The sequence below is a fragment of the Staurois parvus genome, unplaced genomic scaffold, assembly GCF_062004578.1.
Source record: "Staurois parvus isolate SC_StPar_1 unplaced genomic scaffold, SC_StPar_1.0 ptg001432l, whole genome shotgun sequence".
NCBI lineage: Eukaryota > Metazoa > Chordata > Amphibia > Anura > Ranidae > Staurois > Staurois parvus.
In genome coordinates, this window is record NW_028319228.1 from 8498552 (window position 1) to 8570640 (window position 72089).

Sequence of the window (72089 nt, forward strand, 5' to 3'; positions counted from 1 at the left end):
TGCTTCTCTACAAAAAAATACACATTATTTTACATTGCGGTAGTAAATCTAACTAGTTCACTCTAGCCCACTATACCCTTAGTTTGTCACACAAGCTTAGGAGATAATTTAGATGATAAAAATGTTCAATTAGTCAAAAATAGGGATTTACCCATACATAGTGAATCTCCATCTATAGTGTATAGCTACATCAATTACAAATGTTCTACCTTCAGGCTACAGACTAACAGAGGTTTGACAAGTAATTCTAGCTGAAATAACACTGTTTATTAAACTGAAAATATTCATTCAATAAAATTCAAAGCACAGTCTAGGATGAAAGGCAAAACTGGGTGACAACCAGAAGTGTCCATATAATGTTGTTGTTCCAGAAGGAGCATGTGTCAGGAAAAACAGACATAATTTGAACCATAACAAAACTACTTCCACCAATGACTAAGGGGTGTGTTTACCAAAACATCATTTAGAAACCATTAAATCTCCTGGAGGGTGGTCTGACTCCTCACTTCATGCCCGCTAGTTTTACAGCTAACTGAAATACATATAATTGTATGTTATAGTGCAATATTTATTCATTTGATACAGTACATAATTGCATATGTTGTTTTGTTAGGTTAAAGGGATGCCATGTCTGGGGGGGGGGCACACGATTGGAGTGGCATGAGCTGGGGGTTCTTTCAATAAAGTGGGTTCTTTAATTAAGTGGGCATACTTCAGCTCTACTTCTTTTGAGCAACTCTTCTCTGTCCTTGCACATGTATGCTGCTGCTTTTCACATCCACCTAAAATTGAAAACTGACAGACAGCCCTCATTGCTTCTATGGTATTCTGTTGCCTTTCACCATCTGTTGACCTGTTCACATTATTGTGATGTTTATGTTGTTTTTTAGTGTCTTAACTAAATTATGGGCTGATGTTAAAGTGGTTTTGAAAGGCTGAAGGTTTTTGACTTTCATGCTTTCTTTGCATGAAGGTAAAAAACCTTCAATATACAGCTTCCCCCGCAGCCCCCCTAATACATACCTGAGCCCAGTCACAATCCAGCAATGTGCATGGGAGTGACTGCTCTCCCAGGTCTCTGTTCCTCATTGGCTGAGATACAGCAGTGGGAGCCATTGGCTTCCTCAGCTGTCAGTCATAGCCAGTGAGAAGGGATTGGGGGTGAGGATGAGCCCTATTGTGTGTGTCTTATGGATGCATGCTTGCTATGGGGCACTTGGGGAAGAGAAGGATTTAGGAGCACTGGCAAGGGAACCTGAGAAGAGGATTGGGTCTGCTCTGTGCAAAACCATTGCCCAGAGCAGGTAAATACAACATGTTTATTTACCTTTTAACATCACTTTAATCTTTACAACACTGCACTCTTACAAGTCTGATTGTGTTGGGGAAAGTTTGCTCTGCAAGCCAAGTGTCCTTTATTAACTCCTGATACATTAATTGACAAATAACACACCCATAGTAGTATAAAGCTAGATCACCTTTATGGGTGAGGTACAAGGCTGGGGCTCTTTTAATAGAGTGGGTTCTTTAATTAAGTGTGCACACTTCAGCTCTGCAGTTTAGGATTACACAAAGTAAAAAATCCACAGCAAACTACTTTGAAAAACACCAGACTGCAGTCAACATTGTTTCTCCATTTAGCTTTCCTTCTCTGTAACATGCACTCTCTACCTCTCCTCCTCACAGTTGTGTCCCCTCTCCTTAAATTCTTTTTCCTTCTCCCCTCTTCTCCACATTGCAGCTTATATATATCACTTCTGTCCTCTTCTTATTACTGCACTCATCAACTCCTGCTAATTTCTACACCCACATGCTATTAAAACCTCCAGGACGGGGGGCGCATGCGCGGCCGGCTCGGAGATGGTCGCACTGTAGCTGCAGCTCCGTCCATCCGCCAACACTAACGCGGCACACTACGGCCCCAGGGAAAACCAACACATTACAGCAGACCACCGAGGGTGCCCGCAGCCCACTAGACATGCCCCGCAGGAAAAAAAGCCCGGGGCAACCAGGGAAATTAACGAATTTCCGTTCAGCCGGGAATCCAAGATGGCGGCCGCCACGAGGAAACACAGGGAGACGGCAGAAGCCAGGAGGGGGACTACAACTCCCAGCCTGTGGATCCCAGGCTGAGGCACCAACTATATCCAGGGGACCCGGGTGAGTTGTCTCCCCCATTGTCACCCACGTCCTGCAGCCCTGTAAAATCAAAGCCTCGGCTTGACAGAGGCCCTGAGGATGCGTGCCAGGCCCTAAATTTTACGCTCCAGCCACCACTTTCCAACATGCCTGACTTAGACGCGTTCCCAGTATCTGACCAGCCGCTAACTGAAATTTGTATGAAGAATATGCTGACATTACTGCGCCAAACTTTGCATAATGATATTTCCGCGCCATTGGCCCAAATCACTACTATGGTGCAAACACAGGAACGCAGGATCCTCCATATTGAAACCAACATAGCGGATATAGTAGAAGCGCACAATGATTTGATTGATGCCCATGCGGAACACGCGTTAGATATCGAACAAATCAATCTCAAATTGGCCGATATGGAAGATCGTTCACGCCGTAATAACATCAAAATTAGAGGAATTCCTGAAACGGTATCTAACGAGGCATTACTTCCATATTTGCATCATTTCTTCAAGCTACTAATCCCCACACTCACTGAAGTAGAGGCTATAACCGATCGAGCACATCGCCTACCTAAGCCTTCTTTCTTGTCCGCAACCATTCCTAGAGACGTGCTCGTCCGCATACACTTCTACCATATTAAGGAGAGAATTATGATGGCGGCCAGGAACCCTCCTCCAATACCATCCTCACACGCGACTTTGCGCCTTTATGCGGATTTATCCAAGGCCACACTTGCCAATAGGAAAAAAATGATACCAATCACGAAAGCGCTTAGAAATCACAATATGGCCTATCAATGGGGATTCCCCACTAAGCTAATAGTACGTCATCAAGGCAGAATCTACAATATTAAAAACCTAGAGGCCGGTCTGGACTTCCTTAAGGCCTGGAGCATTTTACCGGCAGACCCACAGAAAAACAACCCTGGTTCCGTTCAAACCATGGAAGCAACCTGAAGGGCTGAGCGGCACTAGCCGTGGATATATTTCCTTTCCTCTTTCCCTGGAGGCGTTCTCTGAATTCTCATACTTCTGGCGATCGGCCTGAACCAAATGATCTGTAATTTCACAGTTATGTATAGATATGACTCTCTTGGGGGTCATATCCTGTTTGATTCCCCCACCTTTGTTGTAGCAAACCTAGCTACACCGTTTACTTGCTTTATGCGCAAGTATTTTTTTAGTGTTATTTTTCCATCCTCTTCTATCCCTTCCACTGGCACCAACAAGTGTTCACATCTGACACACTACTTTTTCCTTACGGCCATGACTACCACCAGAATAAAACACAACGCGACTATGCCTGTAAACCGAGACCCTAACTACAAATGATTACCATCAAATCCTTTCATGTGCGAGGCCTTAACTCCCCATTTAAGAGATCGATGCTAGCAAGAGAAATCCGAAAGTATCATACTGACCTACTCTTCGTACAGGAATCGCATTTTGCCACGGAAAAAACCCCGTAGCTGTGCATACCTCGCTTCTCTCAACTATTTATGGCAACCAACGGGAAAAAAATAGAATGGAGTTATTATCGCTATTAATGACGCCCTCTCTTTCAAACCTACCTCTACCATAATTGACCCGCAAGGTCGCTATATTATCTTGATATGCCTAATTAATGAGATCTCGTACACCTTAGTGAACGTTTATGGCCCTAATAGTAAACAACTGAAATTCTATCGGAAACTCCACAACCTTATCTCCCAACATCAGAAAGGCAGACTTACAGTCAGGTCCATAAATATTGGGACATCGACACAATTCTAACATTTTTGGCTCTATACACCACCACAATGGATTTGAAATGAAACGAACAAGATGTGCTTTAACTGCAGACTGTCAGCTTTAATTTGAGGGTATTTACATCCAAATCAGGTGAACGGTGTAGGAATTACAACAGTTTGCATATGTGCCTCCTACTTGTTAAGAGACCAAAAGTAATGGGACAGAATAATAATCATAAATCAAACTTTCACTTTTTAATAATTGGTTGCAAATCCTTTGCACTCAATTACAGCCTGAAGTCTGGAACGCATAGACATCACCAGACGCTGGGTTTCATCCCTGGTGATGCTCTGCCAGACCTCTCCTGCAACTGTCTTCAGTTAATGCTTGTTCTTGGGGCATTTTCCCTTCAGTTTTGTCTTCAGCAAGTGAAATGCATGCTCAATCGGATTCAAGTCAGGTGATTGACTTGGCCATTGCATAACATTCCACTTCTTTCCCTTAAAAAACTTATAAAATTGCCCGAAACACTTTAGAATTCATCCTGCTGCTTTTGTCAGCAGTCACATCATCAATAAATACAAGATAACCAGTTCCATTGGCAGCCATACATGCCCACGCCATGACACTACCACCACCATGCTTCACTGATGAGGTGGTATGCTTAGGATCATGAGCAGTTCCTTTCCTTCTCCAAACTCTTCTCTTCCCATCACTCTGGTACAAGTTGATCTCGGTCTCATCTGTCCATAGGATGTTGTTCCAGAACTGTGAAGGCTTTTTAGATGTCGTTTGGCAAACTCTAATCTGGCCTTCCTGTTTTTGAGGCTTACCAATGGTTTACATCTTGTGGTGAACCCTCTGTATTCACTCTGGTGAAGTCTTCTCTTGATTGTTGACTTTGACACACATACACCTACCTCCTGGAGAGTGTTCTTGATCTGGCCAACTGTTGTGAAGGGTGTTTTCTTCACCAGGGAAAGAATTCTTTGGTCATCCAGCACAGTTGTTTTCCATGGTCTTACGGGTCTTTTGGTGTTGCTGAGCACACCGGTGCGTTCCTTCTTTTTAAGAATGTTCCAAACAGTTGTTTTGGCCACGCCTAATGTTTTTGCTATCTCTCTGATGGGTTTGTTTTGTTTTTTCAGCCTAATGATGGCGTGCTTCACTGATAGTGACAGCTCTTTGGATCTCATCTTGAGAGTTGACAACAACAGATTCCAAATGCAAATAGCACACTTGAAATGAACTCTGGACCTTTTATCTGCTCATTGTAATTGGGATAATGAGGGAATAACACACACCTGGCCATGGAACAGCTGAGAAGCCAGTTGTCCCATTACTTTTGGTCCCTTAACAAGTGGGAGGCACATATGCAAACTGTTGTAATTCCTACACCGTTCACCTGATTTTGATGTAAATACCCTCAAATTAAAGCTAACAGTCTGCAGTTAAAGCACATCTTGTTTGTTTCATTTCAAATCCATTGTGGTGGTGTATAGAGCCAAAAATGTTAGAATTGTGTCGATGTCCCAATATTTATGGACCTGACTGTATTGTTGGCGGAGACTTTAATGTTCTTAGTGACTCACTCCTGGACTCTTCCTCTAATAAAAAACCCAGCAACCTCAACTTTAACCGCTTTATGCACGACCATGACTTATATGACATCTGGAGATGCCAACATGGTGCAGAAAGAGACTACACCTACTTTTCACCGCCACATCTGTCATATTCTAGAATTGATATGTTCATTACGGACAAATGGACTCTACAACATGTGACATCCTCCCAAATTGGAACTATAACCTGGTCTGACCATGCACCGGTCATCATATCCCTGGACGACACCCAGCGGTCGGCGATTCCGCCTATTTGGAGACTCAACTCTGCAATTTTGAATACACCAGAAAACCAGAAATTCATATTAGATGCACATGACTTATTTTTTGAAACCAACATTACCCCGGAAATTTCTATTACCACACTTTGGCTAGCATATAAGGCTTATATGAGAGGTATCCTCATCCAATTGACTTCTCGCGTTAAAAAACAACAATCTCAGCAAATAGACCTACTCCTTGCTTCTATACGTAGAAATGAGGAGATTAATAAACAGAATCCAAACGCCACCATAACCGCGGCTTTAAACCAAGATAGGGACAAACTCCGCACTGCTCTTTTACACGTTTATGATGCGAACCTCCAAAGAACAAAATCCCAATACTATGCGCTTGGTAACAAGACTAACTCTTTTGACATGCTGAATTTGCAGAACATTGGTGCCCCTTCTTCCCTTCTTCCCCCTTCCACTCTTTTCTATACCCGTTTTCACCCTCTGTTTAATTCCCTCACGTTTTTCTACTCATTATGATGGTTCGCAATCTAATGAACATACCTCTCTTATAAGTATGATTATGATAAATGAACTCCCAGCCTGATGGTGGGGGTTTAATACCTCATTCTCATTTCATTTTCTGTTATCTCGTTTATGTGAACCTTGCACTTGATTATATCTTGATATTAACGTGTTTGTTTAAGACTTTAAAAATTTTCAATAAAAACTATTTGAAAATTAAAACCTCCAGGACACAGGGGCATATCCCTTCATATAAATCACACTCCCATATTACCTATGTAACCCTTCTGCTTCTCCTAGCCTAGTGGTGGGCAACCTTTTTTTTCAACTGAGCCAAATCTCGCCAAAACCACAATTGAAATTTATTTTGAGAGCCACATTTTTAAAACTGAAAATACATAGGATGGTACACTATTTTTAGTTTCAATAAGTTTTTATAGTAATTCATCCCCTATAGTAATTCATCCCCCATATAGTAATTCATCCCCCATATAGTAATTCATCCCCCATAGTAATTCATCCCCCATAGTAATTCATCCCCCATATAGTAATTCATCCCCCATATAGTAATTCATCCCCCATAGTAATTCATCCCCCATATAGTAATTCATCCCCCATATAGTAATTCATCCCCCCTATAGTAATTCATCCCCCATAGTAATTCATCCCCCATATTATTTCATCCCCCATAGTAATTCATCCCCCATATAGTAATTCATCCCCCATATAGTAATTCAAAACCCATATAGTAATTCATCCCCCATAGTAATTCATTCCCCATATAGTAATTCATCCCCCATATAGTAATTTATCCCCCATAGTAATTCATCCCCAATATAGTAATTCATCCCCCATAGTAATTCATCCCCCATATAGTAATTCATCCCCCATAGTAATTCATCCCCCCTATAGTAATTCATCCCCCATATAGTAATTCATCCGCCCTATAGTAATTCATCCCCCATATAGTAATTCATCCCCCATAGTAATTCATCCCCCCTATAGTAATTCATCCCCCATATAGTAATTCATCCCCCATATAGTAATTCATCCCCCATACAGTAATTCATCCCCTATATTAATTCATCCCCCATAGTAATTCATCCCCCATAGTAATTCATCCCCCATATAGTAATTCATCCCTCATATAGTAATTCATCCCCCATAGTAATTCATCCCCCATATAGTAATTCATCCCCCATAGTAATTCATCCCCCATATAGTAATTCATCCCCCATAGTAATTCATCCCCCATATAGTAATTCATCCCTCATATAGTAATTCATCCCCCATAGTAATTCATCCCCCATAGTAATTCATCCCCCATATAGTAATTCATCCCCCATAGTAATTCATTCCCCATATTAAGTCCCCAAGTCCCCCCTGTGTCAATTCACTTACCTTTGCTCCGCGCGTTCCTCTCGCCGTGTTCCCGCGCCGTTCTGGTCTTCAGGGCGGACTGTGAGAGGAGCCTAGCTCCCCTCAAGCTCGTCACGCTGCCCCGCCTACACACATCCTGACAGCCACATCCACGGGCTGGATTAAAAGGTCCTGACTTTTGGGGCGGCCGTCCGAGAGGAGGGAGGGGAGCGGGCGCCCGGCACACAGAAGAGCCGCATTAGCATGTGTAAAGAGCCGCATGTGGCTCGCGAGCCGCGGCTTGCCGACCACTGTCCTAGCCCCTGCAGATATATCCCCAAACCCTGGACCTCCATCATTTAACTGTGCCCAGCACATACATCACCCCACACCCTCTGGCCGCAATCCACACAATTTATTTTCTATCCTTTGCTGTTACTGAAAGCTTACTTCAAAATTCCGACACTGCTTCTCCTGTTTCCCTCTCCCATGGTGACCTTCTCTAGACTCACTCCCAATGTGCATAAGGGAGGTGGAGTGGGAGTCTTTTCCTACCCATGTAACACCTTTTCAGGTTCTTCACTCACCTTCCTCTCTGTCACTCTCCTCCTTTAAGCCATATTGTATTTGTCTATTTTCTCCAGTTTCTTTAAGAATTGCTGTGATCTACCGCCCTCCTGGACCAATATCAACCTCTCCTTTGAAATTCCCACAATCATTCTTGGTGACTTCAACATCCCCCTACTACTAACATTCCTGCTACTTCTCAGTCTAATCTCCTCCTTTTTTTTCTTTCAATAAGTTTTTATTGGAATAGCATTGAATACAAAGAAAACATAGTGTAGTCAAGAGTGTTAACAAATCTTTTCAGAGTGTAAATATAGATAGTAGATATTTTGTGCACTACTGTAAGTGTTTAATTATAGAACATTTTGTTTCTTATACGTTTCGTAAACATATATCACAATTCTTAAGAATGTTTAGCTTGTGATGTACCAGTAATAGAACAGTATTTTAAAAATAAAAAATAACAAAGAACAGTCAGCAGGTAGGGAGTCTACCTATTACTTCGAGAGTTTAATGGTGAATTAAGGATTAAACAATTTCCAGTTGTCCCATGGTTGCCACAGTATGTTCATATTAGCTAGCTTTCCTGTACTTATAGCCATCATATGTTTGTATGAGTAATGTAGTTGGGTTAAGTCTAATGGTTTTATTCTTGGACCTCTCCTGTTGTCAATTTACACCTTCTCTATGGGTGTGGTGATAGTTTCCCACGGCTTTCAATAACATTTCTATGCTTATGACGCTCAAATCTATCTCTCTAACCCTCAGCTCACTACGCATCACTAATGTACTAACAGACAAATCAGACTGGATGTCACACCACTTCCTCAATCTAAATATATTCAAAACTGAGATCTTAATATTTCTTCCCTCACATGACCCTTTCCCAACTTCTCTTTCAAGATCTATGTCACAGCAATTGACTTGTTCCCCCATGCCAGGGTGCTAGGTGTAATCTTGTAAACCTGAACTCTCATTTTGGTCCCACATCTAATCACTTTTCAAAACTTGCTGCCTCAAGCTATGCAAAATCTCCAAAATACACCCCTTCCTAATCAATGACACCACCAAACTGCTAAATCACTCACTGTTCATCTTTCACCTCAACTACCATAACTCTTCCTCATTGGCTTACCTTTACATAGGCTACTCCCCATTCAGTCCATTGTGAATGTTGCTGCCAGACTTATGCATCTTGCTAACCATTCAGTGTTTGCTACCCCTTTCCGCCAATCCCTATACTGGCTTCCACTAACCCAACAAATTAAATTCAAAATACTAACAACATAAAGCCATCCACAACTCGCCCCCCATCTACATCACTAACCTAGTCTCAAAATACCAACTAAATCGTTTTCTTAGTTCCTCCCAAGACCTCTCTTGTTCTCTAGCTCCCTTGTCACCTTCTCCCATGCTTGCCTCTAGGATTCTCCCAAACCTCTCCCTTCCTTTGAAACACCATACCCCAATCTGTCCAACTGTCTCCTACTCTGTCCATTTATAGGCGATACCTGAAAACTCTTCTCTTTAAAGAAGGCTTTTCTGCCCCCACCTAACAACTGTACTTTTTATTTTCTCCATTAGCAAATTCCCCACAGTTATTACCTTTTGTTTAGCGTGACCAACCCCTTTAGATTGTAAGCTCTAAGGAGCAGGGCTCTCTGATTCCTCCTGTATTGAGTTGTATTATAACTGTACCGTCTGCAATCATGTTGTAAAATGCTGATCAAACTGTTGGCACTACATAATTCTGTATTATAATAATAATAGTAATAATAATAATGTCTTAAATGTAGCTGCCACTCTAAATTTTGAGCAGCTCTGAATCCCAAGGTCTGCAAATGTTAATGTTTACAACATAAAACTATACATATACTTTGGAAATAAAACCCTTTAAGTGTGGTTCTTACATCAATAGAAGAACTGCACTTATGTCAGGGTTATATGTATCACTGTGGTATACTGAACTGCAATTTTGAGTTCTGATCTCTCTTAGCAACATGGTCTGTAAACTGCACATTGCTGTTGTTGGGTTTGCATTGGACTTTCATATTGTGTTGTGTTTTATGTGCATGCAGTTTAAAGGATCTATTTTTTTTTTCAGTATGTTTGGCATCATGCCACACTGTATATAGTTTTCTTAAACAAATCATTTTTTATTTATTCTGATGCATAGTTTCTTACCTGGAGTAACATCACTACTGTAGCAGTTTGACAACGCTAGTAGTGAGGTTTCTCCAGTTTACCTTTGCAGGTGTGAAGAAGCATGTATATCAGGCTGAAAAGGCTGCTGCTAAGAGTTTACACTTTAAAGCTGAACAATGGAAAATCAGCCACTTTCTAAAATGTTCTTGACTACTGTGGGTTAAGTCCAAAGCTGTACATGTCATCCTGTGGACTTTTCTCTTTAATTTATAATTTACACCTTTACTGAGCACTGGGAGTACAGCTATCACCATACGTTCTGTGCTCTAACAGTGGACCTTCTGATCTCAGCTTCTGCAGCGCCAAAATCATATGCAGCTGATCTGTCCACCCCTCCCCTCTTCCTGCCCAATCACAGAGTGCTTTGCATTATGTGAACCCATTCACAAAATACAAAGTCTTCTGTGAATGGACAGTGGGGGCAGAGATGGGCAGCGCTGCTGCTATGGGAGATAGCAGCATCTCTCCTGTCAGAGTGCTGGGAACAATAGGATAGCTGTACTCCCGCACTCAGTAAAACTGTCATTGGCAAATATATGCTCAGGAGGTAGCATGCACCTTGTTGGACTTAACTTATAGTAAGTCAGCACATTTTGCAAAGTGGCTGAAATCTTGGAGTCTATCTCTATTTGCAAAATTTTCAGTAAATATGTTATCTTTAACTGCCTCCCACCCGCCATATAAGGAAATGACCACCTATTAGTGCCAGTCAGTACCACCTATCAGTGCCAGTCAGTGCCTCCTATCAGTGCCTGTCAGTGCCACCTAACTGTACCAGTCAGTGCCGCCTATCAGTGCCAGTCAGTGCTGCCTAACAGTGCCAGTCAGTGCTGCCTATCAGTGCCATATATGAGTACTGCCTTTCTGTGCTCATCAGTGATGTCTGTGAATGCCCACCAGTGATTCCTGTCAATGCCCATCAGTACCAGCTACCAGTGCCTCCACATCAGTGCCCATCAATGCCGCCTATCAGTGCCCATCAGTGCAGCCTATCAGTGCCCAACAGTGCAGCCTCATTAGCGTACATCAGTGAAGGAGAAAAATTACTCATTTACAAAATTTTATAACAAACTAAGAAAAAAACTTTTTTTTTCTAAAGTTTCAGTTGTTTTTGGTTTGTTTTTCAAAAAATAAAAAACCCAGTGATGATTAAATACCACCAAAAGAAAGCTCTATCTGTCTCAAAAACATGATAAAAATTTCATATGGGTACAGTGTTGCATGACCGCGCAATTGACATTCAAAGTGCGACAGCGCTGAAGTGCATTTTGACACTTTTTTTCTAACGCTTCATTTATTGATCTGTATCTTCTCTATTCTACTTTTTCCATATTTATTGATGCTTATGTAGGTAAGGAATTTCGTTTTTGTTATTCCCAAGGACTAATGTTGTATACCTATCAATAGTGTCAAAAGTGGCTATACGAATGGGACGGTGAAACTAAACTAAGAACAGGTCAGGCGTAGGCTTCCTCTGCCTTATCCATGGAAATATTGCCTCTACCTCCCCATGCCTATCTTCCTCTTCTTCCAGCTGCACTCAACATCTGTGGTCCTTGGCAGCTGTGTGAATGTTTTAGACTTCAAAAATGCTGATAGAGCTTCAAGAGTCTGCATCTATAATCACTGCAATTGTTAAGAACAGCTTTTTGGTCAGAGCCTAAACAGTAGCCTCATTTGATTAAATCATGGGAAGAAGGGGAAAAAAGGTCTCATCATGTTTTTTTCCTGGCCATCCTTATAATTCCTTAGGACCTTAGCCTATGGTCCTGTATTTTACTGGCATTCTGGCAGGAGCTGAGAGACTTTGTAATCTTTAGCAAAGTTAATGTGCAAATGGGTTCATTAAGGAATTTTATGAAGTGCATAACTTTCTAGAGTGGATGATTACTTAACTTAGTAAATAAGGTGATGTATGTGCATGTAAAAATCTATTTTTCTATCACTTTTCCTTGCACGTGATTGGGCATTAAAGATGAAGGTCGCTTCACCTCATTCATTACAATAAACAAGTATGCACGTTGCAAAGTAAATATTCACTTTGCAAAGTGAGCATCCTATATCTCTTTAGTAAATCAACACAAATGCCTAACTCATAGACTGCAAAGAAAGTATATAATATTTTAGATTGCTAGCTCTTATGAGACTGTATTGTAACTTAACTGTCTCCCTTTATAAATATGTAAAGCGCTGTGCAAACTGTTGGTGCTATATATTTACTGTATAACAATAATCATATAATCAGTCTCTTTCCATTGGGATCATACTATACAATTTTTATTTGCACACATAAAAGTGCTCTGAATGCTGGAGTTTGTTTTAGCAATCAAGCAATGGCTGTGACCCATCTTCTTGCACCACTGGACAGCATCAACTTAAAACACAAACCAATACCGTTTGTAAGGTGCTGTATAATAATGCATCTATTTTTATTTAGCCTTCATATAGCTAATGACAGCTATAGTGGATACAGTTGTGTGAGAAAATGTGATAAAAAATGCAAAGTAACAATAAAGTGGATATATACGCAGTGCATTAGTTTTAAATTATGAATGACGCTAAGAATCATTCTTTTATATTATCCGGCAACAAAATACGCATTTGTATTCTGCTCAGGCAGACACTTTTGAGGTGATTATAGAACAGGATTTTGCTACCAGATCAATAAACCAAGAAAACCTTGGCCCATGGAGACTTCAAGCAAGCAGCATTAATTTAGTTTATATTTGGAAGTTTTCAGGTTTGGCAGCATAAAAACAAATGGTTTTGCAGGTAAATCATCGCTATCTTGATCTGGTTTATGACACTTACAGTTGATGTCTCCTATACTTCAGCATTCACCACATTGTCATCCAGTAGCAATCATTTTCTGCCTGCAGTGCATAGACTCCCAAACTCTGTAATGTAATATCATATTTCCTTCTCTGCTTACTGTATTGATCTGCTGCACTGAGCTGAATGTAATTTACACTATACCTCTTTCGTTAGATGCTTTTTTTCTGCATGATCTGTTTTATTCATTTTTCTTTCATTTTTTATCCTAGTGTAACCTCTGAGCGAAAAAGTTTTTTTTATATATATTATAAAGTGTTTATAGCATTAAATAAATCCCTATAAATCATGCAAGGTATGCTATAAATCTTACTAGTATTGTAGTTTTCTGTAAGTAGAAACATTGTCTTGGATTCTTTATTACCTATCTGAAATACTGACTAGTGGTTTGGCCTATTTCTTGCCAATATGCATAAATTTTACATCTAAAATTTTATAGCTTTTTTTACATTCTAGATCTGTACGATTAATAATGTACCCTTTTTGTGGAGCATGCAGCTTGTGTGTCAGGCACTCATCTAAAATCTCCGGACCTTTTTTAAGGATTTTTTGAGATACCATATATATATATATATATATATATATATATATATATATTTTTTTTTTTTTTTATTATTATTTTTTAATGCATATATTTTTCATTTTGTAGTATTTTTCAAGGTCCAATAGTGGAAATTAACAATCCCAGGAAAATAATTCAGTATGCACAAACTTGCTACTTCTGATGTTGTGCTGGCACTCACCTGTACAACATAGATGTAAAAATAGTCCATGGAATCTTGAGAAGAGACACACTAGACCCCAGACTCTGTAGTCTATGACTCATGCTTAAAGTGGTAGTAAAAACTACAGCTAACTATTCTTAAAGTTCCCTCCCTATTCCTTCTACCTATCCTGCATACCCTGTTCAAAAAAGATCTGTATACTTACCTTTTTTCAATCTGGTCAGGTTTGATCACGTGGTTCAGTAGCTTTGGTTTCCCAGTGTAAGGGAATGCCCAACTATAGCTCTGAATTCCCAGAGCCCTGATGTTATCTATAGGCTCCTATGGCTCCTCTCTTCTGCAGCAGCCACTCACTGACACAGGGGAACCACTGCTGCAGGCATATCCTTTTTCTTCTATACAGACCAGTCTCATCTTGCAAATTAGGATTGGGACTTTTTGCATTATTTATGTTCCATTAAAGATTTTATAACCTGGACACTCACTCTAATCAAACCAGTTTCACTGTAATAAGGGTTAGGGCATCCTTGCCTTAAAGTGTTACTATACCCATGACCCTACATTCACTATATCTGGTCTCATCTCCCACAGTACACAAAGCAGGGAAATACAATTATTTTAGTAAATATAAACTGCTAAATACCTTTTCTCATCAGCAGGTAGAGCAGTCTTGTGACTTCTGTCAGTGTCCAGCAGAGCACTGGTTAAAGCTTGTAGGAGTTTTGATTCTCCTCTCACTGTCCTATGAGACTGCAGATCCCTTGACTACCTGTCTGGACAGTGCTGATTGAACATGTGCTGATCACATGTATTCTCCCAAGGAAAAGAAAAAACTGTCTAGCAGTACACACCAAACTGAGCATTTGCAGCTTGCTCCCCAGGCTCTGTTCTATTGGTTGATGAGTTGGGGCAGTGGAAGAAGGGGATCAAAGAATACGGTATCAAACATCCTTTTTACACAAAGCAGAGAATTAACCCCTTAAGTTCCACAGTGAGTATAACAAGCATGCTTTACTGCATATAACGATTGATTTTACCGTTGTGGGTTTAGTGACACCTTAAATCTGAATTTCAGTACATACAGAAATTATTCTACTACTGCAATCCTTAATACATCATTAAATACAGTATATATGAGCATATTATATATATATATATATATATATATAATTATTATTATTATACAGTATTTATATAGCGTCAACAGTTTGCTCAGCGCTGTACATTATAATGGGAGACAGTACATGAGACAGCACAGTAACAATACAATACACGAGGGGTTCGAGGGCCCTGCTCCTTGGAGCTTACAATCTAGGAGAGAGGGGAGAGTGGTACAGGAGGAAATAGCTGTGGGGGATGGAGTGGTGGGAAGAGTGGAGGAGATCGGCAATTAGGTGAGGGCGGGGTAGACTTCTCTGAAGAGATGGGTTTTCAGGGTGCGCCTAAAAGTGAGGAGGGTAGGTGACAGTCTGATGGATTGGGGTAGTGAGTTCCAGAGGATGGGGGAAGCCCTGGAGAAGTCCTGGAGACAGGCATGGGAGGAGGAGACCAGGGAACTTGCGAGTAGGAGGTCTTGTGAGGAGCGGAGAGTGTGTTTTGGGTGGTAGATGGATATCAGATCTATGATGTAGTTTGGGGCAGTGTTATGAATAGCTTTGTACGTCAGTGTTAGTAATTTGAATTTCATGCGTTGGGCAATCGGAAGCCAGTGGAGGGATTGGCAGAGGGGGGTGGCGGATATGGAGCGGTTAGTAAGGTAGATAAGTCTGGCCGCAGAATTCAGGATAGACTGAAGCGGGGATAGCCTGTGTTGAGGTAGGCCGGTGAGGAGGGAGCTACAGTAGTCAAGTCGTGATATAATAAGGGAGTGAATGAGTTGCTTTGTAGTTTCTGGAGTTAGGAATGGAGGTATTTTGGAGATGTTGCGGAGGTGGAGTCTGCATGAATTTGTCAGCGATTGGACCTGGGGCTGGAAAGACAGATTGGAGTCTAGGATGACACCTAGTACTTTGGTTTGCGGGGTGGGACTGATGGTGGCGTTGTTGGTCATGATGGAGAGGGGGGGGCGCAGGCTGGGGGGAAAACTAGGAGCTCAGTTTTGGCAAGGTTTAATTTGAGGAAGTGGAGTGACATCCAGTCTGATATGTCATTCAGAAGGCTAGTGATTCGGGAGGAGACTGAAGGGGTGAGGTGAGGGTTAGAGCGATAGATTTGAGTGTCATTGGCATAGAGATGGTAGTTGAAGCCGTGGGAGTGTATCAGTTGACCAAGAGAGGAGGTGTAGATGGAGAAGAGAAGGGGCCCGAGGACAGAACCTTGTGGGACCCCAACAGAGAGGGGGGGTGAGGGGGAGGTAGCAGCATTATAGGTAACACTGAAGGAGCGCTGTGATAGATAGGAAGAGAGCCAGGAGAGAGCGGAGTCTCTGAGGCCAAAAGAGTATAGTTTTTTGAGGAGGAGGGGGTGGTCGACCGTGTTGAAAGCCGTAGAGAGGTCGAGGAGTAGGAGCACTGAGTATTGGCCATTGGCTTTGGTGGTTAGCAGGTCGTTGGTGAGTTTGAGTAGGGCGGTTTCGGTGGAGTGTAGGGGATGGAAGCCAGACTGTAGGGGATCGAGGAGGTTGTTGTCGGGGAGGTGGGAACTCAGGCGATTATAGGCTAAGCGCTCAAGGAGTTTGGATGTAAATGGCAGCAGGGAGATGGGTCTAAGGTTGTTTAGGTCGGTGGGATCCAGGGAGGGTTTTTAAGCATGGGAGTGATGTGCGCGTGCTTCAGAGGGGAGGGGAATGTGCCAGTAGAGAGGGAGAGATTAAAGATGTGAGTGAGGGAGCGTAGGATTGAGGAGGAGGGTGATCATAGGAGTTGTGTGGGGACAGGGTCAAGGGGGCAGGTGGTAAGGCGAGCTTCACAGAAGACCTTAGTGACCTCTTTGGTGATAGCAGGGTCGAAGGAGTGGCGTGTTGAGGGGGTTTTAGTGTGAGGAATGTTGGGCGGGGTGGAGGTCTGGACAGTGGCGAGGTCAAAAGAGAGGAGTGTTGAGGGGGTTTTCGTGTGAGGGATGCTAGGAGGGGCGGAAGTCTGAGCAGTGGTGATATCCCTACGAATTGCGTCGATCTTGCTTTGGAAGTGGTTAGCAATCTCGTGGGCGGTGAGTGAGGTACTGGGTGGAGGTGGGGGCGGAGAGAGTAGAGAGTTGAAAGTGGAGAAGAGCCGGCAAGGACTGAAGGAGAGGGTTTTGATGAGGGTTACAAAGTAGGCTTGCTTGGCAGCATGGAGGGAGGAAGTGTAGGCGAGGAAGGCGGATTTTTATCGGGTGAACGCTTGTTGGGATCTGGTTTTGCGCCATAGTCGCTCCCGTGCACTACTGCGTCGCTTGAGATTTTTGGTATGGTCATTCTGCCAGGGTTGAAGCGGTCGGGGTCTAATGTTTCATGTGGTTAAGGGTGCTAAGGAGTCAAGAGCGGCTGACAGCGAGTTGTTATAAACAGTAGTGGCCAAGTCAGGGCAGGACAGGGGAAGGATACTGGCGTAAAGTTGATCAGCTGCAGAGTGGAAGGGGGCAGGGTTGAGGTTGCGGAGGTTTTGGCTGGTGATGGTTTGACGTTTGGAGGGGTAGGTGTCAGAGGATGAGGAGACACAGAAAGTGATGAGGTTGTGGTCAGAGAGGGGAAAAGGGGTGTTTGTGAGGTTGTGGGGGGAGCAGAGATGAGAGAAAACAAGGTCCAGGGTGTTCCCGTCGGAGTGGGTGGTGGACTGTATGCACTGTGTGAGTGCAAAAGAAGAGGTTAAGTGGAGGAGTTGGGATGTAACTGGGTTATTGATGTTGATAGGGATGTTGAAGTCTCCAAGGATGATGGTGGGCAGCTTGGAGGAGAGAAAGAAGGGTAACCAGTCGGATAAGTCGTTGAGGAAGCGGGATACGGGTCCAGGAGGCCGAGAGACTACTGCAATCCTCAGGGGGATTGGAGAGAATAGTTGGATGCAGTGGGCCTCAAAGGAGGAGAAGGATAGAGAGGGAGGGTTTGGGAGAACTTGGAAGGTGCTCTGCGGTGACAGGAGCATACCAACCCCACCACCTTTTCGACCGCTGGGTCTGGGTGAGTGGGTCCAGGTGAGACCTCCATAGGAGAGTGCCACAGGGGAGGTAGAGTCGGTGGTTTGGATCCAGGTTTCGGTGATCGCCAGGAGGTTGAGGGAGCGGGAAACAAAGAGGTCATGGATGGCGGTAAGTTTGTTGCAAACCGAACAAGCGTTCAGGAGTGCACACAAAAACGGAGGGGTGGTTTTGGGGAGCAGGGGGACTGGTATTAGGTTTAGGGGTTTGCGGCAGTTCATGGAAGTAGGTGGGTGCCTTGTGGGTGAGTGAGGTGGTGGAGGACCAGGGTTTGGGGAGATGTCCCCCGCGGTTAGGAGAAGAAGAAGGGTTAGAAAGGTGGCATGGGAGTGGGATGTACAAGAGCGTGTGAGTCTACCATTGGTGGCATTTGGGTCAGTGGGAGAGTGGAGTAACAGGAGGAAGTGGTGAGAGCCATAGAGGGGAGATGGAAGCAGTGAGGGCGTGATGTATAGTTGTTTGGGAGGAGCAGGAGGATAGAGAGAAGAGATTTTGGGAATGGAGGAGAAGAGTATGAGGAGGAGGAGTACAGGTGGCATTTTAGGGAGGTAAACAAAGTGGCGGACAAGTGAGGTGGAAAGTTTCTCAGGGTGCTTGGTTGTAGATAGTCGGCGTGCAGTGGCGTATCTCGTAGTTGTAACTTTCCGTAACAAGAGTTCTCGTGCTTAGAATCAGGATGGGTGGAGTTCAGTTCGGTCAGTTGTGGCCAAGGGTAGTCAAGCTGCAAGTTCCAGTTTGTGTCAGTCCCAGATTGAGGGGTGAGGATTGGCTTGAGGAGATGAGGGGTGAACGTCAGCAGTGGAAGTGTTTCCGGGGGTCATCGGATGGGCTTCGAGTCAGGGCAGGGTTGTATCGGGGTAGGCGATGGTAGACCTCACCAGGTCGAGATCATCCGTTGGGCTCAGCAGGTCCAGGCAGGGTTGCGTCGTGGAGGGCGATGGTAGGCCTCGCCAGGCTGAGGTCGTCTGCTGGGTTCGGCAGCGTGGAAGCAGGCTCACTTCTGGGCCCTCTTTCAGGCGTGGATGATACAAGTGCCGTTTCTATTTATATATAGTGAAGGAAATAAGTATTTGATCCCCTGATGATTTTGAATGTTTGCCCACTCACAAAGAAATGATCAGTCTAAGAATCGAATGGTAGGTGTATTGTAACACTGAGAGACAGAATAGCAACAAAAAATTCAAAAGAAATCAGGGATCAGGGACCAACTACAAAGTTGCAGACTTGTGGACTCCTTCACAGATGCCATGGCAGGACTCCCAGGTCTCCAGCCCACAATTGGGGCCAGCAACAACTGAATGAGGTTCAAACTTAAAATCATTATTAGCTCCAGGCCTTGTCATCGGGCCTTCATCACTAGGGTCAGCCTGAATTCCACCCCTTCTGATGGGTGTACTAGCTATTTCAGCTTTAACTATGGTAGTGTTCACGGGTGTGGGGGTGATGGCCAGTCCTGGTTCTGAGGCTTCTCCTCCTGTTCCCCAAACTGAAGGTGAGGTTTCATTATTCTTCTGAAGCTGTGGCAACAACCAATTAGGCGACATCTTCTCCCCATTGCTTTCATCCTCTTTCTCTGTTTGAATGTTAGTTTGACATTGCTGGCGTGATCTAGGCCTAAGGTTTTGTGGTTCAAGTGGTTCAGAGTCAGGAGGCAGAGGTATTCAGATGGCACCTAAAATGGGTAGCAAGTGATTTCAGTGCCACAGTTTCAGTGGGTCCATTTTCCCTTCAGGACAGATTTGATAGACTGGCAGCCCAGGGAGTTGCTTGCAGATGATATATGGTTGGGATCACCAGCTTATGTTTCCCAGGTACTCCCAAGTTTCTCAACAGCATACGATCCCCTGGCTGAAGGTCTTCATAATGAGGTCAAAGTTTCTTTTATTTCTTTGCTCTCATGTGGTTGTAGTCTCTTTCACCTTCTCATAGGCTTGCTTTAAATTTTTCCAAAGTTGGTCAACATACCCCTTGTATGAAGTTAGGAATGTGTGATCCATGGAGGTTCCGAAAGCTAGTTCGACCAGAAGTTGAGCTTCTCTCACAAACATTAATCTGTAGGGGAAATACCCCATGGCATTGTTAGTTGTGCTGTTGTAGGCATGAACTACAGCTGCAATGTGATTTCCTCAATGCTGTTTCTTCTTTGAGGGCAAAGTTCCCAGCATATTCAACAGAGTGCGGTTGAACTGCACTGTTCAGGTTGAGGATCTTTCTGTGGGTGATACAGGGAAGTTCAGGATTTATGGATGTCCAACATAGCTTGTGAACAAGTTTTGCCCTGGTCAGGATGTATTTGTTGTGGCAGACCAGGGCAAAACTAAAAACTTTTCCACCAATACTTTCGCCACCGTGACTGCTTGTTGATCCTGGGTGGGGAAGGCTTGAGCATATCAAGTAAATTGGTCGGTTACCACTGAAACATTGCTTCTCCCACTGACTTCGGGTTCCAGGCACAGAAAGTCAATGTATACCAACTCCATAGGCCCTTGACTTTGTAGGTGACCTATGAGGGCAGCTTTGGTTGGTAGATTTTTCTTTTGAATGCACTGTAAGCATGAGTGACAGTAACTCTCTACGTCTGTTCTCATAACAGGCCAGTAGAAACGGTCCCTAACCAATCTAAAGGTCCTATCTGGTCCTAAGTACCCGTGTTCATCATGAAGAGCTATATGTACCACTTGTCTGTGTTTATATGTTAGGAACAACTACCACCTTTTCTCCAAATCTTCTAAAGGACAGCTCCGATAGATAATGCTGTCTCTTACCTGCAGCCAGTTCCATTCTTTGCAGACTAACTTGGAGTTTATGATGGAGCCATTTAGTAACAGGTTGGGATCTTGTTTGGTCAGAGCTTTCAAAGTGAAACTGAAGAGTGGGTCCTCTCTCTGATCCACATTCAAGTCTCTCTTTGACAACTGTGGAAGCCCCTCGCTTCTCACTTGAGAGAGCTCACAGTAGCACTTGGGCACTCCCAATGGGGTGACTTTAATGGCCTCAGCTCAAGCAGCCCCTTTTTGATGATGATCAGTCCCTTGGCACAAAGCCTAGACTGTAAATATGTATAGTGCGCTGTTCATTTAAATGTAAATATACAAATGCCAAATGTTCCAGTGAAACAACAACTAATCAGTGCAATGTGCAATAAATAATAAATATATAAATTCATATACATACATATAGAAAAATAAATAAATAAAAAAAGTCCCAAATTAGATAGTGAAGAGTGCTCTGTGCTGCAAAACATCAAATAAGGTGCTTATTTTTGTTATTGTCTGTCTTGACTTCGAAGGAGGCCCCATACAGATAATCCTTCAGTTTGTTGATGACCGAAAGTTATTTTAACTGGAATGTAGCCATAATAGGGGGATTTTTCAAAGCCAATACCCCTGATCTCCAACTATTCCAACTTGTGAAAAGAAATATGTTTCAGATTCTTGGCGTAAAAGTTTCTGTATAGCAGGGTCACCTGAGCCTCGGTGTCTAGCAGTGCCTTAGTTATCACTCCCTCCACCTGAACTGACACTATAAGAGAGGAACATACATGCTTCTCAGGTAAATCAACTGGCGTTACATGGTTGGGGTGACCCTCTGTTCCCCCTGCTAGTTGTTGGAATGATCTTACAGTGACTTTAGATTGAGGTGGTGAAGTGACTCTGTGATTTCCCCCTGGCTCTGGTGGCTTTCAGTTGAGCTTCACTGAGGATTCTGATGAACTTCTAGTTGACTTATTCCTACATTTTTGCTCAGATATCAGTCTCTCCTGTCTTTTGGAATGCTGGCTTTTCTTAAGGCCCTCAGTTATTTCCTTTACTGAGGCACTCTGATGTTTTTCCCCATTCTTAGTGAGGAGATGCTTCTGTATTGCCCTTAGCACTTCAGCCATTCGGTCTGGCTCAGTCTCTTTCCTGGGGCACTGAGCCCTAAAATGTTCAGGTTCACCACACTGAAAACATTTCCACTCTTCATAGGCTAAAGCATGGGCTCCCCTCTGATCTGGTTTGGCTGCCTGTTTTTTGTTTTTCTCCATTGCCAGCAGCAAGATTTGCTGTATCTGATTCTGATCTTGATCAACTTGAGTCAGCAGGTCAGCTGAGGCTGCCTCACTGACAGTTTTGGTGATTGGAGAGTTTGAGAATTCATCTGGTTCTGTCTCCCCATCACTATCCTCATCAGTGAAATACTTATCTGCTTGTACCACCTAGTTGACACCTTTTCTTTCTTGGAAGAAGATTTTGACAGCTCTCTCAGTTCTTGATTCTTCCCTCTAATAAAGCTTCTTCCCCTTTCACTAATTCAATAAAGAGGGAGTGGCTTGTGATCCCTTGAGTAATATTTTAAGCACTATTGGGTGATTAGGTCGAGCACCTTGTAGAACCTGCTCCAAGTGTACTTTGTCAGCATCTCAGGGTTCAATCCCTTTCTTTAGTATAATCTGATGTAGAATCTTATCCACTCGAGTAATGTATTTAGAAAGTATCTCACCTGATGAGTGTACTCAAACTTATACAAAAGGTCTGGAAGTTTCTCCACACCAGGGGTGGACTGACCATTTGGAAACTCGGGTACTGCCCGAGGGCCCGGGGTCAGTAGGGGGCGCCATGAGATGCCCCTGGTACCTTTTTCATAGGCTTTTTTGAGTTTGGGCAAGGACACAGGGGCCCCATGATCCCCTATTGCTCGTGGGCCCCATGAATTGTCAGTCCACCCCTGCTCCACACACAACATGTAGAGCATCAATATAGTCCATTGCTATACAATCCTGCTTTCCCATCCTCAGACAGCAAATGACTTCAGCTGAGGGCCCTCTGAGACTTTCACTTAGTCTCTGTCTCTTAACTACTTCTAAGCTATTCCATTCTTAAACAGCCTGAATTGCCTGATCCATCCAAGTTTCAAACTCTTCCTCTCCCTTGGGGGCTGGAATCTGCCTTAAGAAAAATTGAAACATCCAATATCCTTGACTGACAGAAGCAGAACTATTCTTTAGGGAGTTCTCAACTACCCTGCTCATGTCTGTGTAGAACGAGGCAGGAGGAAACCCAATCAGGGGTGAGTCAATGTACACCAACACTGGACTCCACTTTGCTCGTAGGTGATTCATCAATGAGTCACCTGTGGGCAGCAATAGGATCACCCGGGCATCAACCCCTTCTGCCAAACTTTTGCTGTCCTTCTGGAAACAAGCAGGTATAACTTCCTTCCATTCAAATTACTAATACGTGAGGGCAGTCCATAGCAAATTCTGCCCTCATGTCAATGAGATAGGCCCTCTGGTCTTGCACTAGATTCTTTACCAGCTGACAGACTTACCTCTCAGTACATTAAATGCCTGGTATCTCAACCACCATGCACAATTCCAGATGGCTGCCTTGCTTTTGGCTCCACAGTGACTTTGTCTATCATTTCTTCACCCTTTGGCTCATGACTCCACTAATTGTGGGAGACATCCCGGATGAGCTTCCAAATGTAGAGCTACCCCCGCATGGGCCTCTTGATAATTGTTGCCCTGACCTTGCAAAGCTTTCGACACTTCTGACAATCTGGGTTCAGAAATATTTCAACAGTATAGAATAATAATGCAAAAGACACAATTCTTAGTAACGCCTTTTATATTAGTCTTGTTCAAAACAGTGGATCGCAAAAATAATGGGTTTAGGTTGTACAACCCCAGTTAACACATAAAAATAGAACACTGGTAAAATAGGAATAATCAGTTAGCAATGTTTAACAAATTATACAACCATGAGTGGTAAACTTTAACTATTAACCACTTCATTTCTGTGCACTTTCACCCCCTTCCTGCCCAGACCAATTTTCAGCTTTCAGCACTGTCACACTTTGAATGACAATTGTATGGTCATGGAACACTGTACCCATATGAAAATTTTATCATCTTTTGAGACAGATAGAGCTTTCTTTTTGTGGTATTTATTCACCACTGGGATTTTTATTATTTGCTAAACTAACAACAAAGACCAAACTTTTTTTAAAAAAATATTTTTTTATTTTCTATTCTCAATATTTGCAAATAAATAATTTTTCTTCACTGATGTGCACTGATGAGGCTACACTGATGAGAAGGCACCAATGGACACTGAAAACGTGCACTGCTGGGCACTGATAAGCTGCACTGATAATCAAGGCACTGATGATCAGTGCCCTGATTATCAGTGTAAACATAGTACTCACAGCTCTGCCAGGTATTGGCTGTCTTTTCCTCACACAGGCACAGCTCTTGTGAGGCAAAGACTGCCGATAAAAGGCAAGTCTGTTTACATGTGATCCGCTGTTACTAAACACAGCTGACCACATGGTAAAGGTCCGCTGCGATTGACCCTTTACCGCAATCTATTATGAGCTGTGTTCAAAGGACACAGCAGTCACAGAATACACCTGATGCACACCCCAGGGGGTGAGATTCTGGGAGGACACCTATAGATGCCCTCCCAGGACAAGAGAGCCATGCTGTAGCTGTCTTTCAGCTATAGCGTAGTATTACAGTGGTTAAACTCCAACAGTAGCAGTAAGAGTAGGAAGAAAAGGTTTGTTGATTTATCAGTTCCTTCTAGGCCACTGGTGCCACAATGGGGGATGCAGAAAATTACATAAAATTATACTCTGACATAAATAGATATAAATATCCTAATTTGAATAACAATGGCCATAGAAGAGAGGGGGTTCCTTTAACTAGAGACTGCAACTTGAGTTCTGTGATATTTAAATTTCCTGTTATGGTTGTGTTCACTGTCTTCTGCTAGGAATGGTGGGACCCATAAGCATTAGCGAATAGTGGTAATTCAATGAAGTTAAACAAATGTGGTAATGCTCACAGCAAAGATATCCTGATACTGAGGTGTAAAGGTGTCTGTATGTAGCGTCTCTAGAGTGATGACAGAAAGAGGTTGGGAATGTGGCTACTCACCAGTCCCATGGATAGCATGGCCTCCTTGGAACAAGAGTTCTTGCACAGGCTCTTGGCTATTTGCAGGGATGTGCAGAGTTGCTGCCTATCAAAGCAGTGAGCAGAGATATCAGTGTGAAGCCTAAATAGTGTCAGTTTCGATGCAGAGAAACTTATGTGTTCCTGTTGTGGCAATCGACATCACTGCTGTGCTGAACTCATGTGCAGAGTCCCACAGCAGTAAGCCAACAATCTGTCTCAGGAGGAGAACAGCAGTCCCTCTGTGTTCAGCTCTGAATACTGTGCCAAGAAAGAGAGACAGTCCGTTGCTATAGAATATATCTTCTCCCCCAGCATCACTCTCTTTGCCTGCTCTCTGGTAGTTGTCATTCAATAGAAAGAGTGATATCATCACGTATGCAGGATGGTCATGCTTTGCTAAAGTGATATTAAAGGCAATGTTTTTTTGTTTTGTTATTTTAAATATCAAGCATGTCATATTTACCTGCTCTGTGCAGTATTTTTGCACAGTGCAGCCTTATCCTCCACTTCTCTAGTCCCCAGGTGGCACTCCTGGACCCTTTCTTCTGCCGAATGCCCCCAGAGCAAGCAGGTTGCTATGGGGGGCACCAAAGCAGGCTCCCTCCTGAGCCTCTGCTCTGCATGTCAATTCACACACAGAGCTGTGGCTTGGCCCACCCCCTCTCTCTCCTCATTGGCTCACTTTCTGTGATTGATAGCAGTTGAAGGCAATGCCTCCCGCTTATGTCTCAGCCATTGAGGAGGGAGAGCCCCCCAGAGAGCTGGGGCTCTCGTGCACATCGTTGGATCACAGTGGGGCTCAGGTAAGTATTGGGGGTGCTGCTGCACACAGAGGGTTTTTTTATCTTAATGCATAGAATGTATTAAAGTAAAAAAAAACTTCTGCTTTTGGATCCTCTTTAAATATGCCTTTTTATCTAACCTGAACCATCTGCAAAGTGTGTGTGAGCATGGGGCATTCCTTTTATTCTTCCATTTATCCCCAAAAAAGAAAAGCCTGAGATTCCAACTTCACCCTCTTACTTTTGCACTCCTATCATAGGAGCATTTAACAATATAGTAGATACAGTACAACAACCACATACTATTTATTTTACTTGGCACCAAACTCATCATAAGAAATACAGCTACATACTGTACATTAAGCTGAAACATATAGTTCTCCTATAATGCCTCTTTTGTTGCAACTGTCTGCCATAAATAGTCAAAAGCATAAGATCTGCTTGGTAAATTGATAAGGATATTGTCTGTCCTTTATAATAATTGATTGATTGCATTTTAGGTTGTTTTGTTTCCATAAATGTTTTCATTCACGTTTTAAGCATTACCTGCTTTCCTTCAACACCTTTTTTCCACGTTTTAGTACTTCCCCATCTAAACTTTGTTGTTTGTAGATGATAGATGTTGGTTTGATTCTAAACAGGAAATTATTGTTTAATTATTCTACAGCCATACTTCTTCTCTTTGACAGTAAAATATACATTGCTCCTCTTAACCTGACTTTCCAGAAAAAGAATATCAGATTTGTCTATTAGGAAATATTACTAGATTGGAACAGTGCCTATGGCCATAGATGACAATTAAGAATAGTACACACAAGCAGGGGCGGACTGATAACTCATTTGTACATTTGTACTCATAAAACACCAACAGCCAATGATAAAGGCATCATAGTGTAGCATTTATTAAAATAATCTCCCTTTACAAAGTGCTAAAATTGTTAGCATCCACATTATAGCCAAAACACATAGAATAAGCCATTGTACACTTACATTTCATTACATACATTGACCAGACCAGGGGCGGACTGACAACTCATGGGGCCCCCAGGCAATAGGAGATCATGGGGCCGCTGTGTCCTTGCCAAACTCAAAAAAGCCTAAGAAAAAGGTACTAGGGGCATCTAATAGGGCCCCCTACTGACCCCGGGCCCTCGGGCAGTGCCCGAGTTTCTAAATGGTCAGTCCGCCCCTGTACACAAGTTACTCATTTTTAGGTGCAGTCTATACCAACTACTTTTATTCATATAAAATAGATATTTATGGATGAAAAGGGTAAAACAGATGCTCATTCTGGCAGAGGTATGATTGCGCAGTTTGTGTTGTAGACATTAAAAGCAAATCCAAGGCTTTGTAGATCATGCTGTCGCTTGTGAATAGTTTGTTTATTCTCAGAATCTGTTTCAGCATCTCCATTTGTTATGACAAAAAAGAAAGCCCACTCAAATGAAGGCAGTATAATTAAAAGCAAGCTACTTATTGTTATGTAACTGAAGAAAACAAAATAAAGTATAGCAGTTATTGAAATGGAAAAGCTATCTACAGGCTTATATAACAAAAATCCATCTATTAACACCGACTTTGTATTTGGCTTTTCACTGTACACATTTCTGCCATTGTGATTTAATTTCAAAGTAAGAATGGTGACCTATGTGCCATTGTAAAAGCTGCCTTTAATGCTCCCATAAAATGCAATTTACCTAGCATCCCCAATACCTTTCTTTTGAAATGTTGGCTGTGGAAAATCAGTGCTCTCCCTGTGTATGGAATTCCTTGGCAACACCAGTTTTAATAAACTGTGTGAAAACCACTTAGAAATCTGCAATTTGCTGTAACCCAACCCTTTCAAAAATAATTATTTTACAATGCAGTATAGAGGCATTTGCTAACTTTTCAGTTTCCTTTTTATATATTTGTCGATGTTTCACATTAAACTAAACTGATTTTTTTGGGTGATTCTAGTAGAGTGTGATAGCGTGCTGCGAGATTAGGAATGACACCAGTATTGTGCTTGACCTTTTTCACACAGACTTCAGCTTGTATAAAAACAGTGTGAACATTTGGCAAAGCATTTGCAGAACTTTCAGCAAGCTTTGTTGAAGTTATTAAAGTACCATGCAGCTACAGTTTGCAAATGTTGAACACGGATCCTAATAAGAATGTTGGTTGCCACTTTAAGCAAGCTGCTAGCAGGCTTCAGCAAGCTTCAATAAGTGCTGAAGCCTTCTAACAACTTATTTCAAGTGGCAATCAGCAGTCCCATTAGTATCTCTGTTCAAAATTTACAAACTGGAGTTGAATGGTACAATAAAAGCTTCAACACAACTAAAAAATAAATTGCAACACTATAACATATGTGAAAACCTATAATTTAAAATTACCTGCAAAAAACATAACAGAAAATATAAACAATTTAAATTAAAGTCCGTAAAAAATGTATGTGTCCACATGGAACCACATAAAGAGGCTCAAACTGAATATATGTTATGCAAAAGTGGAGCGATTTATAGTTACCTAAAGCATGTTATTAAATTTTGTAATAATCATACTGTATGTGCTATGTACGTGTATGTGTGTTTATTTTATTTTTTTATTTGATTTATGGTTTACAGTGTGGTTATTTTGAGCATTTTTGGTTATTTTGAGCATAGCACATACTGTATGTCTATTACTACTACATTTTAATAACAGAGGTAACTATATAGCGCTGCACTTATCATATATATATCATATTTTGTGTACCATGTATTTGGGTATTGTGCTAGCTGCTGCAGATTATTGTTAAGTTTTGTAGTCACATTTTTTTTTTAAAATTCAAACTGAATATATAGCAGTCCCAAAGTACATCCAAATAAATGACTTTAGACACTAGACTTTTATATAGCACCAGAAGCGATGTGAGACTCCTACCCAACAGAAAGATTGCACATTCACCAAAAGGAGATGCTGCTAAAGAAATATGCAGCAATAAAAGCTTCACAATAATCCTGGATAAGGCCCTCTCTCATTCACAGCAAGTGAAAGTCAAACATGTCTCCTCTCCTCCACTGGAGACATTTGTACTCATAAAACACCAACAGCCAATGATAAAGGCATCATAGTGTAGCATTTATTAAAATAATCTCCCTTTACAAAGTGCTAAAATTGTTAGCATCCACATTATAGCCAAAACACATAGAATAAGCCATTGTACACTTACATTTCATTACATACATTGACCAGACCAGGGGCGGACTGACAACTCATGGGGCCCCCGGGCAATAGGGGATAATGGGGCCCCTGTGTCCTTGCCCAAACTCAAAAAAGCCTATGAAAAAGGTATCAGGGGCATCTCATGGGGCCCCCTACTGACCCCGGGCCCTCAGGCAGTGTCCAACTTTCCAAATGGTCAGTCCGCCCCTGGACCAGACCTGCTTTGAATGAGAGCAGACCTTATCCAGGATTATTGGGAAAGCTCTTATAGCTGCCTATTTCTTTAACAGCATCACCTTGCAGTGATTGTGCAATCTTCCTGTTGGGTGGAAAGAGAATCACATCACCTCTGGTGCTATATAAAGTCTGGTGGTGGAGGTCACTTATTTGGATGTGCTTTTCGACTGCTATATATTCCACTTGAGCCATTCGCTTTATGTGGTTCCATGTGAATATATACATTTTTTGGCAGACTTTAATTTAAATCTTTTATGTTTTTTGCTGGTAGAGTCACAGTATAGGTTTTCACATATGTTACAGCGCTGCCATTTATATTTTGAATACAGCTGCCTGTATTGCAAGCTGTAATTTTTTTATTTTATTTTAATTCCACTGACTTTATATATAATTTTCACAAATTGCTGAAAGCTCTGCAAATGACACTAGTTTACCAGTTGATCTCACATCCTGTACTAGTTTACCAGTTGATCTCACATCAAAGAATTTTGTCCCACTTTTTTACAAAAAACTGTTTTAGCACAAAAACATTTGCAGGTATTAAAACATAACCACTTTAATTCACATCCTGCCATGAGATCTGGAATCTGATCAAGTATTTTACTTTAATGTCAATATATAGTTTTCAAGAATGGATTTCCTTCACGTGCATATTGTGTAGTTTTCAATAGAGGATGGAAGGATTAGAATCCCTGTGGAGGTTTGCTACTTTTCAGGGCTCCATTAGAACAATTTCCCTCAATTCCTGTTTTGTTAACAGTGGCTTGACTAGACAGAAAGTGAATGTTAGTTCTCAATGGTAAGACAGACAAAGTGCTGTAATGATTGCTATTCATAAGGGGGGGGGCTAGGTCCCCTGTCAGTGGAAAAATAGTGCTGGATCTGCATCTTATAGGTACTGCTATCTTAAGTATTGATATTGATGTCATATTCTGGCTCCCGGGCAGGTGGCTTTCACACCCCAGAGGATCTCCATGGTCTCCTTGATTTGGAGTGTAATGTAACTAAAATGGAATTGGAAGCGCCACATCACTGCTAAAAGGTCCAGACACAGCTTTACTCCAAAACAGTTAAGGGGACAATTCAAAGAATAGCCAGGGATCCAAAGATGCCTTCTTTATTAGGGCTTGAGACAGAAAACAATGTGAATAGACTAGAAGCGAACTGAACCTTTTGACAAGTAACTCCACTTTCATGGAAAAATAAATAGCAAATAAAAAATATAGCATTTACATTTGCTACACAAACCATATTGTATCTTAATGTTGTTAAAAATGTCCTTTCCTTAACAAACTGAAACACTGTAATTATCTGTAAAACTCAATGCAGATGGCAACCTGGATGCATACTGTACACATTTGGCGTACAGAATGCCAACAAAAATGAAAATTTCTGCTTCCATGAAGGACTCTGCACTAAGATACAAGGTTTCCTTGGTTGTAGGCATCCTCTGCAGCAAATTTTTTGGTGTGATACTCCCTAAGGGTTAGTACCTTAGAGATGGAGATAATGCAACTTTTCACATCAGAACACACAGTACAGTAAATGAATTAGTCACTCCCATTCAGAATCAGTATGCAAAGTACATAGTGAAACAAACCACTTTTTCTTCAGAGCAGAAACAGGTAAGACAACAAAAGTGGAGTTACTCCTCAGTGGTATTTCTTCTAGTGTGACACAAACTCAGGTCTTGTCAGCAACTGGCTAGGCTGCCAACCCAGCTGCTGACAAGACTTGTGCATGTAATCACACTGGAAGAAATACCATTAAAGGTTCAGTTTACTTCTGGTATGGTCTATTCACATTGTTTTCAATCTCAAGCCCTGATGACCCATATGGAAGAAAAATATATTTGAAATATATTCTTCCCAAATAGACTGACATATATTTGAAATGCTACAATTTTGGCCATATTCCATATATTTCAATAAATATATATAGATATATTGCATGTTGAAATACGTTTTTATTACAAAATATATGAAAAATATTTTAAAAAATACATTTCAATGATACTGTATGTCTTTAAAAATACCAATTTACATTTTTGGAATGCATTTACAAATATATGTAAAAATATATGTTAAAATTACTTTTTTATATGTTAATAAAAATCTGAAGAATATATTAAAAAAAAACATATTTTTTAAAAATATTTTTCATATATTTAGTAATATATAAAAATGCATTTCAACATGCAGTATATATATATATATATATATATATATATATACATTTATTAAAATATATTTTGAAATGTAATGAATATGGCCAAAATTGTAGCATTTCAAATATATGTGAATATATTTGGGAAGAATATTTTTTAAATATATTTCAAATATGTTTTTCTTTCATGTGGGGAGGGGGACGACTTTGTCCCTCATGAAATGCGGTGGCTACTCTTTAAGTTGTCCCCCTGACTTTTATTGGAATAAAGTAGTATCTGGATCTTTTAGCAGTGATGTGGCGCTTCAGTTTAGCGTTTTCTCTATTCTTCTGTCCAAATTTAAAAAAATGGGTGCACATACACTTTAAAACCCCTGTTATCACAGTGCACATAAATGTGGCGTACTATATGTGTGCGTTATATTGATTATGAATAACATCCCAATGCACAGGAATGCAATGGGGTTGATTTACTAAAGGTAAATATACTGTGCACCTGCAAGTGCAGTTGCTTTAGATCCAAGGGGAAGCTCTGAAATGAGGCGAAGCTATGCTGATTTCTTTCACCCACCCATGTGCAAGCAAAAATGATGTTTTTTATTTTCCTTGCATGTTCTCCTCAGATCTAGAGCAACTGCACTTTCAGCGCACAGTCTATTTGCCTTTAGTAAATCAACCCCACTGTGTGTTGTGGTATGCTATATTGACCAAAAGTAGGTCAGGTGTGTTTTTAAATGCGTTGAAGATTGTTAAGGGTTTATTCAAAGTGAATAGACTGCCTTAAAGAGTAACTTCGCTTTTGTGGGAAAAAATATTGCAAATAAAGAAAAAATAATCTAGCATATATTATTGTGACGCAAGCCATATTGTAATATAACATTATTAAAAATGACCTTTCCTTTTCAAGCTGCAGTGCCGTAATTTTCTGTAAAATGCAAGGTAATATGCGAACCTGGAGTCTTTCTGTACACAGTCAGTGTATGGAACGCCACCAGATTTCTAATTTCCTGCTTGTGTGATTGGCTCATTGATTTTCCTAAAAGTCTGCACTAAGATACAAATAAGATTTTGGGCATCCTCATATCCTCTGCAACAAAAATTTCATTTTTGATGAGACATTCCGAAAATATCAATCACGTTTATAGGGATTCAGACCTTGCCACTTTTCTTAGTAGAACCCTGCAAGGGCAGTAGCTGATCAATAATAAAAATTTAATTTACATTCACATTCATTATGTATATATACACAGACAAGCAACAGCTATATCTTCATAATAACAGAAGGTAGGATTCTGCAACAAAGTTTGTGAAAATCCTTGCAATGTACAGTGATCACCCAGAGTAGGGGTGGGCAATTTCCTTTCCCAAGGGGCCATGTGAGAAACTGGGACTATTGTGGAGGGCTGAACTTAATTCTGCTCAATTTTAATTTTGTACCTGAGAAGGTCCATAAGTATATAAGCATAGAAAACAAGCACCTGGTGCTAGGAATAACAGGTACAACTGCTCATAAAATAGGTCTCATTCAGATGGTCAGTCAGGGGGTGGTGGAAATGGCCAGCTGAACTACAGTTTTACACACAACTGAACTGTAAAACAACAGCCGGATGGGTGGCCATGGCATTTTTAACATGGGCTGCAGAGTTTGACAAGCATCACCACTTATCAAAGTTGCAGATAGGGTTGAATGAGACCACGCTACATCCACATGCAATGCAGCATTATATGGTTAAATCAGGCAGAGGGGAGGAAATATAACATCACCTCACTGTCTGTCAAATGTTCTTTCAAACATACTGTGACTGGAAAGAGAGCACCTAAGATCAGTACAGTGGGGGTTTCTGCAGATCCTGACCTGGAGTGAAGAACAGGTGCACAGCTCCTGGAGTTTTCAGCTTGCGGGCGCTAACATAGGGAAGAATTGGTAGCAGAGTAGTGGGAGAGCTTAGGGATAATTCCTAGGCAATTTTCTTCCACCAGAACTGAACCTCCCTGCTATACCTATCAGCTCCACAGGGTCTCTCCTTCCAGTTATTGCAGCTCCCCAAATTAACATCTGTCAGCATGCCTCTCCAAGACTATCAGCTTCTTCAGTGAGGAAGCTGATAGGCTCATAGAGGTATGTTGACAGTAGAGGCATTGAGAGCCAGATAGGGACATCCAAAGCACCTGATGTGGCCCTGAGGTTGCAATTTGCCTAGGCCTAACCCAGAGGATAATGCTTTCTTATTTTTTCTTAAAAAATGTGGAGTTACTCTTTAAAGCTATGTGTGAAAAAATATGGACTGTGATGTGACCTGTTAGTGTATGAACTATCAAATAACCTGGAAGTCAGTTATTTTGGATATATATTATACCTAATCACTTTTTTGTAGTGTGTCTGAACAATTACTTTTAAAGGGTCAACTACCTTTAACTTAATAAAGAAATCCATAGTATTAAAAGAGCTTTATACCAATCCCCAGGACGTTTTTGTTTCATTAACATAATCAATACATACCAAAGTAATGCTTTAATTATAACCATACTTGATACATTGTAATATTATTGGAAATAAGTTAGACAGATTGTAACCTGTGATAAGCGTTCGAATTATATTTATATTTAGAAATATATTAAAACATAATTTACTGCTGTTCATCCTTCTGGCAAACAATACATTAATTTTACCACCTTTATAGAGCTGTATAAGGCTTTTAAGCTTTCCCTTGATACCCTTATGGAGGTAAAATGTGCAAACTGCCAAGACTAAAGTACTAACAATACTTCACACTATGCATTAGTGGTTTAAATATTACATTTACATTGTTTGGATGTTATGAAGCCATAAAATCACCCTTTCAAGCACAGATTAGTGCCTTGTACAATTGGTTTTAAACAATATAATCTCAGAAATGTAACTATTTTACCATTCAGTACTGTCTTACTCTGTAAATGGCAGTATCATGACAAGTTTAAAATTGCTGCAGTGTTTAAATTTATAAAGTGAAAATATTTTATAGCACTTGAATAGAAGTTTGTTACGGCATCTTAATCCAGGAGAAATGGCAAAATTAGAGTCCCTTTGGTGCTAAAAATTAACATGCTTTGGAACATTACCTTGATATATTGCACATTGAAATAATACAACCATAAAATTTTAAAGTGAATGCCAATCTAATACAAAAATACAGTATATTATTCACACATTAAATTATTTTCATGTTTTATACTCCTACTTGTCATAAAGCTATAGCAAAATACAATGGTAATGTCATAAAGGTAAAGGGATGGACACTTTTATAATATTGAATTATTTAATGGGTATGCTTTACAGAGGTTAGATGTTATGCTGGTCCAAACTCAAAAACAACATGTTGGTTGAGAAACAATATACCACTCCATAAGGGATGGAACCTATAGCGCTCACCACCAGCATAGCCTAATTTAACAGGTCTCATTTGATATGTACATATATGTCCATTTAAGCATGCATTAAAAAACATAAACCTAAATAGGTGAGGGTAGCCCTGAAACTAATTAAAAATTACTGCTCTAACTATGAAAATGCTTCTGCCAAGGAACCAGAAGAGGTCGCTCTGTATAAGACCAGCTAGAAAATAGTAAACACAAAGTGGAAACAATTCATTATGTAGCATGTCAAAATAAAGAAATGTATTAAAGGTTAATATTGTACTCACAAAGGTGGTAAAGAGCAGACAGGTAAGTGTGAAATAGTGAGGAAACATCAGCAAAGCATCAGTATACTCCAGCTTTGGCCATCAGCATTGGGATGAAGAAGGACCTGGGCACTGCTAACTGCTGTGGATACCATCCAAAGACCACTGTGACAAGTACCCAAAAGGTAGAGCAGCAATGAAGGGCCTCTTCTGCCTGACATCACCAGTGATGCATGCACAGTTGGGGAACTCATTTCAAGGTGTTTTTCATCAGCCTAAAAAAGTGAGGCAACCATTATAGAGGGAAAAACATTTTTAAAGATGTGTATGACAACAAGAGAATAAAAAAGTAACAAAGGACCTAGGAAAATAATGATCTTTATAAAAATAGTATGCATGTCATGCAACTTCTCCTTAAGACTACTAGGGGGCAGAATATCGAGTTTAAAAAGCCAGGATTTCTCTGGCACAAAAGATTTTAAACTGTTCTCCCTCAGGAAAGATGCAGGAATGGCTTCATTAACTAATACTGCAGAATGAAATTAAAACGAGAAGTGCACCAGCCTTGCGCATTACCTCAGTAACCAAAATGTATTAATTGTAAAAAATATACTCACAAACAGCGAATGAAATCAGGCATGTAAGTCCTCACAGGGACTTGAAGATAGCGTGAGTCCCATCAAGGGAATGGGTGTTCAGTATAGCTGACGCGTTTCGAAGGGGGTCCCTTCTTCATCAGAGCTAACTGAACTGTGAGTGCTCTCTCCTATATATACTCCTGGACTGAACATAGGCCCTCCCCTCTGGGTTAGGCAGTCTCAGGTTAGTAGGAGGGGCCAAGGTATCGTCAACAGACAATAGCTATTTGTAATGCCATCAGAGAGAAATAATATAAAAAAACATAAAATATATAATATATAAAACCACATTTTGCATAAACCACTTAGTATGCATGCAATATATCAACTGAGAGATAACAGCAATGGAAATGATGATGATAGATAATACATGATGAAAAATAATAAATAATATTTATTATTTATATATTTTTCATCATGTATTATCTATCATCATGATGATGATGATAGATAATACATGATGAAAAATAATAAATAATATTTATTATTTATATATTTTTCATCATGTATTATCTATCATCATCATTTCCATTGCTGTTATCTCTCAGTTGATATATTGCATGCATACTAAGTGGTTTATGCAAAATGTGGTTTTATATATTATATATTTTATGTTTTTTTATATTATTTCACTCTGATGGCATTACAAATAGCTATTGTCTGTTGACGATACCTTGGCCCCTCCTACTAACCTGAGACTGCCCAACCCAGAGGGGAGGGCCTATGTTCAGTCCAGGAGTATATATAGGAGAGAGCACTCACAGTTCAGTTAGCTCTGATGAAGAAGGGACCCCCTTCGAAACGCGTCAACTATACTGAACACCCATTCCCTTGATGGGACTCACGCTATCTTCAAGTCCCTGTGAGGACTTACATGCCTGATTTCATTCGCTGTTTGTGAGTATATTTTTTACAATTAATACATTTTGGTTACTGAGGTAATGCGCAAGGCTGGTGCGCTTCTCGTTTTCATTTCATTCTGCAGTATTGATCGGGCTTCCCCAGCCTTGTTTTGGAGCCGCACAGCCCTTTATGCATTGGTGGACGATTTCTCCAGGCCTGGTTCCATCTATTCGCCACCTGTCTGAGTCCTAGAGCGCAGCAGAATTCGTCTTTCATTAACTAATACCCTGAGGCCACTTGGATTCTTATCATGATGTAAAAGACAATGTCTAAAACTAAAATATACTTGGTAGACCTGCTCTCCAGACTACTCCTGTGTTCATCGAACTTGGTATGGTCCTACACATATTGCAGACCACAGAACAGGTGATAGATTAAATCCCATAGGATGAGGAACAGGTAAAGAATTCCTTAATGGCCTTAAGTGTAGCCTTGGTGGTCTTTGAAAGACTTTTGGCTGTGATTGACAAAGGAGCATGTCAAACAATTATCTTTTCCAAAATGACTTTTATTAGGAAAATTAAGGCATATCAAAGTACATACAAACACGGATCACAGTCCGCACATAGACACAACATGTAGCATCTCGTTTTGCAGACGGGCCATAGGTTTGAACTGCAGTACAAATCTAAGTGAGATATATCATTATATCAAATGTATTTAGCAAACCAGCAGATACAAAGAGTATAATGGATACGTCGTTATAGGTATATTGATTACTGACCTATTTTCTTGTGAGCCCTTATGTTGAGGGAATGTAAAGTGCTAGGCAAGGAGAGCACATGATGATGTGTATGTTATGAATTGTGTGTGTGTCCATTTCGGGAGCTTGTGAGCCATGTGAAATTATTCACACCTGTATGAGAGATTAAATGCTATATTTTGTTGGGGATATATGAATAATGAATGCGTATAAAAGGTGTGAGATATAGAGAAGCCAGAAAGGTAAATAGGCAGAGGAAGAGATGATGTAGAGTAAAGTAGTGGGGGGGGGGATATGGGATAAAAAAAAAGAAAAAAGGGGGGGGGAGTGGGGGGGGATAGGGGAGGGGGGAATGGGTAAGGAGTAGAGGGGACGTTAGAATGGGTAGCTGCAGATAAAATGAATCACATCGTTTTGTACGAGGCAGAAAGATAGTCATATAGCTTAAGGTGCAATACGTGCAAGATTATTCAATGGGGCAACACGTGGGTCAAAATCCCGAAAGGCAGGCCAAGATGCCGAGTCTCAGCCCATCCAAATATGCATCAAATGCGTCTTCAGTGGACAGGGTGTTCCCCGGTACAGCATTGTGTCTAATCATTCAATCAGGGGGTGTAGGCTGTTCATGCAATAATATGTGATAGGTAGTGGTGGTTTTGAAATGACTCCAACAAGCCCACATCTTCCTGAATCTCTCGGGATGTTCTTTTGCTACAGAAATCAATTCCTCCATTTCCTCAATTTTGTTGATCCTAGCAAACCATTCTCGAATAGTGGGAACATGTGTAGAGCGCCAGTGGACTGAGATACATTGTTTTGCCGCTTTTACCATGTGCATGGTGAGTGATTTACGGTATGTCCTAAATGGAATCATGGAGGGGTGGAGCAAGAATTGTGCGGGGGAGAGGTCTAGGGAGTACGTAGTTACTTGTGTGATTATGGGTTGGATTTTCCCCCAGAAAGGCTGTAGCAATGGGCCATATATGCAGGAGTGTACCCGTCGCCTGATGACATCTCCAACATGAATCTGAGATGTTAGGGTCAAATTTGTGAAGCAGGGACGGAACTCTGTACCATCTTCTAGAATATAGTTTAAAATTGTTTTCTTGTGTGGAGACACATATGGACCCTTTGTGTATATGTTCGTAAATGGGATCCCAATCCTCTGGAGATAGTTGGAATTGTAAGTCAGAGCTCCAGGCCTTGCAAGCTTTCCGAGACGGAAGGTCAATGGTGTTTTCGAGGCATGTGTAGAGCTTAGATATAACATGTCTCTGGGAGAGTCTGTTGAGCAAAGTTTTTCAAATAAGTGAGTGGTCTAATGTAGTCTTTTAGGTGTGAAGAGCTATGTATAACGTGGTGGAGTTGTCTGTAAATCCAAGGCGTCAGGGTTAGGGAAGGCCATTTGTTCAGAAGGTGGTCTCTGGGTAAGAACGTCTCATCTTTGAAGAGTGATGCAAATTCAAATTGTCTGTTGGGCTAGACCCGGCGAGAAAGGCACGAGACAAACCAGGGGGGAAGTCAGGGTTCATTTTGATAGGAGTGAGTGGACCAGGGGTTGAAGAGAAACCTGTTTTCTGACTTATCAGATGATAACACAATAGAGTAGGACTTATAAGAAGGCGTTCCCTGAACTCAGATGGAATGTGGGAATTATTTAGCCAAGGGGAGGTGGCGAGCGGAGTCCTCGAAAATGCAGCTTCCAAGTTAACCCAAGTCTTACAGTTGCGGTTTGTAGACCAATCCACTATTCTTGCCATGTGACAGGCTCTGTAGTAACAGGAGATATCAGACAGTCCAATACCTCCGCTCGTCTTAGGCATGGTGAGTTGTTCAAAACTGATTCTGGGGCGTTTATTACACCATAGAAACGAGGTACATAATGTTTTATAGGACTTAAAGAAGGAATTGGGCAGTTTGATTGGAATCGTTTGCATCAGGTATAGTAGTCTGAGAAGCATGTTCATCTTGAGAATAGCTGCTCTGCCAAACCAAGAGAAAAATGGTTTGTCCCAGGTCTGTAGATCTTTAGTGATGCTACATAAAATGGGTAAAAAGTTTTTGGCATAGAGTTCTGTAAGGTGAGTCGGTAATTGAATTTCTAAATAAGTGATTGCCTCAGACTACCATGTTTTCGCCTGTCTGGCCGTATCTTGGGTTAGGGAAATATTGAGGGCCTGGGATTTATTGAAGTTAATTTTAAAATTGGCCAAATACTGGAATAATTTGAAATCGTGTAGTAAATTAGGTAGCGTAATATGTGGGTCTGTCAGGAAAAGTAAGATTTCGTCAGCAAAGGCAGCTATTTAGTGAATTTTGTCATTGATTAAAATTCCTTTGATGTTGTCATTCTGTTTAATGCAGTTCAAAAAAGGTTCCAACGTAAGAATGAATAGGAGGGGGGATAATGGACATCCCTGTCTGGTCCCATTGCTTATCGAAAATGTATCTGAAAGGAGGCCATTGACTCTCACTTTAGCCGTTGGTGTTGTATATAAAGATATGATAAAGTTTAAAAGACGTGGAGGAAGCCCAATGCCAGTCAGAACGGCCTCCATGTAGTCCCATGACAATCTGTCGAAGGCCTTCTCAGCTTCTAGAGAGAGGAAGAAGCCAGATTGTTTCTTCTGCATCAACCAATGATGTACATTTATTGCCCTGATCATATTGTCTCTAGCCTCTCTACCGGGTACAAACCCCACCTGGTCAGTGGAAATAATGGGGTCTATGATGTGTAGTAAACGATTGGCTAGTATTTTGGCAAAAATCTTTAAATCAATGTTCAGGAGGGAGATTGGACGATAGTTCGTTGGAGATGTCTGGTCCTTGTTTTCCTTCAGTATAAGCGTGATGTGGGCTTCAGAAAGATGGCACATGGACTGTCCTAGGGTATCTAGTGAATTAAAGGCCTTTAGGAATGGGTGTGCGAGGATGTCTATGAAGGATTTGTAATATGTGGTTATCCGTCCGTCTGGGCCCGAGCTTTTACCTGGTTTTAATTGTGTGATGGCCTGTTGTAACTCTGTCAGTGTCAAAGCTCCATCTAGTTCTCTTGCTTGTGATTGGGAAATTGGTTTAGGAAGATATTGGGAAAGGAAAGTCTGGATAATGACCTTACGTGGTCTAATATCCCCTGTCGGTTTTGGGGCTAAGGGTAGGTTGTAGAGGGTAGTATAATATTTCTCAAATTCAGCTGTGATGTCCACAGAAGTTTTAAGTAGGTGACCTTGTTTGGAGTTAAGTTGATGAATGGTACGAGCCGCTTTTTTAGATTGCAAGGCCCTGGCTAAAAGTTTGCCGCTCTTATTTCCATGTTCAAGAGTTTCTGAGATAAAGTAAAATTACGCTTGGTTTTCTTTTCCACTATGTCTCAAAGTTGGAGCGTTAATGTGCGCATTCAAGTTTACGTACTTTTTGAAGTATAGAAGTAAAAGATGCCTGAGCTATGCATTTTCCAGAAGCAGTGATTGAAAGCAGGAGCCCACGTATCACACATTTGTGTGCTTCCCATTGAATGAGAGGTGTTGTTTCCGGGGACGTATTTTCCTTAAAATAATTGGTCAGAGATTCACGAATTTGGAGGGTAACGGATGAGTCTGTATGGAGAAAGGGATCTAATTTCCATGTTTTGGACGTAGATGGGGCATCGGGAAGATGTATGGTCATCATGATCAGGTGATGGTCAGAAAGAATCATTGGTTCAATAGAGGCTGATTTTAATGTGTGTAAGTCTTTTTGTGAAAGAAAAAGATAATCGAATCTGGAATGACGCTTGTGAGGTGCGGAGAAAAAAGTGTAGTCTTTGTCAGAGGGGTGTAGGGTACGCCATGTATCATGGAGAAGAAGGTCGTTCAGATCAGTTTTAATCTGTTTAAGTGCTTGGAAGGGTTTCGATGAAGAGCCTGTTGAGGTGTCTTCCACTGGATTTAGTTATGGTAGCAGTTATACTAAAATAAAAAAATTTTCCAACGGATTAAGTGCTAATTAAAATCGCCCCCAAGAATCAGGATACCCAATTGAAATGTTGCAAGTGTTTTAGAAATGTTACGGAAAAAGCTCACTTGTGCCGTATTGGGGCTGTAAATGTTGACTAATGTTGGCAGTTTGTTGTAGAGGGTGCATTTAAGGAAGAGGAACCTTACCTCCGGATCCTCAAGAGAATCAGTAATTGTAAGCGGGAGTGTTTTGGAGTGTTAACTGAATGATAGACTGTTGGGTAATTAGAATTGGAAAATTTAGGAATATGACCAGCACGAAAGTGAGTTTCTTGGATAAAGAGCAGGAAAACGTACGACCATCTGTCCGCCAACTGAAGCTCTGCAGAGGATGGGTGATGCAACAGGACAATGACCCAAAGCATACAAGTAATTCAACAAAACAATGGCTGCAACAGCACAGAATACGCCTTCTGGAGTGGCCCAGTCAGAGTCCTGACCTCAACCCGATTGAAATGCTGTGGCATGACCTTAAGAGAGCGATTCACACCAGACATCCCAAGAATATTGCTACACTGAGACAGTTTTGTGAAGAGGAGTGGTCCAAAATTACTCCAGATCGTTGTGCAGGTCTGATCTGCAACTACAGGAAACGTTTGGTTGAGGTTATTGCTGCCAAAGGAGGGTCAACCAGTTATTAAGTCCAAAGGTTCACATACTTCTTCCTCCCTGCACTGTGAATGTTTACATGTTATGTGCAATTAAACCATGGCAACATCTAATGTTTGTGTAGTATTATGTTCAGCAGACTGTGTTCTTCTATTGTTGCGACTTAGATGAAGTTCAGAACACATTTTATGCCCAATTCATGCAAAACTCCACGTAATCCCATGGGGTTCACATACTTTTTCTTGCAACTGTAGTTTGGGTAATCATATGTAAATCTAGGGATGCTCACTAATAAGTATGAAGGTATGATGTTCTGAAGAACGGTTCCTATGTGTCTAGTTGTATGTAAAACTGTCTTGGGAAGGCATCAAGGTAGGACTGTGTAACAGGATGTGGCATAGTCATACATTTATAATACTATAATATCACAAGATAAACAGTATACACTAATAGTAAGTTTCGTTCTGTAGTTGTCTATGAGCCTTTCAATGTGATCACAAAAGTCAATGCGAAAAAGATCTCTTAACCTCCTTGGCGGTATTCCCGAGTGTAGCTCGGGGTAACATTTCAGTACCAAGAGCGGTAACCCCGAGCTACACTCGGGAATACCATGCGGCACTGCTCCGGCATTTGTTCTTCACTTACCTTGTCCTGCGCTCCCACGATGTGTCCCCTGCAGCGTCCCCGGCCATCTCCTCTGGCCGATGCCGGCATCCGGCTTCTGTGTCCTGTCCCTGTGACGTCGGGACGTACGGGCGCCGCTGCCGCCAGCGGCGGGAAATTTAAAAATTTTAAAAAATGTCTTTTTTTTTTTGTTACATTTTACATAGTAAAACATTGCTGTCTCAACCAATTTCACATACATTTTGTCCCGAGTGCTTTGTCCGGCGCCCTGCCTGCATTTTGTCTGTTCTTTCTGCCTGGAAACTGAGAAATGTCCATGGCATCCAAAAAGTGTCCCTTTAGGTCAAAAGTGGTTTAGATCAGCTAGAGAACAGCGATAGTAAATCAGAACCACTTGCAGAATTGAGTGATAATGATTCGTGGGGGAAATTCGTCATCAGACACTGAAAACGATTTTGCGACTGAGCTCAGCAATGTGCGAACTTGGCGCTATATTTCAAATTTCAGTGTTTTTGGTTTGATTATATTATTGAATTACATTTTTTATTATTTTTATATTATTTTTATGATTATTTATTAAATTATAATTTATGATTTTGTGTTTCAAATTTTATCATACCCGGGATGTTTACTAGACTCTTGTTCGGACAGATTTCAGTGAGTTTTTCCTGAAATCTGAAATAATCATACCGCCAGGGAGGTTAATACTGTGTCAGTTCAGACTTAAGATATGAACCTTATATGAAACCTTGCAAGGAAACATTAATTACATAACGCAGTAGGATTCAGGAATGTGGGCTAAGGGCAACCCATCTAGTTAAACTGTATCCCTGAAACCCTGACAGAAGAGAAATGTTGGCCCCAACCGAAGCGTTCCATGCAGTGCAGCAGGTCACTACCACGGATGCAGGTCAACCCCAGAATTAGCGAGGTTGTGATAAACTACTGGAGTGGCATCATGACTCTGTGGTCTGTTGAGAGCGCGGTACATAATAATCTATGTACACATATCAGAAACTTGCATAACCATAGAGAGAACCGGTAGTATGCATAACAATTAAAGAAATCCCATGCCTTAGATATACAGTATCTTAACACCTTGTCCAAGGGCAGTTAGAGGGTTTGTATTTGAAGATAACTTGGAACCTGGGTTTCAAAGGCAATCACATCATATACTGGGGAGAATGTGAAGGTCGACAAAATATGAAGGTAGAGGGAGACGATGTACAGAGGATGGCGGGGGGAAGGAAAAGTGTATGAGTGCTTTGCATATAGTATCTCAAGTGTTCCTACATAAATCTGATTATGATCATGAATGTGTAGGAGAGTATGGTATGCGGGGAGAGGTTCCTATGAGCTCAAATGTAGTTAAAAAGCTCATGAAGAGACACTATGGGCAGGATGTGTATCAAGGTATGGCATGGTCACACAATAACAGAACCACTGATATAAACATTGAATAGAAATGAGAAGGCTCATTCTGGAATTGCTCATGGACCATAAATTATGTTCCCAAAGGGCAATGCGAGAAGGCCTTAATACACCGAAGTAGTTCAGATTCAAAATCTCAATCTTATAAGATTCTCTGTATAGAGACATCAATTGCAAAATGCCATGAGATTCAGGGATGCAGGCCCACGTCAAAGCAACTGAGAAGTCTGCATCCCCGGATCCCGAACAAAGAGAAACTCCGGTCTCAACTGAGGCTACCAGTATAGTGCAGTAGGTCATAACTGTCCAAACAAACTCCAGAACCAGTAATAATATGAACCGCGGCTCTATTAGCACCGTTACCATGCAGCCCTCAGAGAGCAAAAGCCAATATAATCTCAGTATATACAATCAAAATCGGTATAAACATATAATGAACAGATAGTATACATGAGAGTCAGAGCTATCCAATGCGACACACACACCCTAGCATCCCAGCCCAGGGCGGATAGAAGGTCTTCCATTGAAGACAAGATGGAACCCGGGTTTAGAAGAGAATCACACAATATATTAGGTCAGAAGTGGAAGTAGCCATAGAATGGGGGAAGGGTAATGCATGGGTGGGGAAGGGAGGGGGAAAGGAGAAGTGTCATTCGTGACGTGCCTTGCGATGAGCTGGTGAAGCTGGTAGACTGTCTCCAATGATGAGCCTTCGTCGTACAGGAGAGGACGAGGTGCGGTGGGATGGTCTGCGCCGCCTTGCTCCTCCAGGATGTCCAGAAGATTGGGCCTCCATTGGGTCTTCATCTGTCTGAGATGGGAGGTGGGATTCACCGGACCAGTTGGGTATTTCCACTATTCTGATATCTAGGATCTCACAGAATGGTGCGATATCTTCCGGGAATCTCAGAATAGCTGATTGCCCCAATTGTGTTTCTGAAAGGCCAAACGGGAATCTCCAGCTGTATGCTATACCCCTGGAACGTAATAGATCCAGTAAAGGGCGCAAATACTTTTTGTGTTGTAAGGTGAGATGGGAGAGATCTTGAAATAGTTTGATTTCTGTTCCATTATATATCAAGCGGTTACGATCTCGTGCTCTGCATAATATTTCTTCCTTAAGTCGGAAGTCGACTAAGCAGCAAATTATATCTCCCGGGGGATCAGTGTCTCTACTTCTAGGATGCAGAGCCCTATGGAGACGTTCGATCTCAGTAGGAGACTCCTGTGATCTTTCCAAAAGATCATTAAAAATGGCTAAGAGTGTTTGGGTGAGTTGGCCCGATTCAATTGCTTCAGGGACACCATGTACCCTTAAATTATGTTGTCTTCCCCTGTTGTCCAGGTCCTCAATGTGAAGATCAAGCTCTCTTAGGTGCATAGTGTGCGTATCTACCAGTTTGCGTATATCATGGATGGCAAGGTCTTGCGTGATAACTTTATCCTCCATGGCTTCAAGCCTTTGGGTCACTGCCTGCATGTCGATATGTAACTCTGCAATTGCTGCAGAGAGGGTCTCTTTAATATCTGATGCTACTGCTTTCAAATCCCCTATAGTGAGAGGGAAGGCTTCAGAATGGCAGGCTGTGGGTGCTGCGGCTGGGCTCCTGCTCCGCGAGTGGGACGCTCTGTGAAGCGAGTGGGAGGGGGCAGCAGGGGGGAAGCCTCAATGTGCTCTGGGGTCTGAGACCAGAATAAATCTGGAATGCTGCGACTGGCTGGTTCGCTCGTCTGGTGAGGAGATCTCGATCGTGGGGCGTGGGAACTAAGCTGCCATCTTCTCTGGGCTCAAGCCAAGCCCCCCAACAATTATAAACTTGTAGTGTTTGATCTCAATAAAGTCCAGGGGCCGAAATGTAGGGCTCAGACTGTGTGGGGAGGCAGACAGGCACAGGGGCTGTAAAATTATAGAATCCCTGGGGTGCTGTGTCCAGAGCCTTTCAGGGGGGGTGCAGAGAGCACTTATGTAACCCCCCAGTGGCTCTCCATTAGCCTCAACAGGTCTTTAGGCCCAACAGGGGCCGTTTTACTACTCCTTTTAATGGAGGACCCTCAAGGCCTTGATTGTAGGCCGCAGTCCCCTGGGTCCGGGTGGGGGGGCCTGATGGTCGTTAAACACCCCCTCCCACCGCAGACCGCACTCACATGTCCCCTGGATGGGCGCGAGTCCGGCGCCAAATGAGGCCTCACTAGGCTGCAACAGGCCACGATGTTCCACTGCCACGGAGGGGAGCCACAGCCACTTGGCACCCCTCTACCGAGTACCAGCAGGGTTGGTGGGACCTCCGGCTAGCTCTGTCAGTCCACTGCCGCCAGGATGGCAGCAGATTAGATGGATCACTGTCGGAGTTCCGAATTATGCGGCCGCTCCGGTCGCCATCTTGGACACGCCCCTCCATGTCAAACTATTATTTTTCTTACATAGCAACATTTCTTTGAATACTAGGAAGGTGGGCATAATGTGAGTAGAAGCATTTTTATGGTTACACAACTTGCTAGCAGCTATTATATTTTTCACTTTTCTAGATTTCTTAAAGACCACTTTCGGATAGTCAAGTAATCACAGATCAAGTTTTGGATTGGACTTTAAAATCCTCCAGTGTTTCTGAGGAGTGCGTTTGATGGATAAATAACCAGTATTCAATTGTGTACTGAAGATCCAGCCAGCCAAATTAGAGTCATCCTTGTGTGTGGGTGGTGGTATCTTAGGGGGTTCATCATATCTAACAAAATATTTGTCAAAGGCCTGGTATGAAAGATTCCCTACTGAAACTTATTGCTAAGTTAAATGTGCTTGGGTTAAGCTGAACCTTTTGTAACTAGATTTTTGATTTCCTGGCCAATAGGCAGCAGAGGGTAAGGGTTGGTAGTTGCTATTCATCGATGCTGCCACTTAGTACAGGAGTGCCACAGGGATGTGTTGTAAGCCCCTTTTTGTTTACCTTATATACTTATGATTGTGTCCCCTGTTTCGAGGTATGCTACAAATCAGAATAAATTCAAATCACAAACTCCATCATTATCAAAAAAAGGAAAATAAAAAAAGGAAATTAGTTCAGTGCAAAAAAATGTTGCCAGGGAAAGTCTTTCAGAGAGTATAGTTCAACAAAAAAACACTGCATCCCACAAATCATGGATAAATCCTCTACAAAAATCACTGCAAATTCACCCAAGCATGTGACACAAAATCTGCTTACCAGAAGGTTAGACCCCAAATCTTAAGAGCTCTAACAGCACTTGTGGGATTCAAATCCCATGTTGATTGGATGTTTGATGGATAGGATCTGCTACCTCCAATTACACCATTCAATAGCTGGATGGATAGATAGATGAGTGTAAGCCTCCACTTGCCTTAATGGGTATATGCATGGAAGTCAGCCTCCACATCTACTGTATGCCATCATGCCGATGGATGGATGGATGGATTAGAGGCTCCACTCCCACAGCTTGGTGCCCAAATGTATGGAAGGTATGTCTGTATCTCTAGTCAAACTGCCACTGAGAGCTGTTCTTCCAAACAGGTTAAACAAGCAATCCACCACTCAGCCACAGAGGAGACAGCATATAAAAGAGGAGAGAAGGGAGAATCACTCACAGTGCAGTAAAAACATACATTTATAAAAAAAAAAAAACGGGATCTATTCACATGACTAAAATGTCATCGCTGTATGTCCACCCTATGCATTTCATCCAAAGGGATGTCATCACTGGGGCAACGGAGAATCGGAGTTATAGCGACAAAGTCATCACGCCTCCAGGGGTGTTTGATGTTGAAGTTTTTACATGCTGTTTGACATTTTATCCATGTGAGTAGATGCCAGGTTTTTTACTAAATGTATATTTTTCTGCATTATGACCAATTTTCCCCTCCTCTTTTATATGCTGTCTCCTCTGTGGCTGAGTGGTGGATAGCTTTTTTACTTGTTTGGAAGAATGGCTCTAAGCAGCGGTTTTACTAGAGATACACACATACCTTCCCACATACCTTCCATACATTTGACCAGCAAGCTATGGGAGTGGAGTGTGTTGACCTTGAGGGCTAGTCTAGCAAAGTGGTAACAGTATGGGGTGTTAAAATGTTCATGATTCAGGAAAGCATTCTTCCTTTTGGAAAGAATACCATCAGAAGCTGCCTGATCAATCAGACTTTGTAGTACCTGCCTGAAAATAGGTAGGGAGTATTTGGATAATGGGATATAGGTCTTGTCATCCTCTAAAAGTCACCTTGCTTCCTGTATGTAATCTTCCAGAACCTGCATTACTACACTGCCACCCTTGTTGGTCTCTCTGATAAGATCTGTTTGATGTTGAAGGGCTGGCAGGACATGTTATCTCCCTAGGGGCCAGGTTTGGATGGTGACATTAGATTGACATATCTCCATCAAGACCCTGTATACCACTCAATAGTAGGCCTCAATCTAGGAACCTTTTGGTCTGGTTAGGATAAAAAACATATTGTGGATGGAAAGTGGTATGGATGACTTTATGGTCATGCACTCCACACAAATCCAGATTAGTCAATGAAATATCACCAAAAGTGGTAGTGAATTTGGTGTAGAGGCTACATTTTGCCTCCAGGCCCATCTTATCCACCTCATTCCAGTAAAGGATTTCCATATAGGCTTCCTCTGCGTTCAAGGTATTTGCATCCAATACTACCTTATGTCCAGTTCTGATCTCAATGTATTGTGAGGACTTGGATAAATGTATTGAACTCTTTAAAAACCCCAAAGGGCTTAGGATTGCAGGTGGCAGCAAAATTCAAACTTTTCTATAAGACTGACAATTCTCCATCAGAGAGGTGTTTCAAAGAAAGATTATAGATTTTTATAGCAAAGGGTTAATCTACACTCTTTTCCTTTTGGACTCCTCTCATACAGCCCCTTCGAATGCATCTCAGTTGGTTTGGGCTTTACTCCTTAATTTCTAGGAGAGCAACTAGGACCATCTTGAAGAGAGGAGTCACATACTGAAAGAATTGAAGTTTGGGGGGGGGGGGTGTCCCCAGAAACCCTCTTCTATAAATCATGTATATTTTGCTTTAGTTTGAGGCTGGCCATAGTAGACATGATTATTTTTTTTTTGACCACCGGGTTGAAGGAAAAAAGAAACTATTCCCCCATCCACACATTCAATGTGGATGAGGGAATCACTCCCACTGAGTTACTGTACTGTATTCTGTTGGCAGGGAGCTTTCCTGTAATTTTCCCAAAGGAAACTTTGGACTTATTCAGACCCTGATATTTACCCCAAAGTGAAACTTGACAAAAACTGACGAAGGATATTAAACAGAATGGTAATGTAAACGTTTGCTTAAACTGTAAGTAAAATATTAAGGGCTCATTCACACTATATCTGTTGGGCTGTGCTACTCAGTGCAAGTCTATTACAAATTCAAGCAGAAATCTATTGCTTCCAATAGGCCCAGATTACACATGTACTGATGCGTGTTGGGTGAAGATGAAATATGCTTCATGAACATGAAGGAATGCAGCAATACAGGACAATGCTTGGTGCAGTAAAACAAAGTATATTGACGTGTTGTGGGGAAGAAAACAAACATCAATGCAACATAGCACATTGTAAAAACAGATGTCAATACACCTCATCTCAAGTGTGTTTAGCATACATCAACATACACTAGATATAATGCAATTGGTGGGAAAGCTGGGATTGGACAAACATAAGCACAACCTCATTTCCACACGTTTGTGACTGCTAAAATTATAGTGTGCTTGCTTATAATGCTCACACAGTGAAATTAAATATTGTCCAGTGCAACTAATATATGTTTTAGGACCTGAGGGTTACTGGAGAGAGAGGATAAGTATATGTTTTATTTTAAAGTATATCTTTAGCTAAATCTTCTCTTCATTTCCTGTTACAAGACTGCAACAGGAAGTGAGTGCAAATGTCTCCAACGTGCTGGTAAATCCCCGCTGACTCTGTTATTGCCAGAACAGGTGTACCTATTGGTTGATTTCCACTCACTTTCAGCTGCAGTAACAATGGTAAAATTTTGAATTTTTTCATGACTTTTCGTTCCAGTGGCAATACTCACAAGGACATATAGCAATAAAAACTTGACAGAGCTTTTAACACTTTCACACTCTATTTAAACTAGAAAAAAAAAACATTTTGGCTAGAGATACGCTTAAATCCTTAGTGCAGCCAAAATAAAAAAAACCCCACAAAATCAGCACAAGGGGCATAGTTTACAGTTAGTAGGATCTGTCCTTTGTGTTAATGACTCTTCTTTTTTGTGAAATCCTCCTCCATCCTTGTCCTGACCACTGCCGCTGCAATCTTCTGGTGTGGTGGAGGTTATTAGAACTAAGTGGCTGGTAAAGGGTCTCCTCAAGAGAGGCTGCTTATGCCCATCCTTTACATTGAGCTGCTCCAGTCATAGAATACTACAACCTCTATGAATGAAACAGGATCTATGAATGTAGAGGGTAGACCTATTAATCCATCCTCCATTCACAGATCACTTTCCAGCTATAGAAGTATGGCATGCATGTATCCTAGTGTCTAACAAATTTGACTATGATGAAAGTCCTATCTCACAGATATTGGTCATCTGAGCAAGTAGCCACTATGAGGAACAATAAATGAGCTGAAAAAAGGCATTCATTAGTCCATTTTTTATCCTACCAAACAATATTAGCTAAAATAGTTGATCAGGAGGATTCAATAAAGGAATGAATTGTTAACTAAGATAATCTAAAATGTTCCATTCCAAGCAAATATTCTGCTTTTGTTAGCTTTTTCTTGGAATCCTGGATATTTTAGCTACCAGCAAATATGCCTTTATTTGGTTCAAGTTTGCATATTCCCCTTTGGTGTGGCTAAGCCAACTACTTCTTTTGATCACAATCCAATGTTTACAGGTATACCAGCTGTTCTACACTGGTCTTTATTATTAGATCAACATTGCTTTAATATTGCAGTTTATATATTTGTATTCTTTTCACCATACTACTTTGGTCTTTGCATCAAACTCTTTTATTCTAATGTGCAGGATTATCTATGTTGATAACTTTATACTGTTGGTTTTTAAAAGGCTACATTTATTTTTGTAGAAGTGAAAATCCTTCCAGTTGATTTTACCATGAATTTCTTATAAAACAACTGACTAAAGGAGAACATACAGACAGTAATGTTAAATTATTATAATTATTATAATCTATAATAACCTTTAAGGCTAGGTTTACATATATACAGATTGAGGTTGATGTATTTTTCCTGTGTATTTTGCATTTTTGAAATCATGTTTTTGATCCTTTTGTGTTTTGCTTTTTTTTTGTGCTAATAGGAAAGTATGACAGTTCTGTTCATGTTGTGTGACTTTGATAAAACCTTACCTCTCTGGCAGTCAAGTAGCATCAAGATTTCATCAAAGTAGTGCAGGAACTTTTATGTGTCCAAAGTTGCATGTTAGGATTGGGGTTAAGAACTAGGGTTAGGGTTGACGCCAGGGGCGTATCTGCTGTGAGGCAAACAAGGCGTTTGCCTAGGGCGGCAGTTTGTCAGCGGCAGGGCCGCCATGCGTGAGGGTACAGCCAAGCCGACACACAAGGAGAGTCACCCGTGCCAAGGGAGTGGCTGCAGAAGAGACCAGAGTGGTGGGCGGATCCCCCATGTGCGCTCGGAGCACGTGAGGGCCGGGGCCCGCTGTCAATGTGCCGGGATGTACAGGATGGCCAGAAGGTCCCAGCGGAGGAGGAAGAATAAGAGGACGAAGTCAGGGTGGAGGAGCCCCCTGCTCTTTTGAAGGAGATCCTGGGGGTTATGGGACACAGGCACCCCTCCTTGAGTGATGCTGACACCATCTGGAGGAGCTGCTGCTGGACAGGTATGAGCTTGGAGGACTAGTGCTTCCCCACTCCTGTCTCACTGTCCCCCTGACACACTGCCCCTCACCTGTCCCTCTGTGCTTCTCCTGTTCCACTGCCCCCCACCTGTCCCTCTGCGCTCCTCCTGTCCCACTTCCCTTCACCTGTCCCTCTGCACTCCTCCTGTTCCACTGCCCCCCACCTGTCCCTCTGCACTCCTCCTGTCCCACTGCCCCCCACCTGTGCCTCTGCGCACCTCCTGTCCCACTGCCCCTCACCTGTCCCCCTGCGCTCCTCCTGTCTCGCTGCCTCGATCCTGTCCCATGCCCCCGTCACGCTGCCCCCCACCTGTCCCTCTGCACTCCTCCTGTCCCACTGCCACTCACCTGTCCCTCTGCACTTCTCCTGTCCCGCTGCCCCTCATCTGTCCCTCTGCGCTCCTCCTGTCCCGCTGCCCCTCACCTGTCCCTCTGCGCTCCTCTTGTCCCGCTGCCCCTCACCTGTCCCTCTGCGCTCCTCCTGTCCCTCTGTGCTTCTCCTCCTGTGCCACTGCACTCCTTCTGTCCCGCTACCCCGATCCTGTCCCGTGCCCCCCACCAATCCCTCTGTCTCCCCACCCATCACACTGTCCTGTTACCCCCCCCACCTGTCCCAATGGCCTTCTCCTGTCCTGATATCCCCCGTCATGCTGCTCCCCTCCTGTCCCGCTGCCCACTTCCTGTCCTGCAGCCCCCCATCATGCTGCCCCCCTCCTGTCCCGCAAGTGCCTCCCCATGTCACATTGCCCTCTATCATGCTCCTGTCCTGAAGAGGTGGATCTTAAACAGCAAAGGGAGGGACAAATTTAGATGGGGGTGCCCGATTTTAGTGTTACCTAGGGCAGCACAAAACCAAAATACACTGCTGGTTGAGGCCTAGGGTTAGGGACAGAGTTAGAGCTAGGGTTAGCAGTAATCAGGATTATGGTTTGAGTTAGGGTTGGTGGTAATTGTTAGGGTTAGCATTCTAGCCTTAACAATTACTGCTAACCCTTACATTTACCCTAACCTTTAACCCTAACCTTAGCCCTTAACCCTAACATTTAAACTTAGCCCTTACCCTGACATGCGACTTTGGACACATAAAGGTTCCTGCACTACTGTGATGCAACTTTGATGCTATTTTGATGCTACTTGAGTGCCAGAGAGTGTAAAGTCGCATCAAAGTCACACTACGTGAACATAACTGTCATACTTTCCTATATGCCCCCCCCCCCCCCGACACACAAAATTCATCAAAAACTCAACACTGGCTAAAAACACAGATGTGAACTAGATCCATATGAGTCCATGTTAAATCAACTGTAGTGCATTTCTGCAAAATGAAAAACACACTAAAAAACACATTGGTGTGAACCAAAGGGTAAAAAAAGAATTGAAAAAAGAAAGAGGATACAAATGGGTAATAAGCTGCTGTGTACATGGCATTTTTAGCTGATGCTATTACATACAGTAGTCATCACTATGCATATACTGTGTACACACACACATACTGTATGTACACATAAAAAACTTTCTCAACATTTCCTTGTTGTTAAACACTTTGGTATTCAATATATGTTTCAGTGTCCTGGCATGCAGTAATCTTTTTTTCATGTTTTTTTAATGCCAAAAATCCCATTATAAGTTGTATGAGCTCTTTTCATTGTCATGATAAGAAATTCTAATATAAAGAGTATCGAGAATTTCATTTTCAGCCATTTCTTTTTTTAATATGCCATGCATAGCTGCAGTTAATAGAGGAAGCACAGGCAAAAATATGCTATAAATGAGTTAGACCTTATTAGTGTTATTTAACTTATGGTTCCTTTGTAATTGCCCAAATCAGACAGTTTTCAGGGTGATATTGAAGTATACATCATCATGTAAGCAAATTAACTGATTTGTAAATCTTTTGAAGTATACCAAGGCACAATAGGAAGTGTGGAAAATGCCGGGAGCTGGAGAAACACTCTAATCCATTTTAGCAACCTCTAAGTAAACAAGTGTTTTTTTTTTCTTTATTAGACAGAGAGACCACTTATTAGAATGTCTGCCTCTTTTCAAAGAACTGTCCTTGACAATCAATTAACTATGTTATTCGGAAACATGAGGCTTGGAAAATGCACTGCATTGTGTAATACAGATTGAATTTGCTGTTACAATCAGTGTTTCACCTAGGATTCAAGCATCAATGTCTAATGACATTTCAGTATAGGGAGCTTGGTATGTTGCTTCTTTATTTACACAACAGATGAACAAAAATCATATACTGTCATAATATAGAAATATTGTCCTTGGAAACCAATGAAATTGGTCACGCAGTTCTGTAGGGTGTTAAACAATAAGTAAATTAAAGGTTTTGAAAAAAGAACCACGAAACTACAGTTGTGCTTCAGGCTCCTCTAACATATGTCCAACTGTGTAAACTAGGGTCATTGCTAGGATTTGAAAAGACTTAGGGTAACTTTTGAGCATCCCAAGAAGGGCAGTAATTGGTGAACTATGGGTGTGACAAATTGTGTTACCAGTGGGAGGGGCATAAAAGGGTATGGTAAATAAAATAAAAACCTCCTTGTGCTCACAAAATATGCTTTGATTACTGTGCCACATACAAGAGTCTGACAGACATTCAGACATGTATAAACCTCAGCACAATGTTTCAAAAATTAAACACTTCAAATACTTATGCTTTTTGCACACAGAATATAGAAAGAGAGCTAACACTTTGAGTATACCTTAAAGAAGAACTTCATTAAAATATTCAGGAACTACCTAGCGACCAGCAACTGTAGGAAAATGAACACTCTCGTCAGAAGTATGTAATGTACAATATTGTGCATAAACTCTAGTGTAGGAGTCTGTAATGCACAAAGTGTTGTGGTCAGTGCTAGGTGTAGAAGTACATAACACACAGACTGCAGGGGTCAGACATACTTAACAGGCATAGTGCAGGGGTCAGGGGTATGTAATGCACAGAAGATAGGGGTCAGGAGTACAAAACAAAGAGCATGCAGGGGTCAGGGTTGTTTAATGCACAGAGAACAGGGGTCAGAAGAGTGCACATCCACCCACAAGCAATACTCTACCCCACTTTCCCTCTCAGCAAAAATGCCCCCTTCTCACCAAAAACAATGCAGCACTAATCTGCCCTCCACCTCAGCCTGCAAGTCAAAATTCTCACCAATCAAAACATTTTCCCTCCTCCCAGTACAACCTCCCCCAATGTTGAAATTTCCACTTCCATTCAAATTCCCCCTCCCCAAATACCTCACCTCAACCCAAATCCTCTCCATCCAAATACCCTCTGCTAGCACAAATCTCCACCCCCGATCCCCTACTCCCAGCACTTTCCCCCCCAAAACACTCCTAGAACAAATCCTCCCTCTTAGCAAAAATTATTTACTACCGAAATTCCCCCATCCTAGTACTAAATTCCCTCTGTCCCCCATATTCCCCACCTAACAGATCCCTGCAAACCCATTTCTTGCACAAAACATCTTCTTCCATACAAACAAATTTCTTGTGCAAAACATCCCACAAAAACCACTTTCTTAGCACCATCCCCCCAACACCAAATTCCTCCTCCTAGTAAAAATCCTCACCTTCCAAACCCCGCTTCTAGCACAAATCCTCTATCCCTCCGAATCCACCTCCTAGCAAAAATCAACTTCCACTCCAAACTCCCCATCATAGCACAAATCCTTTCTCCTCAAATCCCTCCTTCTATCACAATTACCCCACAATCCTTCTAGCAACCCCCCCCCCATATGCACACAATCTCCTGCACAAATTCCCCCCCAAAAATACATTCTGCTAGCATAGATATTACCCCCCACCCCCCATTCCCCATCCTAGCACAAATGCTCGCCACCCCAAATCCCTCCTTCTAGCACCCCCCCAACCCATCACAAAGCACAAATATTATCCTCTAATTCCAGCACAAATACTCCCCACTCTTGGCACAAATCTACTCCCCTTAAATCCCCCCTCCTGGCACAAATATCATTCCCTCCAAACCCCCCCTTGCACAAATCTCCCCCCCCAGCATAAATCAATTCTCACTCCAAGTTCCTTGTCATAGCACAAATCATATCTCCTGCCTAGCATAGATCCCCTCCCCTAAATTCCTGCCACCTAGCATAAATCTTCTCCCCTCCAAAACCCTCCTAGCACTAATCCCCCTCCATCAAATTCCCATTCTTACCACAAACCCTTCCTCCTAGCACAAGTCTCCCCAAAACCCCTCTTCTGGCAAAAATCCTTTCCTCCACAAATCCCCCTTCTAGCACTACCCCCCCCCCTCCAAACTCCTTTTCTAGCACAAATCCCCTCACCAAATTCCCCCTCCTAGCACAAATCCTCAATCCCCAAAATTCCCTTTCTAGCACAAATTCTCTACCCCCCAATCCCTCATTCTAACACCCCCCCCAATCCTCTCTCATCTCCAACACCAATCTTTATACACTCTCTCCAGGTCATTCTATCACCCCTGAACTTACAGATCTTAGATACAGTGTAGCATTGGAGTTGTTCTTCCTCCAAGATTCCCCCGTTTTCTGTTATGTGACACTTCTGAGCTGAGCCTAGTTGAAGCTTCCCTCGATTCTGAAGTGATTGCTGTGACATGAAGCTGGTGGATAGAGATGCCAGCTACTACAGTGGCTGCGGATTGTGTTGTTGGGGTCCTGGGGCACCCAGGTCAACTGCCTTGCATCTCCCAGCCATGTCCCTGGTGTAAACTAAAATCAAAAGTAATCATTAGAAAACCGAGCTCCTAGTTTTCCCCCGGCCCGCGCACCCCCCCCCCCCACTGACTTCTCCATCACATCCAACAATGCCACCATCAGGCCCACCCCACAAGCCAGAGTACTTGGTGTCATTCTTGACTCCAATCTATCTTTCCAGCTCCAAGTCCAATCACTAACAAACTCATGCAGACTCCACCTCCGCAACATCGTCATAGTACGCCCATTCCTAACCCCAGAAACCACTAAACAACTCATCCACTCCCTCATCATATCACGACTCGATTACTGCAACTCCCTCCTCACTGACCTCCCTCACCACAGGCTATCCCCGCTTCAGTCGATCCTGAATACGGCAGCCAGATTCATCCACCTTACCAACCGCTCCGCTTCCGCCACTCCCCTCTGCCAATCCCTCCACTGGCTTCCGATTGCCCAACGGATCAAATTCAAAATGCTAACACTGACGTACAAAGCTGTCCATAATACTGCCCCAAACTACATCACCGACCTAATATCCAAATACCACCCAAAACGCACTCTCCGCTCCTCACAAGACCTCCTTCTCTCTAGTTCCCTGGTCTCCTCCTCCCATGACCCCCTCCAGGACTTCTCCAGGGCATCACCCATCCTGTGGAACTCCCTACCCCAATCCATCAGACTACCACCTACTCTCCTCTCCTTTAGGCGCACCCTGAAAACCCACCTTTTCAGGGAAGCCTACCCCGCCCCCTGCTAATTGCCGATCTCCTCCATTCTTCCTACCACTCCATCCCCCACAGCTCTTCCTCCCGTACCACTATCCCCTCCCTCCTAGATTGTAAGCAACAAGGAGCAGGGCCCTCGAACCCCTCGTGTATCGCATTGTATTGTTATTGTACTGTCTCATGTATTGTCTCCCATTGTAATGTATTGTAATGTACAGCGCTGAGCGAACTATTGGCGCTATATAAATACTGTATAATAATAATAATTAGACAGATTTAAAAAGCTGAATGCGTATGGAGACATAACCAGTGTTTTTCTTTACAGTCTTGCTGTTAATCTTAACTTCTGTGTACCCATATGGGGGGGGGGCTGCTTACTGGAACAATCAAGAGACCAAGGACTTGCAACCTTGAAGTGAACAGAAACTACAGCTCAGATGTGTTTTAAATCAATTTAGCACAAAGGATAAGAAGCTGGATTACATTGCATTACAGTAAACTAAAATTTAGTAGGGTATCAGCTGACTAATGCTCCACAGGACATATACCTCCTACTCCACTAGTATTTTCCATCCCTGTTATTTAGTCTGAATCCGGGCAGATATGTGGAGGTGCAAGAAATATAGGATTGAGCAGGTAAGTAGAATATTGGAAGATCAAAAACAGACAGTGATGGGTAACAGCTGAGATTCAGTGTAGGGCCCTCTACCCAGTCTTATCTCTATAAAATCAGTTTCTATGCCTCATAATTCTTTTTAATATTTGATAGAAAGTATAACCCCAAAAGTTATGGTGAAAAGGAATAAAGGGAACTAAAGAGACCTCCACTGAATCAGTAGAGTCTTTTTGTTAGAAAAAGTATTCACATGTCTCATTCCATCATGTACCCTAAAAATAAAGGAATTGCTACTCTCTTTAGGCTAGTAGATGGAGCCATGCAAAATTCTTTTTACCCCAACTGCTAAATGAACATTCAAAACTGCTTGTGTATAGTACAGATACAGGCTTAATATTACAGAGCCTTTTATTCCAATTTGCATATAGCTGTTTCATCAGGGGCTCACTGGCAACTGTTGGCCCAGGGGACAAATACGACCCAGAGGCCCATGGTGCAGAGACCCCCTTGTTCCCTCCTTGTTAGCAATGCTTCGACAGGACCTGAAGAATTGGAGATGTTCATACATGGTTTGGGAGGAATAGTTTTCAAAAGGCGAATGCTCTCCCCGGCTGTTGTATCTTTTTCAAGCTCTTCCAACTTCTATTTTTGAGTGAAAAAAGTTCTTCTGCACTCAGTGTGATACCCTATATCCAGAGCTGCTCCAATTACACATCTGAATACAAAGATGTTCTAATATACCTAATTGCAATATATAACAGATAATCATCAGAAAGTGCATTATCAACTAAATCAATAAGTGCTGATATAAACACAATTCAACATAAAATATTTGTGAAAAATATAAAAAAAGTTGAAAAGTCTATCCACCAAACAAAAACATTGTGCAGATTCCTGAATTCACCCTCATCAGCAAGGTGGTGCAGGAACATTCCAAACAATCTTGTGACCCTCCACCACAAATGTGCCTCTTACCAAATAGTTTATATCTCCGATGATAGAGATCAATACAGCATGTAACCAGGCCAGCAGCTCCAAACACCCTGTAGGGGTCCTCCTCCACTGGTCATGCAAACTGAATTCCAGATAGCAAACTCTGGCAGGCTGCATACATCAATCACATTAAAAGAAAAGCACAGAGGCCACACATAGTGTGAAAACCACTAGACAAATATTTATTAAATGTGACAGGTACTCATATATTAAAAGCAAATCTCATGCACATCATAAAGCTTCGCCGGCAGGTCTTCTCAATGGGCATATTGACATCACAAGTGTAAGCCCCTCCAAACACGTTTTGCATTGGAGTGCATCGTCAGGGGGAACAGGAGATTCCTTTTCTATTTTAAACTTTCTTTTCACCTTTTTTAAACACTGAAACATGAGTTCTCACAGTTTTTGTGGGTAGACCAAAAACTTAGTTTAAGAGAAGATATTCTGAGTCTTCCAAAACAAGGTGAAGGTTTTGGTTTTCTAGACCCAGCCCTTTATCTCCAGGTGGCCCATTTAGTAAGGATACTGGATTGGTGTATACATGTGGGAGCAAAGAGTTGGGTGACCCTAAAGCAGTGTTTCTCAACCTTTTTTTCAGTCAATGCACCCTTTAAAATTATGGACAGTCCTGAGGCACCCCAATCCATGATGGGGTGCCTCAAGACTGCCCATAATTTTACAAGGGCACAGCATTCTAAAATGTGAAAAACTTTTCTAGTAGTTTTATATAAAGCGGCAACATCCACACATATAGGACACCCAACATTATTCTTCCAAAGCAAAATACACTTTTGCACACTGGTACTGTCTAGTATTCCAATATTTCTCTTGTCCCTCAGTTTTTCACCATCACTGAGCTGGAGAGGGGCACTGATGGAGAGAGGCAGGGGAGGGTCAAACAAGGATTCTGTGCAGGCAGCTGACACCCTCCTTAGCAACTGATGAGGTCATTGGTTGTCAGGATGCCAGCAGCTAGAAGGTCATAATGGTGCACAATGAAAACCTGTGGCCTTGGGTAACTAAAAGGAAGGCTTCTTCCCCCTCTGGCTTGTATACAAGTTTTGGACAATTTTTAGACTTTTTGCCAAGGCACCCCTGAAGCCACTTCAAGGTACCCTGGTTGAGAAAGGCTGCCCTAGAGCAGGATTTCTCACCCCTTCCACTCCAGACACTCCCCCTATATCCAGCTACCCAGCACTTAAAAATTACTCAACGATAGGAACAACAATAAACGTTATCTATAGAACAAATGATATTGCCCTTTCCTCATCTAAGCAGTCTCTTGTTATCAGTGGTGTATTTTGGTTTTGTGCTGCCCTAAGCAAGACTAAAATCGGGCACCCCCCGCATCTAAATTTGCCCCTCCCCTTCCTGTTTAAGATCCACCCCCTCATCTGTAAACCCCACCCCTTCCTATTTAGGCTCCACCTATTCCTATTAGAGCTCCACCCACTGGCAACAATGGGGTGCTATTCCTCCCACTGACGTCAATAATGGGGCACTATTCCTCCCACTGACACCAATGATGGGGTACTATTACTTCCACACTGACACCAGTGATGGGGCACTATTCCTCCCACACTGACACCAATGATGGGGCACTATTCCTCCCACTGACACCAATGATGGGGTACTATTACTTCCACACTGACACCAGTGATGGGGCACTATTCCTCCCACACTGACACCAATGATGGAGCACTATTCCTCCCACACTGACACCAATGATGAGGCACTATTCCTCCCACACTGGCAATAATGATGGGGCACTTCCTCCCACTGACACCAATGGTGGGGCACTATTCCTCCCACTGACACCAATCAGAGAGAGAGAGAGGAGGGATGGAGAGAGAGAGGAGAGAGAGGGAGATGGAGAGAGGAGAGAGGGGGGAGAGAGAGGGGGAGAGAAGAGAGAGAAGAGAGAGGAAGGGGAAGAGAGAGAAGAGAGAGGGGGGAAGAGAGGGAAGAGAGAGAGGAGATAGAAGTGAGAGGAGAAGAGAGAGGGAGAGAGAGGGGGGAGAGAGGAGAGGGCTAGAGAGTGAGAGAGGGGGGAGAGAGAGGGAGGAGAGAGAGAGGAGGGAGAGAGAGGGGGGAGGGAAGGAGGGGGAGAGAGATGGGAGAGGAGGGAGAGAGAAAGGGAGAGGGGGAAGGAGGGGATAGAGAAAGAGAGAGAGAAAGATGAGAGAGAGAGGGGGGAGGGAGAGAGGGGGAGGGGGGAGAGGGGGAGGGAGGGAGAGAGGGAGGGAGAGAGACACGGGGGAGAGAGAGAGCGGGAAGAGAGAGGGGGGGTGGGGAAGAAAGAGAGGGAGAGAGAGGGGGAGGGAGAGAGCGGGGGAAAAGAGAGAGGGGGAAGAGGGAGAGAGAGAAGGAGAGAGGGGGGAAGAGAGAGAGGGGGGAGAGGGGGGAAGGAGGGGGAAGAGAGAGAGGGGGAGGGGGAAGAGAGAGAGAGAGGTGTAGAGGAGAGGGAGAGCGAGGAGAGAGGGGGGGTGAGGGGGGAGAGGAGAGGGATAGAGAGAGGGGTAGAGAGCAAGAGAGAGGGGGGAGATAGGGGGAGGAGAGGGAGAGAGAGGGGGAGAGGGAGAGAGAGGGACAGAGATAGAGAGAGAGAGAGGGGGGGAGGGGGGAGAGAGGGGGGGTAGAGAGAGGGGGAAAAGGAAGAGAGAGAGGGAGGGAGAGAGGAGAGAGATAGAGGAGAGGGGGAGAGAGAGATGAGAGGGGGGAGGAGAGAGAGGGGGAGGAGGGAGAGAGAAGGAAAGAGAGGGGAGAGAGGGAGAGGGGGAGGCGGGAGAGAGAGGGAAAGAGAGGGGAGAGGGGGAGAAAGGGAGAGGGGGAGAGGGAGGAGGGAGAGAGAGGAGGGAGAAAGAGGGGAGAGAGAGGGGGGAGAAAGGGAGGGAGGAGAGAGATAGAGAGAGAGAGGGGGGGTGCGGAGGGAGAGAGAGAGGGGATAGAGGAGATTGAGGAGAGAGAGAGAGGAGAGAGAGAGGGGGGATATACAAGGCTGGCTGGAAGTGTGGGCGGGGCAGACACAGGAGGAGAGGACGGGAGGAGCAGGGACAGCTTTCTCTTTCCTCTCCCGTCTGTGTGAGAGGTGAGGGGGGGAATTGTCAGCACTGGGGACTGCATATGCTGACAGATCCCCTGCAGTGCTGGAGGGGGGGGGAGCATACAGGAGCTGACCGTATGCAGGAGATGAATAGGGGAGGTCATTGGCGGCACATAGAGCATAGAGAGAAATGCACAGTCCTCTATGTGCCGCCTGGCCCCCTCTCCAGCCGGCTCCATAGCTGACAAGTTCTTTGTCTCCTTGCCGCTGAGCACACACACGAACCCGCCCGAGCACACCCCCCTGGCCAAGCACAGCCCTTTGCAGCGACAGCACTGGTCCCTTCTGCCTGGGGGTGGTGCCGCCCCCCTGAAAAGTGCTGCCCAAGGCAGATGCCTTTTTTGCCTCACAGCAGATACGCCCCTGCTTGTTATGCTGTTTGTAGGAAACCCTGATTTTCCACCTAGGATACAAGACCCAAGTTTTCATCTCTTCCTCCACAATCCTATATTCAGGTCAAAGGACTTTCTGGCAGATTAAAGTTGGAAATCAGCATCTGACATACAAGTCATGATTTCCCCACAATTGTCATTTTGGACTAAAGCTCAAACATTTAATTACCTCCTTAAGTATCAAATACTGTGATCTCCCTAAGTTAACAGTATATGAAACCTTATGCAAAGATTCATGCCCGATTCAGTACTGTCTATCATTCATCTACTCTTGCTACTCCAACAGAAAATTATGTCTCCCCATTTCTTATGAAATAGGCATGGGACCTGAACCAAAAATTTACAGATGAACAATGTGCATATAAACTTTACTTTGCACATAAATCTTCAACTGCCTCTAAATTTCAAGAATCTGGTTATATTATTCTCACCAGATGTATAGGGTCCCTGTGAGACTACACAGGATGTATCCAGAAATAAATCTTATTTGCTGGAAATTTGGGGAAAATGAAGGAACAGTCCTGCACATATTCTGGACCTGCCCGTGAGTCCAGTCTTTCTGGCTTGAGGCTTTTAAACTGATTCACGACCTCTCTGGCCTACTTTTAGCAGATAATCCAGCAGCTTGCCTTTTGCATCTTGATCCTTTATCCAAGAGAAAATACCAATGCTCATTAGTAATGCATTTGATAAATGTGGCCAAGCCATGTATGGAAATTATGAAGACAGCTGCACAGGAGTGAACATGAGCCCTCCAATCTGGTCAGACAGGTCTGCCTAATGTACTTTTTCTCTCTCTCTCTCTCTCTCTTTCGCCTTCTCTCTCCCTTGGGAAAATTCTCCCTTTTTTTTGGAAATAAAACAGGGAAGGGGACGGGAGAGTGTGTTGGGGGAGGGGAAGTGGGAGGGAAAAAAAGAGATAAATCAGAGATAATGCGGTATGATGATAGCACACGACTAATACTAAATGCAAATATGTACCATATATATATATATATATATATATATATATATATATATATACTGTATGCTCTGATTAAACAAAGAATTAAAAAAAAAGACTTTCTAGGTTGTGTGACTAGGGTCTACATTTTGAATGAGCATTGTAATAATGTTTTGTTGTTTTTTTTCCTACTATATTTCATCAATTCAAATATCACTGGTTTTTTTTGTCCACATCTATACATTTGTAATGAACATGTTATCATAGGTGGTTGATAGTGGAAGTAAAATTATTCCATAAATGTTACACAAGAGATGGAATGACTAAAAATTACACAGTTATATTTCAGATACAGCAGAAAAAAATGACATTTCAAATACAGCATCCGTAAATAAATAAGCATGGTAAATTGACTAATTATGTTTCATGGTTTCTATAGCGACAAATAGCTCATATTACTTATTCTTTTCAATTTCACAATTTCATTTGGAATTGAAAAATAAAGACACATTGCCCGTGCAACTACATGCATATTAATACTTCAAGTATGCAAAATTTGTATACAAATTAACAAACACTTTACATTCTTCTGAAACACAATTATTTCCTTCTAATCCACTTTCAATCAGATTATGTAAAATGTACTAACTGAGCATTCGAGAAATATAAACTCGGTAGTGTCGCAAACATATTCAGTATTCATTTTAATGCTCATTAAAATATAATAATAATTACAGATCATCTGCAGTTTTTTTTAAATTACATATAACGTTTGCCACTTTCCCTCCAGAGGATTTACCCCCCTTCCTGACCAGGCCATTTTTTGCGTTATGGCGCTGCGTTACTTTAACTGACAATTGCGCGGTCATGCAACGCTGCACCCAAATTAAATTTACATTCTTTTTTTCCTCACAAATTGAGCTTTCTTTCTGTGGTATTTGATTGACTGTGTGTTTTTTATTTTTCTATTAAGAAAAGACTGACAATTTTGAGAAAAAAACTGTATTTTTGACTTTTTGCTATTAAACATGTCCAGTATAAAAATTAAAAAAATCAAATTTCATCATAAATTTAGGCCAAAATACATTCTGCTACATGTCTTTGCTAAAAATAAATCCCAATATGTGTAAATTAATTGGTTTGCGTTGAAGTTTTAGTGTTTACAAATGGCAGTATATATACTGGAATTTTTCTCTGTGGCGATGGTGGTAATCAGCGACTTATAGCGGGACTGCGGCAGGCATTCTAACACTGGAGGGAACTGATTTGGTGTCACTGACATCCCCAGTGACACCAATACAGTGATCAGTGCTAAAAAAAAGCACTGACACTGTACTAATGGAACTGTCTAGGCCAACCCACTCAAGCATCCCCTGTGCCAGTTTCTGAGGCTGTGCTTTCTATTCCTCATATTATGTCCTTTACTGCGTAGTACAGAATAAAATATATCCTTTATTTCAATAGTGAATATTTTGCTATCTGACACACTTAAAATGCAAGTCACTGGCAAAATTACAGTCTAAACTACTAATGAGTGTCAGTTTGAGGTTTCAGGTAGTTTAAATTTTTCTTATTAGAAGGGATATCTTTTGTGTTTGCATCTTTATTTTATTTTTGTACACTAATTTTGCATGGTTTACCTATTTTTTGTTAACTAGCAAAATATGTCTGTTTTTGTCAAAGTAAAACTTATTTACTTGTCTTTATGCATAATAACAACTTGCTGACTGCCCTCAGTACATTTACTGCAGGTGGTACGTTCAGGCAGAATCATGCACATGTACTTGACCACTGTGTGCACTGGACAGCGGATTGTGGCTCACGGTGCTGGGCCTCTGTGAACGCCGCTATGCGATCACATCATCGCAATGTCAACAAAGCTGTTCTGAATTAATCTTGTTCATAACAGCTCTTCTTCCTATACTAGTGACCTGTGATTGGCCCACGGCTATCACATGGTACCCGGGCCAATCACAGCACCCTGTACCATATGAATAGCTGTAGCCAAACACTAGTGATCATAGCTGTCATGAATAAAACTCACTCAAAGCATTGCTGGTACAATGATCTTCATCATAAAAAAAGAAAAATCACTTATCACCCCTCCCCTCAAGTAGTACAGTGTTATTATGGTGACACTACTCTGATGAAAGTAGGTTAACAAAATAGTTAAAAAAAAGTTAGAAAAATAAAAATAAAGTATTAAAATTATTTAATAAAAATTATTTTTTAACATATTGTCATCAGTCAGTATCCCAAATCACCACCACACCAGCCATATGATGATGCTGTACCTCACTGGTGACAGTATGTAAAAAATATGTAGGAAATAAAATTTATCTAATTTATTCATTTTCCAAATAATTGTGACAAAAAATTACAGCTTCCAAAAACTTGCCATGTCTCTTACTAAATACCTCAGGCTGTCTACTTTCCAAAAAGGGGTCATTTGGAGGAGTAATTGTACTGTCCTGGCATTTTAACTACTCCAAGAAATTAGAGAGGCCATCAGTATCTTAGAATTGATGAATTTTCAAATACTGCATATATAGTTTGTAGATGCTATAACTTTCACACAAACCAATTAAAATATACACATATTGGGATTTTTTTTTTACCTTTTTAACTTTTTTTTTTTACCAAAGACATATAGCAGAATCCATTTTTGTCAAATTTATGAATACATTAGATTATTTAATTTTTTAATTATGAGATATGCTTTATAGCAGAAAATGTTTTTATCACATATTTGTTTTTTTTTTAATTAATAAAAAATAAAAAAACCCAGTAGTAATAACCAAAAGAAAGCTCTGTTTGTGTGAAAAAAGAATATATACATTTCATTTGCATACAGTGTTGCATGACCATGCAATTGCCAGTTAAAGTACCTGAAGTGCAGTGCTGAATAGCCAAAAATGGCATTGTCATAAAGGGGGTAAATCTTCCAGAGCTTAAATAGTTAAAAAGAATTTTATGCTGACATATTCAACATATTTAATTAAAGTGATTGTAAAGGTTCAGGCTTTTTTTAAAATAACAAATGCATCATAGTTATCTGCTCTTTGCAATGGGTTTGTTCAGAGCAGCCCCAATCCTCCTCTTCTTGGGTTCCCCTCCAACACTCCTGGCCCCCCCACCCCACCCCTGCTCAATGCCCCTAGAGCAAGATGCTTGCTCTGGGGGGCACTTGTTCATGCTCACTCCCAAGTCACCTCTGTGTGTGTAATCAAGACACACGGCCCCGCACCCACTTCTTTCTCATTGGCTGTGATTGACAGTAGTGGGAACCAATAGTTCCCTCTGGTGTGTCTCAGCCCCTGGTCTCATGCACATTGCTGGATCGAGATGGGGTTCAGGTAAATATTGGGGGCTGAGGGGGGAGCTGCACTCTAACAATTTTTACCTTCATACATAGAATGCATGAAGGTAAAAAACCATCAGCCTTTAGAACCACTTTAAAGCAATATGCTATTTAAGCACTAATATAAACTAGCTTTTTATATGTGGTGTGTTAATACAACCGTTTCTCGTCTTGCATTTTTATTTGTAAATGTGTTTTATGTAAATGTTCCTCCAGCCATTAATAGCACTGTCCTTTTAATGCAAAGTTAATTATGAAAAGCACTAATCAGCCACAACATAGCAGAATATTGAAATACGCACCAGGGTTCCTCTGTAAAATATTACTGATTATATAAAATACAGCTAACAACATGAATAAAAGTCTGGATCAAAGTTATAAAACAATTAGAATGCAAAATTAATGAAAGATAAAGAAAAAAGCACAGCAGTACATGAAGATAATATAACACTCCCCTTATCAACAGGTGCACCAGGCTACTTTTCATTTATATCAGCGTTAGTACTACTAACCACTGTAGTATTGCTGTTAAACACTTTGTGAATCTCTACAGTTGTCATCTTCATCCATTCTATGGCTCATATTTTCTGATTTTAATATAACATCATATGACTTGTGTTTGTATGGCTACTTATATTGATAACCTGCAAATAGAATGGACAAGGGTCAAGTTCTTAATCTGTTATCTGTTTCCGCACTAGGAATATTTGTCCTTTCCATTTGTCTTGGTAACCACTGTAATTTATGGAAGACCCTAGGGTCATTGTAACAATTTATTATCTAAAGGTTTGATTTTGAATGTCAGAATTCTGACTGGCCAGGATATCTAAGATTAAAAAACAGAATTCAAAGTAGAAGTTTTAAAGTCAGAATTCAGAGTTTCATTGTCAGAATTCTAAGATTACAAAGTATGTATGAAAGGAATATTATGGAAGAACCAACCCAGTAGAGGTTTCTTCAGAAAATGTCAGTGAAGTCCATCATCAAGGCAAATTGATATAAGCTTGTTAAAGTTTAATTTAGTTTTGACTTTAGGGCCTTGTTCAAGCTAGTGTGATTGTCAGGAACACAGAATCGCATGACAATGGAAGTCATATTGTTTTCAATGGTGCCCGTTCAAATCAATGCAAGTCAGCACAGCACAATTTTGAAGGGTCCTATATTACTTTGGTGCTATGCACCATGATTTTATGCCCCATAGACTTCAACCGAGATGCATTGCATTTTGCAATTGATATTGGTTGTTAAGGAGTTGGAACCCAACGGCATCCTAACAACCAGCGATTTGTCTCTGCTTTCAGCTGGGGGATTCCCAGTTGACTGCAGAATGTAAACAAATGAGCCTGTAAGTATATGGTCACTTATGTCACCGGGTGCCCCTTGCCCCCTTTTGATTTCATTGACCAAATATGGACATGTCCATACATGGTCAATGACATAATTGGAGGACCTTGCCCCTTGTTTACTTAAGTGGCAGGGAGAAGCAGTGCAGTGACAAATGTTGAAAGATTCTTGGTCTATCAGCACTGCATCCACCTTGAATGTGTGGATGAGGGAATCTGTTTCGTTTTGAAAAGTCAGTTGGCTGATAAAAAAAGGGAATCCATATATAACCGGCCTAACTTTGAAACCTAAAAATTCTGACTTTGACTTTTATTTTTAGAATTCTTACTTTGCAACTCTCAGTTCTGACTTTTTACCTCAGAATCCTGATTTAAAACTTAGAATCCTGAGTCTAAAACTCACAATTCTGACTAATAATTCCAGAATTTGATTTAAAAAGTCAGAATTTGGTTTCATAAATTTATGGAAGGATGGTTACAGTTCTCTTCCTTGGTAACTGGAACAGGAAATGATGCATATGTCAAGCCAGTTTTTTTCACACTTATGAAACAGATATAACAAAATGCTTTAAATGTGTCAGGATGTTTGAACAATTGAGTCAGCAATTACAATCGTTTAACTGACCAATGTGCGATAGTGACTCCAATTTAAAAACAAATTATTAAAAATAATTAAGCTGACCAATAATCATTCCTGAGTTTTGTTGCTCTATGCAGATATTCTTTTAAACACAATAAAATTGGGAGAAAGTATGAACTGTGAAACTAGAAAAATTAAATAAATTAATATTTATTTTACAATATTTTTTAAGTCAATTAACAAACACCATTAACAGTTATAATGATAGTGTGGCACAAGACATCAAAATTATATTCATAATGAATTACCTCAATTTACTCCACTAAAACATATGTACAGTATATACTAGATTAAAACAAATAAGTAATTTCCTTTCATAACTACCCTATTTAATTATAACTAAACTTGGCAAACAGTAATCCACAATTAATCTGCGTTTGACTGACTATACTCATTATTCCCTGCCGTTGGATTAAGGGGCAGGGTCCATCTTTGTGTTTTGCCAATATGACTAAAATATAATCTAATCCCTGGGTGTTAGGGTATCATGAGCAGAATATGACATTAACCAGGAAAAAATATTGCAATTGGAATATTAAACAGACAACAATCGTCAAACTATAGCACACTGTTAGTTACTCTCAGAAGCAGATGTGGATCGCTTGGGATGAATGGATGGACTTTAGATGGCTGCCGACCAAACCCTCAAAATGTCTGAATGGAGCTGGATCAAGGAAGATGGAGCCTGTCTATTTAAGTGGAGTCGATCTCAGATGGAACTGTGCTTCTCCATTGAGGGGAGACCCTCAATGGTGGTGAATGGTCCTGATGAGTGGTGATGATTGACCCTCCCTCTCTCTCTGAGCTCGCTTATTCCCCCCCCCCCCCAAAAAAAAAGAAAATTTAAACTAGGCATCCTCCTAGAGGGTGTAGTTGTTACTATTTACTCACTCCTAATTGGAGGGCCATATTAACGATTTAACTATTTTTATGCATAATCAATGACTTAACTTGATGACTAGATGGCTCTCTAACGCTAGAAATCCTTTTAATAGGTTTTTGAGACTATAATAGCTTTATTGGATTTCATGTTTATAGGATAAACCAATTTTATACTTAGATTACTTTAAATGTCATTTTACTTAGAGGGTATATTAATATATCCCACTGAGGTTTTGGTGGCATTATTTATGATTATTGATTTTTGGTATGATAGCATCTAATCATGAAACTTTGGCTAGAGGGACAAAATGTTTTTTATACAGCAATGAACGATAAAATATTTTGTATACTTATATCATTCTCATTTCACTTCTGAGCCTGTATAAATGATAAAACATACATATTTCTTAAGATAATTATTGCAATCATGGTACTATTATGACTGAATCATTTTATGTGATATACCTTGTATAGATATGTATATACGGTAAAATACAGGTGTCTTGATAAGTTAACCTTTTCCAGTCTTTTCTAAAATGTCCCAAAAGTATTAAGTTTTGTCCTATAAAATATTGAAAAGGTAAATAACTTTTCCTTTAATTCTAAGACACTTACAGAGTTTATACAATGTTGACTTTTGAGATATCCTTTACTTAAGCGGAACGATAGAGCACATTGTCATTGCTTTGAGTATACAAGAATGTTGACTTTCATTCACCTGGGTAAACAGATTGGTGTTTATTTACTAAAGCTCAGAATATCATGCACCTGTGCATGGTAGCCAATCAGCTTCTAACCTCAGCTTGTTCATTTAAGTGTCAGCAATGAAACCTGTAAGCTAATTGGTTTCTATACAGAAGTGCACGAGATTCTGAGTAGATCAGCTTTAGTAAATAAATCCCATTGCGTCTTTTTCACAATAGGACCCGTATGAGCTCTGAAAGCCTCTTAAACATAGAACAGGAGTTTTCTTTAACTTTCATGTCTTGTTCATAGGAAAATGACTATTTCCAGATGTCTGATATCATGTCAGCATACCCAGGATTGTCCCTTTTTCAGGGGTATTTATTAAACTCAATTCATTGTTTTAGGATTTTTGTACTCAGAAGTATCTCCTTGTTTTGACAAACAGTTCCTCAAAGTACTTTTATCTCTAAGACTGGGAAACATTTCACGTGACTATAGATCTTGGCCTATCTGAAATCTTCAAGTTCCTTTCACAAACACTGTTTTATAGTTCACAATAAGAGAAATCATATATCATAATTTTTAATTCATAGAGGCTCTGCCAAATGATATTTGAACAATAGGCAGTAAATAAGAGAAGTTCATTGTTAGCAGTTCAATGTAGATGTCCTGACACAATGCAATTATCCCTAGCTGCTGGAACCTCTTGTCCACATAGACAGGTGCAATACATCTAGTGTTTTATTTCAATTAAATTTACATAAGTTACTATCAAAATTAACATCTAACCCCAGCTAACACTTTTTAAACAGTTATAGAAACAGGTTTTTCTTTTTTCCATTTGGTCTTGGATTGATTTAGAAGGTCCTCATATTATATAGTTTTAGTAGTTTTGTAAGTTGATTGTACAAAAAATGCATGGTCAGATTGTAATGTGTATCGTGACTGTATGACTGCCATGTGGACAGGGCACAGGTAGAGCTAAAGTATAAGTTTGCCTTTGGGAACATGTTACATGTTCCACCCCTTTTTAGGGTGGAACATGTAACATGTTCCCATAGCTGCACCGATGCCCGCCACCCCCCCTCCCTCTGACAGATAGTACGGGAGAAGTTTCCCCATACCATCTGTCAGATTTGAAATTTGCGCGGCTGTGCGGGGCTCCGCCCACACAGCCACTTCACTCAATCACAATGTTCTGTGAATGAGTGCCTACAAGTCCCAGCAGCATTAGCGGCTGTCGGTTTGTAGTTTTCAATGAACTACCATGGCGCTGTGGAGCACCGTGGTAGATCATTAAAGCCTCCTGTCAGAATATCTGCTTGCTCGTACATGGGGCGGACTGACCATTCGAGCACTCGGGCACTGCTGAGGCCCCTGGGTCAGTAAGGGGCCCCATGAAATGCCCCTGGAACCTTTTTTTAGGCTTTTTTGGGTGTGCTTTGAGTGTGGGCAAGGACACAGGGGCCCCATGATCCCCTATTGCCCGGGGGCCCCATGAGTTCTCAGTCCGCCCCTGCTCGTACATCCTGTACGGCAAGCAGATATTCTGATTGCTGGTGCAATGTTTTCCAGGCTCCTGAAGACAAAAATAATAAATCCACATTTTTTTAAACTGAAAACAAAAATGTGCATTCATTATTTTTGTTAAAAATGTGAACTCATCCTTTATAGGACTTTAAGCAAGATACCCAGAACAGACTTGCTTTTTGAGCTGCTACAGCAACAGTTTTTTTCCTATAAAAAAGATGGGATTTATACCATATGAGTCAAAGCTGGCTATTGCAAGCATCTTTGTCAGTATGGTTTGTCCCAAACCTTGTAACTGCCACTTTTGAGGAAATTTAATGACCTGGTAAAGAAAGTGGAAAATAATGCCTCTTCTGGCAGGATCAACAGGTATTGCTATTGACA